At 40.3% G+C, this 72,089-nt stretch overlaps 1 long non-coding RNA gene across 1 annotated transcript; it reads left to right on the top strand.

The window, feature by feature from the left end:
• Positions 1-39,664: 39,664 nt before the first annotated feature.
• LOC129149659 (uncharacterized) lies at positions 39,665-48,379 on the top strand. The gene is made up of 3 exons (XR_008556515.1): positions 39,665-39,713; positions 46,770-46,857; positions 48,110-48,379. It is a non-coding gene; the product is annotated as an uncharacterized LOC129149659 (long non-coding RNA).
• The last annotated feature ends 23,710 nt before the right edge of the window (positions 48,380-72,089 follow it).

The following is a 72,089-nucleotide window of genomic DNA, read 5'->3' on the forward strand; positions in this document are numbered from 1 at the left end:
TCTATATTGTTGTCTAATCTCTTCATGTTCCTTCCCATTCCAGTCCCATGTCCAGTCTGAAATAGGCACTTGATTGTATGAGGACCTTTAACACTGACCACAGACCACTCATAATATTTCCACCTTCAATACTCGATATCCTTGGAGATTTCTACCACTATGCAAACCATGTTGTATTAGTAGCATTCTATTAAAACAAATAAAATTGCCAATATTTGTTGATGTTGACCTACAAAAATGGTGAGCCATTCTCTGTAATGAGGCTGTAAGCTCCTCTAGGGTGGGTCTTACTAAATAATCACTGTCCACTCCCTCTCTGTTCAGAATGGGCCCCAATAATTGTTTACCTGAATGAGTGGATAAGTTAGAAACAATCAGAGAAATTTCAAGGATGCTTCTCACAATGTCCTGTGCCCTAAATTCAAGCCAGTTTCAATCCACTCACCCCTTGAATGGATTGAATGTAAAATTAAACTGAATCTTCTTATTTTTTATGATATGCTGTATTTTTTATAATGAACAGGGCTTCATGCAATGACTTTTGTTGGCTATTCTTGCAAATTACATGGCTTCTTTATGAATATATCTTCAACAGAAACCTGAGAAAACCTGTCCCCTAGCAATAGTTCCCTGTAAGCTACACTTTTAAGTCAATACAAAGAGAGGGAGTGAGAGACATGGGGTGAGACATTCGTGGTTTCTTGGTTGAGCATAATTTTAACTTGACACAAGATTCAGTTGATTAAAATTGATTATGGACTAAACTGTCTCTGTTCCTCTTTGGCTTAAGTTCTGTATACCTCAGCTTCATCCAGAAAGATCCTGGATAGATAGACATCTTTACTTTCTACCATTTACAAACAAGGAAACCAATAAAATGAACTTGAACTACAAAAGAAAACACAATATTAGTGGACTTTTTTATATAAAACTAGAGGCCCGATGCACAAAATTTGTGCAAGAGTAGGCCTTCCTTCTCCCAGCTGCTGGCACTGGCTTCCCTCTGGCACCCAGGATCCAGGCTTTCCTCCAGCTGCCAGCAGGGACCCGGGACCCAAGCAGCCCCAGCTTTATCCAGAAGGTTGTCTGGAAGGACATTCGGTCTAATTAGCATATTATGCTTTTATTATTATATATAAATTTCCCACTTTTCATATAGAGTCTATCTTTCAAAGAACTTTCATATCCTATCTAATAAAGAGGGAATATGCAAATTGACCATCACTCCATCACAAAAAGATGGCGGTGCCGAAAATTAACTGCAGCTCCAGTCAGACTGCTCCAAAACCGCCCAAGTAAAGGAGGAGAAAACTAGCCCTTGCTGTAGCTCCTGCTGGGGGACACACAGTACACAAGGGTACACCAAGAGTGTCCACCTCAAGTAACTGGGAGGCTGACCCGTTGAACCAATAGGACACCTAGTACACAAAACTACCCTACCAACTTAGGGAAGCAGAGAATATGAGAAGGCAAGGAAACAGATCACAAACCAAAGAAATGGAGGAGAACAAGCGACTGGACATAGAGTTCAAAACCACGGTTATAAGGTTTTTCAAGAATTTCATGGAAAAGGCCGATAAATTCAATGAGGACCAACTATAAATTAAACATACACTGACTGAAATAAAAAATATTATACAGAGACCCAAAAGCAGACTAGAGAATTGTAAGAATCAACTCAAAGATTTGGAATACAAAGAGGCCAAGGACACTCTTCCAGAGAAGCATGAAGAGAAGAGAATTCAGAAAGTTGAAGATAGTGTAAGAAGCCTCTGGGACAACTTCAAGCGAACCAACATCAGAATTATGGGGGTACCAGAAGAAGAGAGAGAGCAAGATGCTGAAAACCTATTTGAAGAAATAATGAACGAAAACTTCCCCCACCTGATGAAAGAAATAGACTTACAAGTCCAGGAAGCACACAGAACCCCAAACAAAAGGAATCCAAAGAGAACCACACCAAGACACATCATAATTAAAATGCCAAGAGCAAAAGACAAAGAGAGAATCTTACAAGCAGCAAGAGAAAAACAGTTCGTTACCTACAAGTGAGCTCCCATACGATTATCAGCTAATTTCTCAACAGAAACCATGCAGGCCAGACGGGAGTGGCAAGAAATATTCAAAGTGATGAATAGCAGGAACCTACAACCAAGACTACTCTACCCAGCAAAGTTATCATTCAGAATTGAAGGTCAGATAAAGAGCTTCACAGATAAGAAAAAGCTAAAGGAGTTCATCACCACCAAACCAGCATCATATGAAATGCTGAAAGGTATTCTTTAAAAAGAGGAAAAAGAAGAAGAAAGATAAAAATTATGAACAACAAATACATATCTATCAACAAGTGAATCTAAAAGTCAAGTGAATTAAAAATCTGAGGAACAGAATAAACTGGTGAACTTAATAGAATCAGGCACAGAATGGGAGTGGATTGATAATTCTCAGGGGGAAAGGGGTGTCTGTGTGGGGAGTATGGGAAGAGACTGGACAAAAATCATAAAAATAAAAAAAAAATATGGCGGTGCCCATAGCCACAAGATGGCAGCACCAGTCCTCTCAGCCCCACCGGAGTCCCCCAGTCCTGGGGGAGACAGCCACTAAGAGTGGGCATCATGAGCAGCCTGACGAAATGCTTGCTTTGTCGCCGTGGCGACGAGGCAAGCATTCCACCCCAGCCGTGGAGGGCCTCTGGGCAGCGGGCATGGAGCAGCCGGGGGTGGGCCAGGGGTGGGGAGAATACTTGCCTCATTGCAGGCCGGGCTGAGGGACCCCCTTCCCCCATGCACGAATTTCATGTACCGGGCCTCTAGTTTTATATAACCAAAAATCTTTAAGAGCCATTTAAATCAGAAAAATAAAGGAATGAGACAAAGATTGGTTTGTCCAAGATCACATGGTTACAAAACTTACTTCTTATCAAGGACTCTTCTACCCCAAAGAGAAAATAACTTTCACTCTTCCATTGTTTGAGTTGCCATTTAGTCTATTTAAGTGGCATAATGCCCAAAGTCTAAAAGAGGCCAAAGTGCTTCCCACACTCGATGTCTTTTGCGCATCCTTTTCTCCTGTGTTTTCTTCTGCCAACCAATTTGAGGCAAAATAAGAGGCAAGATTCTGGAGCCAAAATGTCTCCACTCAAGTACAGGCTATACCACTTGTACTCTGACCTTGGGTGAGTAACTTAACTTTGCTGTTACATAGTTTGTTCATCTGTAAAATGGAAATGATAATAATTGCACCTACAGCATAAGACTGTTTTGAGTACTACGTAAGTTAATACGAGGCAAGAACTTTCAACAGTGTATTTTACATAGTAAGTACTATATATGTATTTGCTATCAATTTTATTTGTTTGTTATATAATAGTAAGAAGATGACACAGATATCAGAAGAGGGTAAAGTAATAGATCCATTCCTTCTAATGTCCATCACTCAAGAATCCAGACATTCCACTGAGATGTTTAAAAGGAGAAAGAGATTTTGCCACAAATTCTGGAGGAAATTATTGGTAAAGAATGTAATAAGAACAAAATGGAATATTTTAAGATTTTTTATACATGCCCTAATATTGAAGAGTTGGTTTGATATTTTGCTTATACACCTACCTTAAAAAATATTTCCACCTTTCTCTTTACATTACAATTAACTTCAATTTTTTCTGTTCCTTTCTGTGAAAACTCTCATGTTATAAAAACATGCCTTTCTTAGTGTAAAAATTCAAGAAAGGGAAGAGAAAGTGTGGGGTAAAAAGAGACTGATGAGCGTAATAAGTGAAAGGTAGCCAAAAGCAAATTTCACAAACTGACTTCCATTTTCACAGCTTTTCACTTGAGCTCTGAATCTCTTGAGAAATAGGTTGTGCCTTAAAATTTAATTTGCCCAGCCAGCATGGCTCAGTGATTGAGCATCCTCCTGTGAACTTGGAGGTAACGGTTCGATTCCCAGTCATGGCACATGGCCAGTTTGCAGGCTCCATCCCCAGTGCAGGTGCATACAGGAGGCAACCAATTTCTGATTCTTTCTCATCATTGAAGTTTCTATCTCTCTCTCCCTTCCCCTCTGAAATCAATAAAAAAATATATTTTTTAAAATCCACAAATGACTGTTTCAAATTATTTCTCTCAAATCTGAAGATGTGCTTCAAAGAGAGAAAAGCAGACCACACCCAATTTGCTATTTCATTTTTCAACTAGTTAAGCCAAACCATGTAAGAAAAATAATAAAAATATTTAAATGCAATGTCATATTTGAATTACTATAATACTTATTAAGCATATGTTCCTTGTCTCTATGATAAATATTTTCAATGTTATATTATTTAATCCATATGACTATGCTACAAAGGAAATATTAGCTTCCAGTTACAAATGATGAAACTAAACTCCAGTCAAATAACTTGCCCAACACCACAGAGCTGATAAGTGCAGACATCTGTGGAATTTAAATATGGGTCTAATTTTATTTGGAGAATGAGAGGGAAAAAATAATTAAAAATTGAGCTCTGTTTCTCGCAATTGAAGAGAACCTAAAAGTACAGACTAGTTATTACCGAAGTCCCTAAACAAACAATGTACAGATAAGTAATTAAATTGAAACAGACAAATAAATTAACACTCAGTTTTATTCTATCATAGGTGAACAAATTTTCTATGTAATATATTTTCAGCTATTTTTTCAAGTTTACTTTTAATGTAGTTATATCTATAATATATGCTTTCATCTTTATGTATCAGAGAATTGCTTGAAGACTTGAAACGTGATTTTGTGGGATATACTAATACTGTTGCTGTTCATGAAATATATAACTGTTATTTTCACTCCAGCTGTAAATAACATTCCCAATTACTTTAATTGTTTTCTTCCTTTTCTTTGTGCTCCAAAAGCTATTATAAAGCCAGAGTATGTTTTGGTTTTGAGATTACTGGCATAACTCTTTATCTCCCTTTTGAAAAGTTAGTAAGATAAATTGGGTAGAAGGCTAGGAAAAGAGAGACTTTAAAAGAAATTAAAATACTTTTTAATGTTTTTCAAAGTTTCAGAATATAACATATAAAGTTTATTCATTGCCTTAATTTATATTAAAAGGAAGAATGGTGAATAATGAAGCCAAACTTTTTCTCCATTCACCAGAGAATTACACACATTGTTTCGTTCACAGGGGAGGAAGAAGAGAGTTTTTATTTTGTTTTGTTTTGCTTTAAAGAGAAGTTTCTCTCAGTCTTACTTGCTATATCTTTTGGGAAAGAATCAGTCTGTAGTCTATACATCTCATGGGTAACCTTTTGTTGTTAGGTTTGTACTCTAATGTAATAGTGTGCACCAAACACCATTATTATTTACTAGAGGCCCGGTGCACAAAATTCATGCACAGGGGGTGGGGAGGTGGGTCCCTCAGCCCGACCTGCACCCTCTCCAATCTGGGAGCCCTCAGGGAATGTCCTACTGATGGCTTAGGCCCACTTCCCATGGTTCTCTGCTCTCTGGGAACCTGCCTGCTCGTCGCTGCCGCAGGCCCTGGTGTCTTCTCTCTGTGGGGGCCTGCTTACCACTCGCCCCTGTGGCCAGGGGCAAGCAGGGCCCTGCTGTCTGCTCTCAGCGAGGGTCAAGCAGGGCCCTGCTCTCTGCGGGGGCCTGTTTGCCCCTCACTGCGGCGAGGGCTAAAAGGACGACTCTGGCGGGGCTGAGGGGACTGGGCACCGCCATCTTGTGGCTATGGGCACCTCCATCTTTGTGATGAAGTGACGGTCAATTTCTATATTCCATCTTTATTAGATAGGATTTTATGTAAGTTATTTTGTAAGAGTCAGAAGACATCATAATATATTCTATTCAATTCAGAAAACATTCATTGAGCTTCCTCTAGACATAAAGCATGGAGTATGTATTGTGTGAATGCAGTGATTAACCCAACACCATCCCTGCCTTCCAGCAGCTCACAATTCAGCTCTTATCAGTCTATGACTGTAATACAGGGCAGCATGTCATAAATTCTATAACACTCAAACATAGTGTTATATTGGCACTGCCATTGGAATAGTCTAAATATGTCTTATCCAGGTCCTGATCCTGAGGACTTCACCTATGGTTATCAACCAATCATAATATGGAAAGACTGTTTCTACCAAAACCAGTTGAGTTTGTTTTCAATACCCTCGGCCTTTACAGATTCATGTGCACCAACACGCCAAGTGCTAGTGTACACTTCTGTACCCTGCTCTCATGTGCCTGCTGAACACCATGGCCAGTAGACATTCATGGTTTTGTTTTTTTAGCAGTACTAGCAAAAGAGACTCTGCTGTTATACTCTGTACTCTTGAAATAATTGTAACACTCTGCCTGCTCTCTGGAAACGTCCTCCTTTACAAATGAGTCCATACAATCAGGAGAGATATCTGCAAAGGGGGTACCTTCAGAACACATTAGCACTGGCAGCCAGATGTTACATTCGTCAAATCAGCTCAGACAATCAATGTTATTTTAGGGTCCTCTCACCTCCTCCAACTTTCCCTACCCTTGTTCTAGCATGATTTCGCCTAAAGTCTGAGAGCACATTAAAAAGCACTATTAAGAGATACCTTTTTAGGTCAGTACTTCTCCCAAAATAAGCCTACCTTAAAAATATATATTAGTCCTCAGGCCTAATTTCTACAGATGACTTGTTAAGTAATGGCTAACTGATCCAATAAAGTAGTATGTGAGAGATGAATAATGAAACCATTTACCTTTGCCTCCTACCCTCACCCAACTATCTCCCCTTCCAAACTGTATGAATGCATTCTAAAAGCCATTCTACCTGTTTTCTAACCACCGCCCCCCTCTTTAAAAAAAGCAATTTTTATGCTGAGTTAAATATGGGTATTGTGTTGCTATTGTAATTATTTAGGAGACTAGCGTTCCCGTTGCAGGAAAAATCCTGCAATAGGATTTCCTACTGCACTCTACCCCGCCTTCGTTCCTCCCTTGTCGCCCGCCCCGCCTTCTCCTCCAGCCCGCCTGCTTTTCCCTTCGCCCTGGCCCCACCTCCGCTCTTCCTTTGTCGCCCGCCCCGCCTTCTCTTCCAGCCCGCCTGCTTTTCCCTTCGCCCCCAGCCCTGCCTCCGCTCCGCCCTTGGCACCCACCCCGCCTTCTCCACCAGCCCACCTGCTTTTCCCTTTGCCCCCGGCCCTAACTTCGCTCCTTCCTTCTCCTCCCACCCCCTCTCCCCCGGCTTGCTTGCTTCTTCGAAGCTTTACTCCCTTCTGCAGCTCTAGGCTTCTTTCGACGCTGTCTTGATATGCAAATTAGCCGCCATCTTTGTTGGGGTAATTTGCATAATCGTCCTGATTGGTTGGTGGGCATGGCTTGGATGGTGGGCGTGGCTTGGTTGTAGCGAAGGTGCGGTCAATTTGCATATTTGTCTATTATTAGATTAGATATTTGAGGGAACATGGAGTTTCACAATCTCTTCATATTCTCTTAGGTAAAAGAACACTCAAATAACATGTATATAAAACATATAACAACACGGCACAAATACTAATTAGAGAAAAGATAATAAGTCAAGGGCTCTATCTTTTGTCCTGGCTAAGAGACTTTTCTTGGTAAATTAAAGACTGCTTTATATATCCTCTAAGGATTTAAACTTGATCCTTCCCTTAGAACAATTGTCAAGAACATTACCATTCCCTCTGGCTGAAAAACAACTACTGAGTTCTATTCCTCTGGGGGGACAAAAGTATTCTGTGTCAATATAATTTTCAGGTCACATCTTAGAAAGAAAATCAAAATAGAAATAATTTTCAAAAAAGGGACACTGAGAGTTCCTCTTTTAATATGATTGTTTTTCACAGGCAGATGCCTAATTGTAAAAAAAGCTAAAGGAATTATTTATGTAGTAATTGGAATATTTTCCATTTTAATATTTTTTAAATTTATATCAACTCATCATTTTTCTCTTAAGCAAAAAATTTGCCTGAGAACTAAAATATAGTGGCTGTTCTGGATCCTGCTGCAACACATTCCATAAATATTTGATTTTGCATGCAAATATAGGTATTAGTTTTTGTTTGTGTAAAAAATACTTTCTGCCCAGGAAAAAGAATCAGTGAGGCCAAGAACTCTCTTGTTTTGCTATTTTAACAAAGACCCCAGGCAATTGGGGAAAAAAATTAAAAAGCGTTGTTCTACTGGGGGAAAAAAAGAATGAGGGAGAGAATTCTCATAAACTCTAAGAAGGCAGCCATCAGGAAGCAGAAGAAATGTCTCCTTAACACTATTTGAATCAGAGGTGTTCCCTGGCCCATGTGGCTCAGGGCATCCTGTGCACCCAGAGGTCACTGGTTTGATTCCTGGTCAGGGCATATGCCAGGGTTATGGACTCGAAGGGGGCATGCAAGAGGCAGGAGGCAGCCCATCATTGTTTCTCTCTTTCTCTCCTTCTCCCTTCCTCTGTCTCTAAAAAAAAAATAATAATTAATCAAAAAATAAATCTATAAAAATAAAAAAATCAGAAGCCTGGAAGGAAGCTGGGTAGTTTGTTTAACTTATTGCTAATTCCATATCTAAATCATTTTACAAAGAAGATGCCCTGCTATTTGCTCATCTCCCAAGGAGAGAAAGATTTCACAACATCCCAAACAATTTTAAAACATGCAGGAAACTTTTGGAGGACATTTAGCTTTCTATGTTATATAAATCTTCTCTATAACCTTTAAATATTTTTATATCCTTATGGAATGCAAGAATATCATGTCTCTTTCTGATTTCATTGACTATTGTCTTTCCTAAATTGATCTTCCAAGAGCTAAATAAACTCAGTTCAACTAACCTATCTTTAGGTAGGCTAGGTAGGTCTTTTTATATAATCTCTTAAGCATTTGAGTGACTTGTTTCTGTACCCTGCAGAATTTTCTACATTTCCATTTAAATAGGGAACCCAGATTTCACCAAGATAAAGAGCATAAATATTATTTTGTGTCACCTATATGTAATCAGTAATTACCTTCATGGTGATTTTAACTGTAATACTTTTGGTAGAGGTTTATTTCAAAAATGATTGAGACTCTAAATTAACCTGATTCACAAAACAAACAAAAGTTCATAGTAGATGCTATGGCTTTTGGTTCATTTAATGGATAATTTAATGTATTTAAAAATTTATCATGGTTTTCTCCCATAATACTAGTAGAGTAACTGGTATTTGATTAGCACTCTCATTGTAAAAAAATAAAATAAATAAAATAAAAAACAAGAATACTAAACTAAATATATGAAGCAATTGCTTTCATAAATTGAATTTTTAAGTCCATGTATATTCCATATGTTGGACAACAGACAGCATAGGATTATAATTCTGAGGTAAGCCATTAGATTGCCTGGACTTTTTGCTGGAAGGTACATCCTGAATGCCATACTGAAAGGGGGAATACCAACAGACTATTGAGGTGTCACTGAGGAGACAGACAGCAGAGTTCTGAGAAATGAAAACTAGTATTAGCTGGAATTTGGAGATCAGAGTACCTGAGAGGCAGGGGGTGGAGTGAGGGTGGGGGGAGATGCAAAAGAAAACTCAGATCCTCTTGAGACTTTGACTACTAAACTACACATAAGCTGGGAGTGAAATATATGAAGCTAACTAAAGAACTGCTAGGGGAAAAAACAAATATCGGAATTCACACAAGGCTGGAAGATAGCCAAATTTCATTCTTCCAAAGGCACAAACCTCACTGATCACCTGGAACATTCAGGGGAAACACTAAAAAGATCACACCTATGGTAAGGTGACCAGATGTCCGCTTTTGGCGGGACAATCCCAATTTTTAACAATTTGTCCCACGTCCCCCAGCGTTTTAAAAAAGTCCCGATTTTTGGAAAGAATGCATGACTAGCTAGGGAACAGCGGGAGAACGGGAAGGGAATATATGGTTTTCGGCGGCCATGTGGCTATTTAGCCAGGATATGAGTTTTATATTATTTTTGTTAATTTTATAATGTTAAACTTTAATAATAACAAATAATTGTTGAGAACTGATTATCGAGAACTGCTTATCAAAGTTCGCATTGCTGATCAGTTGTTAGAATTCGACCACCATTGTTTGGACTTAATGAACAACGACATTTTTTGGGACTGGCAACACTTTGTAACTGTCTCTCTCAGACGACACACATCGTACTGCGTGCTAGTAAGCTAGTTAAACAAGTGATGTCATTACAAATCAGCTATTCAGATAATTTAGGTAAGTTATTTATTTATTTATTTCATAAATACATACATTTTCTTGAACTTAGCAGACAGTACTCGTATTATTTATATTTTATAGTGGCGGCAAAAAGTCCAGCCCCGGCCTTGAAAGTGACACAACTTACGTTACGGCAAATTCAGAGGAAAAATAATACAAGTTAGTATTGTTATTATTTAGAAAGAAATATAGGATTAAAATAATTTTTTAAATATAGTTACTTTATAACAATCAAATTAATTTAATTTATAAACTAACAATAAAATATGTTGATGTAATTATGTACCTACTTACTGTGTTTTTAAGCAATATGTATATAATAATTTATAATATAATTTTAAATTATTTTATTTAGATTTTTAACATAATGAGTAAGAAAAGAGGATGCAAATTCAATGATGATCTAAGAAGTGAATTTCCTTTTATTAAAAAAACCAAAAGTGCCTGAGACTCGGATCCTGGCTTCTGACACAAACCAGGACCCTGCAGCCACTGGGGACAGAGAACTGCTATCACAGCTTCAGACCAACAAACAACAAGAATCCAGACATCCCGGCAGAATTCCGTGAGTCAAAGAGCCTACCCCCTCCCCACAGGCGCGCAGACAGCGCCATTTTAACTGATAGATCTGCCTTTCGCCCAAGCCGCAGAGCTTTGCACAGGGACTCGCTCCCCCTCAGGGAATTTGGCATGCGCGCGAGCGCACAGGAGAGAATCAGCTCCCTGTTGGGGAAATCTGTCAGTGCGCACAGAGGGCTCCCCTTCGGAGAATTTGGGGGAATTTGGCTTGCGGGTCACAGCTCTCCCTTCCGGGAATCTTAGTGCTTGCACAGAGGGGCTTTCCCTTTGGGGAATTTGGCGCGCAGGACAGACTCCGCCCCCCTTCCGGGACTCCGGTAGAGTGCACAGAGCCAGCTCACCTTCAGGAAATCAAGAGTGTGCGCCCTAGCCGGTTTGGCTCAGTAGAGAGAGCACACACAGGTCGCAGCTCCACTTCAGGGAATTTGGCACGCCGGACACAGCTGCCTGGGATCCCTGACTCACAGCGCATTCACACTAAGAGCCAGCGATCCCAATTGTTGGTGCATGCACACATAGGGACCCTGAGTCTCAACGAGAAACCGCACAAGGCAACAGAGACTCTGACACTCGAGTCTTGGTGCAGACACAGGGAAACTCTGACTCCTGGCACATGCTAAGGATCTCATTTTCGGCACATACCAACAGTGTGGTGCAGACAGGGCCCCTGAATCTAAGTGTGCACACGAGACCACACGGAACACTGGGGACACTGACCTTGGGCAAGTCTGGTTCCCACCAACCAAAGGCAGCCACACGTCCTAGTGTCAGAGCACTTCAGTGAAACTCGGGTGGAGTGAAGTCCCCACAGCACACGGTCCAGGTCCACGCAAACAGAAGCTTGAGCTTTCTGGTGATAGCCAGAATGGGGAAACGAAATAACCTTACAGAGGAAAGAAAATGTGGAGTCGCCAAGAAAGGAAATCAGTGAAACTGAAGCTTGCAACATGACCGAAAAGGAGTTTAGAGTAATGGTCGTGGAATTTATACATCGGATGGATGAGAAAATAAACAACTTATGCAAGAATCAGGAAGAAATGAAAAGTGATATAGCTACAATCAAAAACACCATGGAAAGTTTCAACAGTAGACTACAAGAAGCAGAGGACTGAATTAGTGAGTTAGAAGATCAGGTACAGAAACAAGCTCAATCTGAACAGCAATTGGAGAAAAAAATTAAAAAGCAGGAGGAAAGCCTAAGGGAGCTTCGGGACAACATGAAACCAAGTAACATGCATATAATAGGGCTGCCAGAAGGACAAGAAGAGCAGCAGGGATTAGAAAATCTATTTGAAGAAATAATGACAGAAAACTTCCCGGATATGGGAAAGATAAAAGTTACGCAAGTACAGAGAGTCCCAAGCAGGATCAACCCCAAAAGACCCACACCAAGACATGTCATAATTTCAATGGCAAATATAAATGATAAAGAGAGAATCTTAAAGGCGGCAAGAGAGAGACAGAGAGTTACCTACAAAGGAACACCCATCAGATTGTCAAATGATTACTCAACAGAAACACAACAAGCTAGAAGTGAATGGACGGAGGTATACAAAGTGTTGCAAAGCAAAGGACTGAATCCAAGAATACTATATCCAGCAAGACTATCAATCAAAATTGAAGGGGAAATCAGGAGCTTTGCAGATAAAGAAAGGCTTAAGGAGTTTATCACCACCAAACCAGCAATGCAAGAATTGCTAAAGGGAATACTGTAAAAAGAAGAAATAAACAGGTAAGAAGGAATATAGACACAAAAATAGATATGACCACAAACAAATACCTTTCAGTAATATCTTTAAATGTAAATGGACTAAATGCTCCAATCAAAAGATATTGAGTAGCTGAATGGATAAAAAAACACAACCCATATATATGCTGTCTACAAGAGACCCACCTCAGAACAAGAGACTCACACAGATTGAAAGTGAAGGGATGGAAAAATATCTTTCAGGCAAATGGAAATGAAAAAAAAGCTGGGGTAGCAATACTTATATCTGACAAAATAGACCTCAAAGTAAATGCCATAACAAGAGATAAAGAAGGCCACTTCATAATACTAAAGGGAGAAATCCAACAAGAAGAAATAATTCTGGTAAACATATACACTCCCAATATAGGAGCACCCAAATACATAAAAAAAACTCCTGGAAGATTTCAAGGGAGAGATTAATAGCAATACAATCATAGTAGGAGACTTTAATACCCCACTATCACCACTGGACAAATCCTCTAAACAAAAAATCAGCAAAGAAACAGCAATCCTAAATGAATCACTAGACCAGATGGAATTAATTGACATCTTTAGAACATTTCACCCCAAAGCCACAGAATATACATTCTTCTCAAGTGCACATGGGTCATTTACAAAGATAGACCATATGCTGGGTCACAGGCAAAGTCTCTTCAAATTCAAGAAGATAGAAATTATATCAAGCGTCTTCTCAGATCACAGTGGCATAAAACTGGAAATCAACTACAATAAATACAATCCAAAGAAATCAAACACTTGGAGACTAAACAGCATGCTATTAAACCATGACTGGGTCACCAGAGAGATCAAGGAAGAAATAAAAAACATCATGGCAACAAATGACAATGAAAACACAACAATCCAAAATCTATGGGACACAGTGAAAGCAGTCTTGAGAGGGAAGTTCATAGCTCTACAAGCCTATTGCAAAAAACAAGAATCAATGGTAATAAATTACTTAACCCTACAACTCAAAGAGCTAGAAAAAGAGCAGCAAGAAAAGCCCAGTATAACCAGAAGGAAGGAAATAACAAAGATCAGAGCGGAGATAAATGACATAGAGACCAAAGAAACAGTACAAAAGAGCAACAAAACCAAGAGCTGGTTCTTTGAAAGGATAAACAAGATTGATGGACCTCTAGCCAGGCTCACCAAGAAGCAGAGAGGACCCAAATAAACAAAATCAGAAATGAAAGAGGTGAAATAACAACAGACCCCGCTGAGATACAAAGGATTGTTACAAAATACTACGAACAACTCTATTCCAACAAACTGGACAACCTGGAGGAAATGGACATATTCCTAGAAAAATATAACCTTCCAAAAATCAATCAAGAAGAATCTAAAGAGCTCAATAGGCCAATAACTATGGACGAAATTGAAGCAGTCATCAAGAAGCTTCCGGCAAACAAAAGCCCGGGGACTGATGGCTTCACAGGAGAGTTTTACCAAACATTCAAGGAAGAACTAAAACCTATCCTCCTCAGACTATTCCAAAAAATTCAAGCGGAAGGAACACTTCCAAGCTCCTTCTATGAAGCCAGCATCACCCTAATACCAAAACCAGATAAAGACAACACAATGAAAGAGAATTACAGACCAATATCCCTCATGAACATAGATGCCAAAATCCTCAACAAAATTCCAGCAAATCGGCTCCAGCAGTACATCAGAAAGATCATGCACCATGACCAAGTAGGATTTATCCCAGGAATGCAAGGATGGTATAATATCCGCAAATCAATAAACGTGATACATCACATAAACAAATTGAGAGATAAAAATCACATAGTCATATCAATTGATGCAGAAAAAGCATTTGACAAAATCCAACACCCTTTCTTGATAAAAACTCTCAACAAGGTGGGAATAGAAGGCTCATACCTCAACATAATAAAAGCTATATATGATAAACCCACAGCAAACATCATACTCAATGGACAAAAACTAAAAACATTTCACCTAAGAACAGGAACAAGACAGGGATGCCCACTCTCACCACTCCTGTTTGACATAGTACTGGAAGTATTAGCCATTGCAATTAGATAAGAAGAAATAAAAGGCATCCAAATTGGAAAAGAACAAGTAAAGCTGTCTTTATTTGCAGACGACATGATATTGTACATAAAAAATCCGAAAGACTCCGTCAAAAAACTAATAGACTTAATAAATGAATTTGGCAATGTAGCAGGATACAAAATTAACACCAAGAAATCTATGGCCTTTCTATACACCAATAGTGAACTTACAGACAGAGAGACTAAAAAGGCAATTCCATTTACCATCGCACCAAAAAAATTAAGATACCTAGGAATAAACTTAACTAAGGAGGTAAAAGACCTATACACGGAAAACTACAGGACACTGAAAAAAGAGATAGAGGAAGATGTAAACAGATGGAAGAACATACCATGTTCATGGATTGGTAGAATCAACATCATTAAAATGTCCATTCTACCCAAAGCAATCTATAGATTCAATGCACTCCCCATTAAAATACCAATGGCATATTTCACCGACCTTGAAAGAACTCTCCAAAAATTCATCTGGAATAAAAAAAGACCCCGAATAGCCACAGCAATCCTGCAAAAGAAGAATAAAGTAGGAGGGATCTCAATACCAGATTTCAAGCTGTATTACAAAGCCACTGTTCTCAAAACAGCCTGGTACTGGCACAAGAACAGACATATAGATCAGTGGAACAGAATAGAGAATCCAGATATTGACCCAAACCACTATGCTCAATTAATATTTGACAAAGGAGGCATGAACATACAATGGAGTCAAGACAGTCTCTTCAATAAATGGTGTTGGGAAAATTGGACAGATACATGCAAAAAAATGAAGCTTGATCACCAACTTACGCCATACACAAAAATAAACTCAAAATGGATACAGGACTTAAACATAAGACGGGAAACCATAAAAATACTAGAGCAATCCACAGGCAGCAAAATCTCAGACATATGCCAAAAGAAATTCTTCACTGACACTGCCCCTAGGGCAATGGAAGCTAAAGAGAAAATTAACAAATGGGACTACATCAAAATAAAAAGCTTTTTTACAGCAAAAGAAACCATCAACAAAACAACAAGAAGGCCCACTGCATGGGAGAACATATTTGCAAATGGCATCACTGATAAAGGTTTGATCTCCAACATCTATAGGCAGCTTATACAACTTAATAAAAGGAAGATAAATGATCCAATTAAAAAATGGGCAACAGACCTAAATAGAAGCTTTTCAAAAGAAGACAGAAGGAAGGCCAAGAGACACATGAAAACATGCTCAACATCACTAATTATCCGAGAGATGCAAATCAAAACAACAATGCGGTACCATCTCACACCTGTCAGAATGGCTATCATCAACAAATCAACAAACGACAAGTGTTGGCGAAGATGCGGAGAAAAAGGAACCCTCGTGCACTGCTGGTGGGAATGCAGACTGGTGCAGCCACTGTGGAGAACAGTATGGAGTTTCCTCAAAAAACTGAAAATGGAACTCCCATTTGACCCAGTAATCCCACTCCTGGGAATATATCCGAAGAAACTAGAAACACCAATCAGAAAGGATATATGCACCACTATGTTCATAGCAGCACAATTCACCATAGCTAAGATTTGGAAACAGCCTAAGTGCCCGTCAGCAGATGACTAGATCAGAAAACTGTGGTACATCTACACAATGGAATACTATGCTGCCATAAAAAAGAAGGAATTCTCATCATTTGCAGCAACCTGGATGGAATTGGAGAACATTATGTTAAGTGAAATAAGTCAGTCAATGAAAGAAAAATATCACATGATCTCACTCATTTATGGGTAATAAAGAACATTATAAACTTGAACAAAAAGATAGATACAGAGACAGTAAAGCATCAAACAGACTGTCAAATTACAGGGGGAAAGTTAGGGAGAGGTGGGGGAGATAAGAGATCAATCAAAGGACTTGTATGCATGCATATAAGCATAACCAATGGATGCAAAACTCTGGGGGTTGAGGGCATATATGGGAGTGGGGTGGGGGGTGGCAATGGTAAAATATGTACACATATAATACCTTAATAAAAAAATTGGAAAAAAAAAGTGATTACAATATAGACCAAATTTTTAGTCAAGAACCCGCCCCCCTCCCCCCCGATTAACAATACTCCCTTACCCCTTCCCATATGTTGGTATGTCTGGGAGCAGGGGAAGGCAGACACAAGAGAGACTCAAGCTAAACATGGCTTTTGAATGAGTGTCTTGCTATTCTCAAGAATAAAGATAATTACTTTACAACTATAATATATGCTAATTCTGTTAGATAATAAAAGCATTTTAAGACTTTTAAGAATTACACATCTATATATATATTTTTATATATATATATTTTATTGATTTTTTACAGAGAGGAAGAGGAGGGATAGAGAGTTAGAAACATCGATGAGAGAGAAACATCGATCAGCTGCCTCCTGCACACCCCCTACCAGGGATGTGCCCACAACCAAGGTACATGCCCTTGACCGGAATCGAACCTGGGACCCTTGAGTCCGCAGGCCAATGCTCTATCCACTGAGCCAAATCAGTTTCGGCCAGATCTATATTTTTGATCTTTAAGTTAAAGTCATTCAAACATTATCATGTTAAGGTAAGGTTATTGAAATAAATTGCAATAAAAAACAAAAAAGTATAGGAAATTAGAAGCAATGTGGAAAAATAAAATTTGGTATCATATGGCCTAAAAAGTAAACAATGGAAAGGTAATCTGTAGCTATTTTCCCTTATATTTCAACTAGTGACCCAGTGCACGAAATTCGTGCATATTAAAAGGGAATTTATTAGAGGAAATATTTTAATATTGCTATTTGCCCTTTCTCTATAATAGAAGTGTCAAAGATGAAAGAAACTTAGTAAAATGTATATGAAAATCTTCCTCCTGTCAGAGTCTGGGGCATACCATGAGAATGAGAGTCAAGCCCCCACCCACCCACGTGCACCTCAAAATCACGTGAGACCCAGACCTGGCCAGCCCCACCCCCATTGGGCTAGATCCAGACCCGGCTGGCCCCACCCCCATCCAGCCCCGCTAGGTGGGGGGCATGGCCTCAGGTTGCCTGGCCCAGCACTGTGGTGGGGGTTGCAGCCTGAGGTCCCCCGGCCCAGACCAGGGCAGGGAGCACACCTTGAGGTTCCCTGGTCTGGGCTAAGGGGCACAGCCTGAGGTCCACTGTCAAGCCCCACTGGGTGAGGGGCATGGCCTGAGGTCCCCTTTCAAGCCCTGCTGGGTGGGCGGCATGGCCTCAGATCCCACAGCCTGGTGCCGGAGCGTGGGTGCGGCCTCAGGTCCCCTGGCCTGGTGCTGGGGCGGGGAGCGTGGCCTCAGGTCCCCCATTAAGCCCTGCCGGGTGGGGGGTGCAACCCAAGGTCCCCTGTCAAGCCCTGCCAGGCGGGGGGCACAGCCTGAGGTCCCCCAGCCTGGCACCAGGGCAGGGAGTATAGCTGAGGGCCCCTGTCAATCCCCACCAGGGGCAGGGGCACAACCTCAGGTCCCTGCTGATTGCTCTTTAAGGCTCGTTATGGGAACTCAGCCTCCACTGTGGGCGAAGCCATTTTGTGTTACGGAATCCCTGCCTCTGCTGTGGCCGCAGCCATCTTGTTACAGCGTGACAGTCAATTTGCATATTCACAATTTATTAGCTAGGATTCTAAATTACTAACTTTTGTAGACTAAATCTATTAAAACACTTTTCATTCATTTTCTCTTCCAACTTCCCAAGAATTGAACAAGAAGATTTTTTTAGCCAAAGCAGCAACTTTCTTTCCCAACCAATGAAGATATGCAAATACAAATGAATATAGAAAATTATACCATGTCTACAACTCAGAGAATGAAGCAAGGGAGAATTCTAGGTCTCAGAGCTGTCAGCAAAATTCCTGACCCTAAGCTGAGCTTTCATACCAGGACTTAACCCTTTGCACTCGCTTGCTTTTTTCTCGATTTCTTCATTCTACTCGGGATTTGATTTTTTAAATACCCCAGATTTTAAAAATCGCGGCAGTAGAATAAAAAACTGGAGTTTCTTTTCATACAAACTTATTTATTTGGATTTTTTTATATTTCAAATTATTGATACATTCAAAGAGTATAAAAAGAGCTGCTACCGATGCTAACCGTGTTGAGTCACACTCGACATCCGAGTGCAAAAGGTTAATATTTTGTTTAAAATATTCTAACTCTGGCCCATTTATCTCAGTGGTTAGAGGTTTGGCCCACAGGCAGAAGGGTCACAGGTTCAATTCCCAGTCAAGGGGATGTACCTCAGTTGCAGGTTCCCCAGCCCCAGCAGGGGCATGTGCAGAAGGCAACCAATCCATATGTCTCTCTCATGTAGATGTTTCTCTCTCTCTCTCCCCCTCCTCCCTCCCTTCCACTCTCTCTAGAAATCAATGAAAAAAATATCCTCAGGTGAGGACTAAAAATAATAACAACAATAAAATATTCTAAAGCCCTGGCCCGGTAGCTCAGTTAGTTAGAGTGTCACCCTGATATGCCAAGTTTAGGGGTTCAATCCCTAGTAAGGGCACATACAAGAATCAACCAATGAATGCATAAATAAGTGGATATATATATATATATATATACACACACACATACATACATACATACACACACACACACACACACACACACACTAGAGGCCCGGTGCACGAAATTCGTGCATGGGGGGTGTCCCTCAGCCCAGCCTGCACCCTCTCCAATCTGGAATCCTTTGAGGGATGTCCAGGATCTGGCCTAAATGGGCACTCGGACAATCCAGGACTGCTGGCTCCCAACTGGCTTACCTGCCTGCCTGCCTGATTGCCCCTAACCACTTCTGCCTGCCAGCCTGATCGATGCCTAACTACTCCCCTGCCAGCCCAATTGCCCCTAACTGCCCTCCCCCGCAGGCCTGGTCCTCCTAACTGCCCTCCCCTGCTGGCCTGATCACCCCTAACTGCCCTCCCCTGCCAGCCTGGTCACCCCTAGCTGCCCTCCCCTGCCAGCCTGGTTGCCCCTATCTGCCCTCCTCTGCAGGCCTGGTCGCCCCCAACTGCCATCCCCTGCTGGCCCGGTCACGCCTAACTTCCCTCCCTTGCCAGCCTGGTCTCCCCTAACAGCCCTCCCCTGCCAGCCCAATTGCCCCTAACTGCCCTCCCCTGCCAGCATGGTCACCCCTAACTGCCCTCCCCTGCAGGCCTGGTCCCTCCCAACTGCCCTCCTCTTCTAGCCCAGTAACCTCTAACTACCCTCCCCTGCAGGCCTGGTCCCCTCCAACTTCTCTCCCTTGCAGGCCATCTCGTAACAGCCATCTTGTGTCCACAATGGAGCGGCCATCTTTGACCACATGGGGTGGCCATCTTGTGTGTTGGAATGGCGGTCAATTTGCATATTACTCTTTTATTATATAGAATACTGGTACTAGAGGCCCAATGCACAAAATTCCTATAAGAGTAGGCATTCCACTGAAACCGGTTTGGCTCCGTGGATAGAGCATCGGTCTGCGGACTGGAAGGTCCCAGGTTCGATTCCGGTCAAGGGCATGTACATTGGTTGCGGGTACATCTCCTGGTGGGGGATGTGCAGGAGGCAGCTGGTCGATGTCTCTCTCTCATCAATGTTTCTGGCTCTCTATCCCTCTCCCTTCCTCTCTGTGAAAAATCAATAAAATATATTAAAAAAAAAAAAAAAGTAGGCATTACTTCCCCTGGCTGCCAGCACCAACTTCCCTCTGGAACCCAGGATCCTGGCTTCCCTCACAGCCCCGGCTTCATCCAGAAGGTTGTCCAGAGGGAAATCCGGTCTAATTAGCATATTATGCTTTTATTATTATAGATACACATGTGTGTGTGTATCCATCTCCCTTATTCGCTCTCTCTAAAATCAATAAATAAAAAAATAAAATATTCTTAATTTTTAGGTTATCAACCTCAATTTTATCCAAGTAAAATACAAAATCATATTACAAAATTTTGGGGGGATTTCCCATAATTTGGGAATGCATGGGTCTCCTCAAATAGCATGGACAATTGAAGTCTGGCTTGCTACACTGAAGATATAGTCCTAGCATTAAATACTGTTTGATGACAGCAATAAGTATGGGAGTTGCTTACAAAGGAGATGTGTCTGACTTGAATGCCTTTGCAAGCCGATTTTTTAAATTTTTCCCTAGAATCCTTTAAAAAAAACTTTTTATTCTTAAATAATTTTTTTTAGAAAATGATTTATTATGGAAATGATTTCCCTAGAATTCTTTTTTTTTAAATATACTTTATTGATTTTTTACAGAGAGGAAGAGAGAGGGATAGAGAGTTAGAAACATCAATCAGCTGCCTCTTGCACACCCCCTACTGGGGATGTGCCCTCAACCAAAGTACATGCCCCTGACCGGAATCAAACCTGGGACCCCTGAGTCCGCAGGCCGACGCTCTATCCACTGAGCCAAACCGGTTTTGGCTAGAATTCTTTAGAAAAGAGAACTCTTAACTTATTTAAGAAAATTTTTCTAAAATTCTTTAACAATTCTTTTAAGAAAATTCTTTATTTCATTCTTAGACCTGATTGTATGTAACAGGGTAGACAGAATATTCTTTTAAAAATCTGTCTAGTTCTTTGATTTACAATGCTTAAGGTGCCCCAATTTCTAGTTCCTTATTTAATCTCCATTTGAGAAAGAAATATGCTCCTTAATGTTTGCCATCTGTAAGATATCTTTATTGATGGGACTTCATATTTTTCACTTACATTATAGAGAAAAAAAAGCTAAGGAGAGAGAAAAAGAATAAATCACGGATGGAAGAACAGGGAGAGGAAGAGGGGATCCAATTGTGTTCTTCCCTTGTTTGGCTGCCCTAATCCAGTGATCTTTTAAGATAAAAATAAGGGCCCAGCCTCTCTTGCCTTCTTTTAGTATACCCAGTACCTAGAAAAGAAGTTCCTTCGTCTGTGAATGCTATTTGATTGTGTATTTTGTTAGAACCTCTTTTCCATCAAACAAAATAGGATCTGACCCTTTTCCAGCAATGAAGAGAGGCAGCCTACCAAATACCTACTTCTCTGCTTTGAATCTCGAGTCCATTGTTTACAGTGGTTACTGTAGCCTGATGGGGCCCACCACTTGAGGAGATAAATCTTTTTTCCTTTCAAACATGCAGTGGAACATGAGCTTTGTGAGGGCTATTGGTTTTTCCTTCAAAATAACAAAATTGTTTGTAAAATACTATTTTTGATTCAGTACAGTCACCCGAGATATGGTCCTGTCGTGTTTTCTATTGGCCGCCAACAGTTTCATTGTATTTTATAATGGCAATGGCACACCAAAGTTATTGCTTAACCCAGTTTTGTCTTGAACAGGGCAGCAGAATTGTCGATTGCTTACTTAACCTTATTCTTCCACATCTCTACCATTCTTTCATCCACATTCAAAGGAGTCTAATGTAATTGTATTGCAATTGAAGATATTTAAGCATTGTCTTTAAGAAAGCCCATGTTACAGTGTTCCTATTAAATCTAAGGCCTTGGCCCACCTTACTCTTCAGTTTTTTACCTCCCTTCACTCCTCCCCTTTGTCCTCCATAGTCACAATAACAATCGTGGTGACAGTAATTTGCACCTTCTGTTTCATTTCATCCTTTTAAGAGCCTTCTCGGGGGTTATTTAAGACTATTACTTGCAAGTAACAAAATCCACTTTGAATAAGCATAGGCAAACAAGGGGGATACATTGGAAAGGTACTAGAGTGTCTCATAAAACCAAAGGGCAGGAGATGAAGCCCAGCTCCACTAAAGACAGGAACCAAGCAGAGATACCAGTAACTCTGGTCACCACTCTCTATTTTTGCCTCTCTTCATGGAGTCAGCCTGTTCATGGTCCTCAGCTGCCTCATCTCCAGTTCACAAGACCACACAGTGCTTTTCAAATCAAATTCCAAATTCTGAAAAGTGCGAACCTAATTGTGATCTACCCTAGTACCTTGACCGTAATCAAGAATTCAGAGTCACATAGTTCAAATGTGGCTCTCAGGGTCCCATCTTGGGGGCATAGGAAAATGGGTTATCAGAGAAAAGGGAGAGGTCCTAGAAAGATTCCCCCAAATGTTCCTACTACTAGGATTCAGGTTCTGTTGAATTAACTCCATTTTAAAGATGGGAAAGCTAAAGCACATTTTATGTAATAGTCTTGTTTTAAAAGACTAGGGTTTTGGCCTTAGTTGTGTCACTAATATTTTTTTAACTAAGTCAAAAATCACTTCACAATTTGCAAGGTTCCTTCCAGCATTAAAATGTAGTAATTCTATGTTCACCTGAGATTGATCCTATAAATCATCAATGTTCCTGCATAGATCATATTTTATAGCTTAACTAGGGGCCTGGTGCACGAAATTTGTGCACTCGGGGTGTCCCTCAGCCCGGCCTGTGCCCTCTCACAGTCCGGGAGCCCTCAGGATGTCAGACTGACAAGGAGCAAGCCTAAGCCAGCAGTTGGACATGCCCTGAGGTGTCCTTAGCACTGCCACAGAGGTGGGAGAGGCTCCCACCACCACTGCTGCGCTCGCCAGCCATGAGCCCAGCTCAGAGCTTCTGGCTGAGCAGCACTTCCCCTGTGGGAGTGCACTGACCACCAGGGGGCAGCTCCTGCATTGAGCGTCTGCCCCCTGGTGGTCAGTGCGCATCATAGCTACCAGTTGTTCTGCTGTTTGGTCGATTTGCATATTAGCCTTTTATTATATAGGATAGTATTGGCTAACTTTCTCTGAATAGTTACTCTGGGCAAGGCACTATTCTAAAAAGCCCTTACATATATTAACTACTATGCAAAGCTAACAAAACTTCACAGGTGAAGTTCACTGTTGCCTACAAGACTGCTCTCACTTCAGACGCCAACTGAAAATTAAGGATTCTCAGGCTATCCATACTACCAACCAGCCATATTAAATTCAGCATTCCCAATACCCCTCAACTTCAATAATTCTCTAGGACAACATACAAAACTTAGGAAGGCACTTACTTACAATTACAGTTTTATTATAAAGGATACAAATCAGGACCAGTCGAAAGAAGATATGCATAGGATGCGGTCTGGGAGGGTCCTAAACACAAAGCTTCTGAAACATCACCCTCCTGGCATATCAGTATATGATGACCAATCAGAGAAACTCACCCACGCTGGAGTGTCCGGGTTTTATTTGCGTAAGTATGATTGATTTAATCATTGGTCAAGTGATTGAACTCAGTCTCTAGACTCCTTCCCCAAAGGTCAGGAGGTCAGACTGGTATCACATGGCTCAAAGCCCCAACATTCTAATCCCATGGTTGGTCTTTCTGCATCCTGACACTACCCACAGGCCCACCATGAGTTGCCTTGTTAGTATAAACTTAGGTGTGACGCCAAGGGCATACCATAAATTACAAAGACACTCCCATTACTCATGAGTTTCCAAGGAACCAGGATTAAAGGCCAGCTAAATTTGTTATAATATAACATTAACTCATTTAATTCTCATAATCCTTTGAGGTACAACCACCTGGGCACAATATGGTTAAGTAATTTGCCCAAGTCCACACATCTAATGAATGGACAGAGAATCTGACTTCAGAGCCTGTGTTGCTAAATGTTATATACTTTCTCCTTCAGGTATTGGGCCCTGTTTAGAAACCTGGCCAAACAAACAAATAAACAAAAACTCCATCCCCCAAATCACAAGTAATTCTTCTGTGACTTACCATGTCATTCTTTCCAACTTGAAGATAACCACATTGTAGTCTTTTGTATTTTCAAAAGAAAAGGTGTCCTAAATCTATGCGTCATCTTCTTCCATTTAAAACCAGAAAACAACTAAGTCATACCATAAATCTTTTGGAAATGTGAAAAGTTGATAGCTTCGCAGCCATTATCTTCAAAGTGACTGAATATAGAGAATGTGGCATCTTTAGCCAACAACGGTTTCTGAAACAGCCTTCGTCAGAGTGATTAATTCTAGTCACTGCAACAAACAGCCCCGAAGTCTTGGTGGCTTAACACAATACAGATCTCTTTTTCACTCACATAAAGTCCAGGGAAGGCTAGGATGCACTCCTCCAGCCAAAATTCAAAGATTCAGGCTCCTTCCATCGTCTGGTCAAGCCATCCTGGAGCCCTTTGCCCCCGGAAACAGAAGTTAAAGTGACAGCACTGGAGGAAGGTGAGACAGACATTTAACCCCTTAGCCCAGAAGTGGCATATGTCACTTCTGATCATGGTCTGTGATCCAGAACTAGTCAGATGACCAACTTAGGGAGCCTGGAAAATAGAGATACAGCACATGGACATTGTTCACGTTATTAATAGTCTCTGTCAGCATCTGCCCTTTAGTTACCAAATATCCATTTGGTTCCCTCTTCTTACATTCAGAAAACACCCTTGTCGGGTACCCAACCCAAAGACACAGCCAGCTCATATCCAGCATCCAGTATTCTTTCACTAGCTGTGTAGACTTGGGCATGTTACTTACCCATTTTTCTCCTCTGTAAAATTGGGGAAATCATTGTTCACACCCTAAAGAGTTGTTATGAGAATCATGTCTTCATGTCCTATCCATTAGATCAGTGATGGGCAACCTTTTGAGCTTGGTGTGTCAAACTTTGCCAAAAAACTGAGCATAACTCGGGTAGTGTGTCACTTTGAGGAAAAAACATTATTTCGCAAATGTCTCATCCTCAGGAGCAGCAAATGTTTCATCCTCGGCATGTGGCCGCCTCAGCAAGCCTCGTGTCATCAGAAATGGCTACACGTGTCAGTGCTGACACGCGTGTCATAGGTTCACCATCACTGCATTAGATCCAGACATGTGCTTCCAGGTGAACTAAAGTGCAGCTTATATCCCTCAGCACATGCTCAGTACACAATGGCAGTATAGAGACAGACACTGACACTGGATGCTCCTTCAGAAAGGGGAAGAATGGAAAGCAGAAAGCAGTCACTCATTTGCAGCAATTCTGAATTCTGAGGGAAAGACACTATGAAGTCTCTGTGCCGTGGCAGGATAGAAACTTTCAGAATTTGGTATTATTGCTGCAAAGAACTGCCTTGTCCATGGTTCTCGGTGACCCTAAGGCTCCACCCTCTAGAAGGTCCTCTTATCCCAATGCTCCTCTTGCAGTTGTCAAAGTGACCTCTGTTTATAGAAGGCTGAGCACACAAGAATGGTTTTAAGTTCTGAACAGTAAAAAGCTTTTTTATTCCATGTTCAGCGATATAATTTTTCCAAAAGCCTAGCAGGCTTCTTAACTCTGATTGCAATTAGTTCCATGTGCTAGTAGCCACACTCATTGTTTATCTTAGGTATAATTCTCAGCCTGATCAATTTTGTTTATTCCTTTTCTTCCCCCCACTCCCTGCTGGTTCCTATCCTATCTCTCCTAACAATTTCACTGTAATTGCCTGAGATTATCTAGCACAGTGGATGGAAAGACCACAACCTTAACCTCCTCTTTACAACAAGTCACTTAATTCTTACTTGGGGGTGGAGAGAGGGTTAGAAGTAAGTAATTAGCTTTCAATCCTTGAAGACCCTGAATTATTGGACTCTCTCTAGCTCCCCTCCCTTTTTAATTGAGGTATAATTGACATATCTACACTAATAAAAGAGAAACATGCAAATTGACCGTACCTTTGCTACACCCACAGCCAATCAGAGCAAATATGCAAATTAACCCAAACAATTGGCGGTTAATTTGCATATGCAGGTGCTGAGTGGCCTGGGTCCCGGAAACATCCTCTGCACCTAGGCCGCTCCTAGCCTGTAGGCCCGCACTTAGGTCCTGAGCAGCAGGGGTCCAAAATGCCCCCTGGCCACTTAGAGCCTATGGGTGCAGGCACCAAGTGGCTGGGGTCGGGGCGGGAACATCCCTGCGTCACCATAGTGCCCCCAGCTGCTTGGGAATGCTCCAGCACCAAGCGGCGGTTTGGGTCCATGCCCCCAGCCCGGTGCCCATGATGGGAGGCTGGCTGCTGGCCTCTGGGGTATGTGGAGACCCCGGCGGCCACTGCTGCATGTGGCCCAGGGATCCCTGCATGCCCCCCACCCTGGCGCCCATGGTCAGGGCTCATGCAGGAGGCAACCAATCGAAATGTCCCTCTCACATTGATGTTTCTCTCTGTCTCTCCCTCTCTCTTCCACACTCTCTAAAAATCAATGGGAACATATCCTCAGGTGAGGATAAAAAAAAAAAAAAAGAAATGTCATATCCTATGAAAGATACATCTTGAAAATGCCTAAAGAAAGTTGTCATTTTTTCACAGTGAAGGGACTAGAGTCCGTGTTGATGAAAACACCTTGGTGGCTGCAGTGGCTGGCAGTGGCTGCAGCAGCGGGATAATCGGGCTGGTGCCTTCCCTTGATCAGCCCGGTTGCCTGAAATCCCTTGAGGGGTCCTAGATTGGAGAGGGTGCAGGTTGGGCTGAGGGACACACCCCCCCCCCCCGTGCATGAATTTTGTGCACCGAGCCACTAGTAACATTATATTTGTTTCAGGGAAACAACATAATGATTCTGATGCTGTATATATTGTGAAATGATCACCACAATAAGTCTACTTAACATCATATATTAATTATTTTATAAATTATTTTCTTATAAGAACTTTTAAGACTTATTCTCTTAGCAACATTCAAATATGCAGTAGTCACCATGTTGTACATTACATTCCCATGACTTATTTATTTTATAACTGGAAATTTGAACCATTTAACCCCTTTCATCCATTTTGCCATTCCCCAACCCCCTTCCTTTTTAAGACAGTTTTATTGAAGTATAATAGGCCAACAAAAAAATTCCACATATTTAAAGTATGCAATTGACAAGATTTGATATATGTATACACCAACTACCACCACAATAAATAAATAAATAAATCGGACTTCATCAAAACTAGAAACTTAAAACATACTGTTAAGAAAATGGAAAGATAAGCCACAGACTAGGAAAAATTATTTGCAAATCATATATCTCATAAAGGACTCATATCCAGAATATACTGTTTATAAAGAACTCTCAAAATTCAATAACTAGAAAACAAGCAATTAACAAAGAAATGGGCAAAATATTTGAACTTAATGGGACTTCTCCAATGAAAATAAAGATGTCAAATAAACACATAAAAACGTGCTCAAGGTCATTAGTCATTGGGGAAATGCAGAATAAAAACAATAAAAAATAACACTACACCCCTATTAGAAGGGCTATAATTAAAAAGACTGGTGATATCAGGTATTAGTGTAAGTGTAGAGCAACCAATACCTGAATATTATACCAACTACGCTCTCTCCCTACTGGCCTCTCAATAGTGCATACTTATGAAGCCCCACACACATAATACTAGTTTCTGTTTTGGTTAGCTATTTAGCAGCTATAAAAATGACCCTCAAATCTCAGTGGCTTACAAGAAAAGTTTAGTTCTCATTCACACAAAGTGCTATGTGGCCTAGTGGCTCTCTTCCACTAGTGACTAGGAATCAAGGTTCCTTTCATCACATGTTTTCATTATCCTAGAGTCCTTTCTTCTTGACCACGTGGACAGGGGAGAGAGAGTATGGGGCAGAATTAGCAAACAACCTTATCCCGTAAGTTACCTAATTATTTGTTTCTATTCCATTCTCCAGAACAAATTATGTAGCCAACCTAAGTGTTTTCTGCTACAAATCATTGACAATTAGTTGTCTGTTTTATGTTGTCTCTGCCTGAGCTCTAGAGTCTATTCCCTACAGATTTGACAACCTTTGCTCCAAGCCTCATACCCTCATTTTATAAGACTTCCAACCATAGGACCATACTCAGTTTTCAAATGAGTGAAAAAAAATTTGGTTGATCCATTTTCTCTTAAAATCATCATCTTTTTGATCCCAGTGTTTTACACTTTCACAATTACATGCATATTCTATTTCATTCCCTCCTAGTCTGACTCCTTAATTAATCATAGCATTTAGATTGCTCTCTAACCACACAAAGGACCCTCTCATAAACTTCAACCATTCTTACTCAGTCCTCAGCCTACTCAGTGCCTGTTATACGTCTCATAAGTCCCTCCCCTGAACATACACTTTTAATTTCTAGTTCTCTCCATACCTCTCCTGGCATAATCTTACCATAATACCTCCCTCAGTACTCTTAACTGTGGCTGAGAGCTTAGCCCTTTATTCTTCTCCCCTTCTGGTATTAACTACCTTCACTACTAATTTTTTTAAATGTAATTAGCACCAAAATAATTCAACATATTTCTATAAATATTATCTAATTTATAGAGTGTTAGAATTCTGGAGTTAGGAAGATCAGACCAGCTAAACATGAAGTCAGAGATGTGTTGGAGGTCGACGGGGTGTTGAACTACAACCTCTCATTTTAAGGCCAGTCACAATTGTTTGTGACTTGATCAAGTTCATACTGCTGCTAGCTGTCAGGAAGCTCAGACAAGAACCCCATTCTCCAGTATCCTATCCACTAAACTAGGCTGATTCCCAGATTTTTGTTAATTTTTTCTTAGTTTGTTTCCACTGCTTTTTCAGTTTATTCAGAATAAAGCCTAAAGAGATTGCTAAATCATCCACAGAGTAAAGGCATCTAAACAGGTATCAAATCAAAGTAAAAGCAAGTATTATTAATTATGAGTTGTTTATTTTAATTCTAAGGAGAAACTGTCATTCTTTTATCTCATCTGAAATTTTGATTTATAATTTTTTTTAATTTTAGGAGTATGAAAGCTTGAGAAAACATTTTGTTATTAAATGACATCCTCTTCTAATAAGCAGGTTTAACCAGTTTTTTAAACATAAGAATAATCCTCTCTTGAAGTGTTATTAATTGGGATTTGATTAGTGCATTCTATTTAGCTTAGTTTATCATGTTAACCTTTATTTATTTATTACTGGAGGCCTGGTGCATGAAATTTGTGCACAGGTGCAGTCCTTAGGCATGGCTGGCGATTAAAGCACAAGCATCTGGCATGGAAGGGCAGGTCCCAGCTGACCACTGGGCCCTGGGCAGCACCTGGGTCCCTGGGCCCCTGCATATCCCCCTCCACCTGAGTCACAGCACCTGAGTCCCCATGTGGAGATGCGGTGAGCATGGCTGGACCCCATGGGCCAGGGCACAACGTGGGCCTCTGGACCTCCCAGTGGTGCCACATGGAAGCCGGGTGGGCAGAATGGTCTCTCCCGGCTGGCCTCTCAGACTGGCTCCTATGCAAACCCACGGGGAGCCCGACTGGGCCCTGTGGTCCCGGTGGCTATGGCCCAGCTCACCTGGAAGAGGCTATGCGGGTGCACGGTGGGCTCCTCATGGGCGCCCAGCACCTGAGCGCGGGAGCTTCCCCGGAGGGCAAACTCTGGCATCCCGGGAGAGGGTAGCAGGGGAAGTGAGAGCGAGCTCAGCGGACACCCTGCCTTCTCACCACACCTCCATCCCTGTCACCTTCGCCCCAGGGTATCCGGCGAGAGGTTGCAGCGCATCGCCAACACCCGCCATGTTCCGCGCCACCCCCTGGTAGTCAGCACACATCACAGCGAGTAGTTGAACTCCTGGTCTCCCACTGGAACTCCTGGTCGAACGACTGTCTGAGGGGACAATTTGCATATTAGGCTTTTATTATATAGGATGGCAAGTAGGTATCATTTATTTCTTCTCTGAAAGGCAGCTATTCTAGCAAAGTGGCCAACCAGAAATCAACTATCCCGCTTGAGATTTTACATGGATGAGCAGACCAAAGGCCCTGTAAAAGAAAATTTCAAAGCTCCCCAAATATGAAGTGCTTTGTATAAATGTCAAGTGTTGCTATGATCAGGACACAATGCTGGTGGCAGGGCAGAGGGGAGGGGGTTCCTCTTTTTGAATTGTTAATCCCAAGCAATTTATTTGACTATTTTTGAAAGCTTCTTTATGCTGTCTCTACCCAAATATCTTCTGCCAACAGTGATGGGATCCTGTTGAGCTGAAACCAAAAATAAAAGAGAAATAGTCTAGAAAGTATTCACTTCATGAACATATACTGAGAGAAGTAAATGAGTCACAGGGACCTGGGACTGAAAGTGGACAGGTGTGGAGAATAGGTTTAGCCATTGGGTATGTACTAGTGTAGTCTCAGCCTCAGAAATAAAATGAAACACTTTGCTTTTTAGAGCTTGAGGTTATGAGATTCCAATTGCTGGAGTCCTAAAATTATTTTATTAAAAAGACCCAGTTTATCTGGATCAAGGCACAGCCTCACCAACCAGTACTTAATACTGAGACAATTTGCAGGTTTCCTTGTCCTACCCAAGAAATAGAAGAATCTAAGAAAAGTTAATCAAATAAAATAAAATTATAATATTCTAAGATTTATCAAAATGGGAAATTGGTTATAATAAGGATTAATATGAAGGAGGGGAAATTAGCCAAGAGACTATATGAAGGAAATTATTCTATAGATAGAGCATAGATATAGAAAATTGCACTACAATGGACGAGGACAGTGAGGGGGTGTATGGGTAATGGGGGGAACCTGGTGGAGGGGAGCTATGGGGGGAAAAAAGAGGGACAACTGTAATAATCTGAACAATAAAGATTTATTTTAAAAAATAAATAAATAAAATTTTAAAAAATTACACTGCAGACATTCTCAGTTATTGAGACTGTCATTAATTTGGGTTCCATAGATGGGGAAAGTTGTTTAAGTGAACAATTAGTGAAGCAACAATTAGTCAATCATTTTGGGCTGAATTAAGGAAACTGAGGAGAAAGTTGGGTTATAAGCGTGTTTTCATGCTTATCTGGAATTGTGAAGTACAACTTCAAAAACCTACCACACATGGACCAAAATTGTAAAAGTCATTAAAGAGACTGAGCTTTACTGCATCTTGGAATGGCTCCCTAAATGCTCACTGTTGGTTAAAATATGGAGCACTAAAATGAAAGTGATACTAAGTAAAGTGTGCCATGGATGTACGTCTCCTCATCTCGAAAGGAATGATGAGAGGAAAGATATCAGTGGACAGGGCTAAGCCAGTTCATCAATGGCAACCAAGGTGATTAGGTATCTTCCCTGTTCCCTAAATCAATGCAGGGCTCAGCTTGGGAGCCGGACTCCTGATCTGCTTCCAGTACAGCAAGTTGACCACCGCTTTTAGTACCCAGATATCTATCTGCCGCTAATTCATAGCCCCCAGCAGGGCTGAAGATAGCTGTACACTGGCTCTGACTATGACAGCAAGACATTTAGTGGCAATTTAAATCTTGAGGATTTTAACCCTACTTATAGGAGCAGAACCCCTAAAGGAGGTGAAAATTAAAAGCCAGTATGAATGTGTTGGCTCCCAGATATGCCAGGAAAAACTGATGGGCACAACCAGACTGAGCCTGGTAATGCTTGCCAATGAAATGAAAAAAAAATCTCGTTCACCTCAGAAAAAAGAAAAAAAAGGAATATTGAACTATGAGTGGGAAAGGACTTTAGGAAGCAAAAATGTATACTGTGTGCCTCTCTGTGGAGCACTAGAGATTTTTGCTAAGGGAATAATGTAATAAGGTAGAGAATTACATGCAAGAGAATTCAGAATTACAAAGCGTTTGGGGAGCCTGCTTTGAATAAGAAAAACGAGATAAACCATAATTGCCATGGAGCGATGGGATGGAAAAGGACAACTTTCAGAAGGGTGGTGCATAAGCATTGCAGAGAATAGGGAAGGAAGAGGGGAAAGCAACAAAATGGTAAGAGGCTACAGAAAAAGTCAGAGATTTTTAGCAGTTGCCCTGAATTGGGAAACTTGGGTAAAGTGAGCAATATCTGAAAGATGTTTTCAGGAAGATTTTTCAAGTGCTAAGCTACATAAAACTTCTGTCTTCCTACTTCAAACAAATCAGTCATAAATGTCTACGCTGTTCTTTGTAAAAGTTCACAATGGGAGTGCTGGGTTAGGGGAGGGTAACGGGGAGAGGTGGAATGTGTAAACAAGCGGAGGCAGGCCAAGCAGCCCACTCCTGATTGAGGTACCTTTGGGAGGGCCATCTAGGATCAACATTTATTTAAACAGTCGACTTCAAAATGAAATCTCAAATTCATATGGCAGTACTGGAATTTAAGATACATATTTCAGAAAGTGTGTGTGGAAGAAATCAAAATCACTGAAGGCTTAGAGATCATCACTCCCAGCCGAAATCAGGCTCTCCAGGATGGGTCGCTATGGCAATCTGCCCAAGGTGCCCTCGCCGACAAGCACTGGGAATACTTCCCAAGGAGGGACTTTGATATCAACTTATTTAGATTGGCACCCACTTTGCAAGTGGTCTCAGTTCAAAAATTATCAAAGTTTGACAGGTTTGTTCAATGCTGTTGGGGGCCGTTGACATTAGATATCCCGAGTAAATTGAGTCTGATTGTCAGACTGCTGTTACATCAGAAGTTCCTGCTGAAAAGAATCCTTGTGAGGAGCTTCTGACACTTTGGACTTGATTACTTTCTATAAAGTCTCCCTGAAGAAGAAGAGACAACAAACAGATGCTATCCACGCTTATAAATTCTTTACTACACCAACCCATGAAACATCTAGAAAAGCTTGGTATAGCGAACAATAATTTAAAAAACATGTTTTCCTCTTACTAAGTGGAAATAAGATATAAGATTATTATTGTTACTTGGGGAAAGAAACCAAACCCTTTGATCTGATTACAGCCAACTATCTTGGGGACAAAATGATACTGGTGATGTTTTAGGAAGAAAATTACTTTTGAAACAAATACTTCACCATAATTATTATCATTAGGATAGTGGCATCATCCAATTTGGCTATTGTATTGTTCTCAGAGAGACACACTGCCCTCCCCAGCCACCTGTGTTTACAGGTGGGAGTCATTTCTCTGTTCGTAAAATCTAATTTATCAATTACCAATCCCGCTAAATGGAATCATGCAGGCTTGAAAGAGTTAATGCAGCTCTTTTGAAGGCCTACGTTGCTATGAGAAAACAGTTCAGGAACAAGCTGTGCTCAACCTTGGCTGCACATTAGCATCAGTTGATGTGCTTTAAAACAAAAAACACGATGTCTGGGCCCTATCCCCAGAGTCTGTGGTCTGGGTTGGGACTCAGCATCGTTTTATAAAAGCTCCCCAAGTGATTCTGATGTGCAGCCACATTTGGAAACCATTGAATCAAAAAAATCTATATAATTAGTGTTTTTAACTGGCACTTATAAATTTCAATATATTGAATGTGTTTCAAAATATTAACTCAACATTAAAAGAGGTTCACCTAGTGAAAGATGTCTTTCCAAAGGAATAGTAGCATCACATATAAGTCCTACTGGTACCATAATCTAAAATGACACATAAAACTGCCCAGATTTCCAAAACTGTGAATTGCTAATTTGCATAATGCATGAATATAAAAGAACTTATCCATTATTTCAGCTTATCAGATATTCATATCAACCTATGTGAAAGTACCTCAATCGCCACTATAAAAATGGTATTTTTACATATGAAACAGTTTGCGTTTCTAAATGATGGCTTGTTCATCAGAATTGGTCAAATTCTAATCCTTTTGAGAAGTTTTTCCAGTGTTATTGCAGAACCACTTTTATGGGGAGCATTTTAAAACGTATGAGTTACTTCCTATACTGTTCCTTTTTCACTCTCTTTATATATACTCTCTTTCACTCATTCACCAGTAGAAAACAGCAGAAATGTTCCTGAGACCCAGTGCACAAATATAAGGCCTTTCTCCATGCAAAGGATGAACAAAGCCTAGAGTCAGGACAAAGCAATGGGTGCAGGAAGCCTCCATAATTACAGCCTAGCTGTACAAGGTACCTCACTCCTGCTACCTTGATTTGGGGAGCCCATTCCTGGGTGGATATTTATAGCTAAGGGTATGTGGGAAGGAATTATTGCTTTGAACTTGGTGTTTGTAAATTTAATTAGACTGAAATTTGGATTAGAAAGGTATATGCTAACTATTCTTCTATATCTTATCTCTGGCCTACAGTAACCATGAACTAGGGCAGCACTTTTCAAAATGTGTCCCCAGGACACTTCTAGGGGCAGAAGGGGGAATGTCACCTTTCAAGTGGTAGATGAAGTCAACGTTTATTTTTATAATAATACTAAAGAGTATTTTGCCCTTTCAAAGAGTTAAAATTTGTACTGATAGTACAGAAACAAAGTGGGGGGAAACTGCAGATGTCCTAGCATGAAACAAGGCTTGTCACCAAATAATCATGGTATTTTTTATTGCCATATACTCACAGGAAAAAAAAGTTACCTGTTCTACTCAACAGTGATTCAAAAGATTGATGAAGCAATAAGAGTTATTAATTTTACTAAATCTCAACCTTTGAGTGCACATTTTTAAAATATTCTTTGCTAGAACTGTTCATAAAGCACTTTTGCTGCACACTGAGGTATGATGTTTGTCTCAAGAAAAAGCATTTGGGAAATGGCTGAAGTTGCAAGCTGAACCAGCCACTTTTTTCATAAAACACTGTTTTTATTTAAAAGAAAAACAGACAAACAGTGATCTTAGGTTTTTAGCCAAAGTTTCTTCAAAATTGAATAAACTTGTGTTCATCAAATTAAGGAAATATCACTGCAAGTATTTATTGCCAGAAATAGAATATAAGCATTCAAGCAAAAATTAAATTTGAAAATATATCTGCCAGCATAAACTTGACATCTACACAATACTTAAAGACTCTTTTGACAATATCAGTGGGAATATTAACAGATTCTATTTTGTGTGTGTGTGTGATGGTGGTGGTTATATAATGAAATGTGTCAACATTTGGAATATCTGCATGACCCCGTGAATTAATATTTTGAAAGTGATCAATGCAGAAATATTACAAAATTGCATATGAAAAAAATATCCACCCATCCACAGAAAAATGGGATACTAATTTAACTAAGTACAAAAAGTTCCATGATATAGTCTCAGATTCTACACTGCAATTAACCTTAAGAAAGTATCACTTGTCAAGCTTTGTTAGGAGCAAAGAAGAATAGCCACTATTATCTGAAAAGGCTAATAAACTATCCCTCCCTTTCCAACTACACATCTATGTGAGGCTGAATTTTCTGCATGTAATTTAATCAAAGCAACATATCACAACTTTTGAACACAAAGCAGACATGACAGCCCAGATGTCTTTTATTAAACCAAATACCAAAGAGATTAGTGAAATATAAAACAATGCTCTCTTCTCACTTATTTTGTTTTAGAAAATATTTTTTCTTTTTAAAAGTTGTCTTTTATGTTAACATGGTGAATTGATTAGTAGACTGTTTTTAATTTTAATTGCTAATACATTAAATACCATGGATATAACACATAAACTAAAGCTATTTGGTCAACCTCAATAATTTTGAGTGTAATTATTTGCAAACAGTTGCCTTAGGTGAACTCTTTCCCATACTTCACCAAACCAGTCTCTTAGTCAATCACTCAGCCTACAAATATTTATTTAGCATTTACTGACAAACAACATTATAGGGTTGGTAATAGGGCAGTAAATAAAAGAGACCCAGTCTGTGTTCTCCTAGAGTTTATGTTCTGGTGGAATTAGATAATATACAGGTAAACAGATGTATGAGTTAAGCAACTTCTAACAATGGTAGGTGCCATGAAGTCAGCAACACAGAGTGATGTGATAGGGAACAACTCTCAAGACAACTTTAGGTTGGATTTTGAGGAGAAATGTCTATGAGTCAGTGACATGGGAATTGAAACTGAATGACACTAAGGAGTCAGCCATGCAAAGATCTTGGGGAAGTCTGTTCCAGGGAAGGAAAAGAAAGTATAAGGACTGAAGTGCAAAGAGGTAGGCTAGAGCCACATTAGGGAATGCTTAGATTTTATACATAAAGAGATATACCTGACCTACCTGTTTTTTCTTCAACCAGCACACTCTCTGCCCCTCAATATTTGCCCTCATGAAATTTATTCAGTCACCCCAAAGACTTCCCATTGTCTGCTCTCCAAGCCCACACTTGAATCATATGCTAAGGAAAAAAGAAACAAGGCTTCTCAAGGTAGAAATGTTCCTATGCATACATGCAGAGTGAATCTTTCCACAGAGGATGATTACACAAGGGTCATCAGACTAATAGCAAGAATCTTCTCTGCCTTCCCCTTATCTGCCTAAACACATTGCATAAATTTCCCTTTGTGAAGGTGTTCCTGTCTCCCATACCAGGAAGAGAAACTCATCACTGGAGACAGAAAGGCAGCATGGAGATGAGTCTGTATAAACAAACCTACTAAACCCTTAACTTCCATTAGTTCCCCTATGTATTTTCTTGTTACTTCCCCACAATTTCTATTCCCTTGAAGCCCCTGGTGGTCAATACATGTCATAGCAAGCAGTTGAGCAGCCTTAGCATATCATTAGCATATTATGTTTTGATTGGTTGAATGGCCAACCAGTCGACTAGACACTTAGCATATTAGGCTTTTATTAGATAGGATATATATATATATCCTATCTAATAAAAGAGTAATATGCAAATTGACCATACCTCTGCTACACCCACAAGCCACACCCACCAGCCAATCAGGAGTGTGTATGCAAATTAACCCAACCAAGATGGCTGTGACCACGGAGAGAGCAGGAGGCTTGAGTTGCCCCTGGCGATGGAGGAAGCCAAGTTTCCGCAGCCCTGGCCTGCCTTGGCCTCCACTTAAGGCTACAAAGTTTCAATTATAGAAATAAATAAATCCCAGATACCAGGGCCTCCGCTTAGGTCGCCAGGGGGCATGGCCAGCCTGCAAACCACCACAGGCCCCTCGCCCAGGCCACCCCACGTCCCAAAGGAACCCCCAACATGATCTGGGACACCCCTTCAGGGCAAACCAGCTGGCCCCCACCCATGCACCAGGCCTCTATCCTATCTAATCCTATCTTGTAAAAGAATGATATGCAAATTGACCGTCACTCCAACACACAAGATGGCTGCCCCCATGTGGTCAAAGATGGCTGCCCCCATGTGGACACAAGATGGCCACCACAAGATGGCCAGCAGGGAAGGGCAGTTGGGAGGGACCAGGCCTGCAAAGGAGGGCAGTTAGGGGTGACCAGGCCAGCAGAGGAGGGAAGTTGGAGGCAACCAGGCCTGCAGGAGGGCAGTTGGGGGTGACCAGGCCTGCAGGGGAGGGCGGTTAGGGGTGACCAGGCAGCAGAGGAGGGCAGTTAGGGGCAAACAGGCTGGAGGGGAGCAGTTAGGCATCAATCAGGCTGGCAGTGGAGTGGTTAGGGGTGATCAGGCTGGCAGGCAGAAGCGCTTAGGGGCAATCAGGAAGGCAGGCAGGTAAGCAGTTGGGAGCCAGCAGTCCTGGATTGTGAGAGGGATGTCTGACTGCCTGTTTAGGACTGATCCTGCCTGGATCAGGCCTAAACGGGCAGTCGGACATCCCTCAAGGGGTCCCAGATTGAAGAGGGTGCAGGCTGGGCTGAGGGACACACACACATCCCATGCACAAATTTCGTGCACCGGGCCTCTAGTATATATATAATTACCAAGTATTTCAGTAATTTGTAATACATCCAAACAGATGTAAGTCTTACTAGTATTCAGGCAGCATTTTGTTGGCAGGCTTCTTACATGGATTTTCTCTGGATACAAGAATTTTTATTGTAAAATTCTGGCAGTGTTCAGTCAGCCTACAACCATACTTGCTGAGAATGCTTAAATACATTTTCTGGTGTGAGAACTATATATACTCTTACAATAATTTGTGTAAATATTATCAATGTTGTAAATGTTCTAAAGATTAGTTTTTCATTGAGAAGAGGGTCGTGACTCTCCCAAGAATCTGATGAGAGTTAAGGACACTCCCATGATAAATTTTTACATACAAAAATATTTGCATATAATTTCAATTAATATCTTAGATCCCTGGAGCTCATTGATGAAACCAAGTTAAAAATCAATGCTAGACACTAAATGTTCATATCTTTCAAGTTTTTAACAAGTGACATAATATATATCTTATAAAAAAATAACTGATAGTTAATTAAATAATGAGTTTTAGGAAAACAAGTAGTTTAATTAGAAGGATAGTGCAATGGTTCAACAATAGGTAGAGATACAAAGTGAGCAATGAGTTTCCTGCAGACAAGATAACCATCTCAGATAAAGTCATTGAAGATTACTCATGCAAGGGAGTATTTGCTTCAAGATAATATGGAGATCTAAAATTCTCACTTTTTTCTTTATCTATCCAAATTATCTACTCAAAATATGGTACCATTCCTTCCCAACCAGTTTTCTTAGCATAAGAAACTTAGCAGGTTATAGCCTTTGCAAATCTGCAAACCTTACCATCAGAGCTGGGGCCTGATGCTCAGTAGTGTTTGCCTTGTGACTACATAAGAGAAGGTCTTTCTTTAAGGCCATCATGAAGGTTCTCTGATACCTCATTCATGACATTACTTGAAGGCCAAAGCCTTAATTTTTTATTTAATTTTATTTTTATTTGTTTTTGTGCTTTCATTTTTATATACTCTCCAAAAGTCTCATAAATGACCAGACTATCTTTGTAATTAAAAAGAAAAAGAAAAAACAAAACACTATCACCCTACCACTATACCAACACCTTGCCTCTTCCAGCACTCTATTTTATGCCATTGTCAGTGATAGTGTAAATAACTGTGAAGCTGCCCAGCTGGTGTGGCTCAGTGGTTGAGCATCAACCCATGAACCAAGAGATCACCGCTTTGATTCCCCGTCAAGGCACATGCCCAGGGTTGTGGGCTTGATCCCCAGTAGGGGATGTGCAGAAGGCAGCTGATCAGTGATTCTCTCTCTTCATTGATGTTTCTGTTTCTCTCTCCCTCTCCCTTCTCTCTGAAATCAATAAAAACGTATTTTTAAAAAATAATAATAATTGTGAAGCTGCCGTAGAATAAATGTGCCGCACTCCCTCCAGCAAGTAGAGTATGTGTGTGTGTCATTAAATGTGTGAACAACTGAAACTCAGAGCCCCATTTGGAAGCTTTATTTCATAGCACCAGTCCAGTTCTAGAACCATTATCTACCAATCAGGGTCCTGGTAGAAAGATGACACACAAAGAAGATTAACTGAAGAGAACTTAAGGAGGAAAGTATTCAGAGATGTGGACATGGTTACAAGTACAAACAAAAAATGGTAAGGCCCCCCGGGCTGACTTGCAACAGTAGGAAATCTCTATGACCACTGGGGAACTGGTTATCAGAGGGCACAAAAACTAGGGCCACACAATAAGGAATTCCTAGCAAAATCTAGTTTAAAAGAAAGGTAGTCCCTGCTGAACCTGAAAAGTGGGAAGAATAAGTACCCCAATCACTCACGCACTCCTGTTTTATTTTTTTCTGATCTCCAATCCTGGCCCCTCATACCCAAACCCAAATAGAGATAGGGAGCAGAATAGCCTGGTTGAATCCCTAGCAGTCAAGCTGCCTGAACATATAAAAAGGACAGAGAAAAACAAAGAAACTATCTTAGGGGGCAAATGAAAAACAAAATTATAACAGCTCCCATATTTGCTTTATGAGGGCAGCATAACCTGACAATAAAACTTGACAAGGATGTTTCAATAAAGAAAAATTACAGATCAGCCACACTCATAAACATAGGTAGAAAAACCTTGAACTAATTATTAGGAAACTGAATCCAGTAAAATATGAAAAGGATAATAAAATGTAAACAAGTTGAGCCTATTTCAAGAAGGCAAAGTTATTTTAATGTTTGAAAATAAATCAATTTAATTCACCATATTAATAGAATAAATAAGGAAAAATAGATCATTGTCTCAATCAATGCAAAAAAGACTTAAAAATTCAACATACATTCACAAAAACACTTTAAAGCCTATTTCTGAACTAGAAATCAAAGATAATTTCCTTAATCTGTTAAAGCATATATAAGAAGTCAATATCAAATATTATAATTAATGATAACATGTTTAAAACTTTCTCTTTGAGATTAAAAAATAATAAGTTCCCAGTCAGTGGAGTAAGGAAATAAAAAGATATAAGTTATAAGGGTTATGAATAAGTTTATTTAGTAAGGTTTCTGGATCCCAAGTTAATACTAAAATAAATTGCCTTTATACACACCAGCTGTGAAATTCTTAGAATATGAATTTTTAATGAGGCTATTTACCATAGCATAAAAATATTACATTTCTAAAAATAAATCTAATAAAATATATGAAGAGCTCTCTGTAAAATATTATGGAGAAAAACTAAAGAGCAAAACAAGTAGGGGAAAATCATGTTCACAGACAGAAATATTCCATATTGTAAGGATATCAATTCTCTTCAGATTGATTTAGTTTCTGTGTAGTACCGATCAAAATTCCAAGTAAAATGCAACAAGTTGATTCTAAAATATATATGGGAAATGCGAAGAATTGGGAATAGCAAGGGCACTGAAGAAGGAGAAGGAGGAGGCAGTGATTGCAGTTGTGTAGATGGTGGTGGTATAAGAACTTAAGCTATAAAATATCAGGTCTTGCAATAATCATCTGGTAATTAAGAAAGTGTGTTATTTTTGCAGGAATAGACAAGTGGACTAATGGAATAAAATAGCCCATAAACAGACCACACACATATAGATATGTATATCTGATCTAAGAAAAAGAAAGGGAAAGGATAATCTTTTTAATAAATATTCCTGAAACAATTGGATAACCATTTGCAATAAATGAAACTTGAATTTAACCTCAGGCCATGCACAGGTGGCCAATGATTTGAGTGGCCTGCTGGTTTCTCGGCTAATACTGGATATCCAGGGTAATGTAGGATTGCCAATCTGGGAGGCCTCACCTATGACTGCTCTTCTCTGCTTTACATGGTCTCTCGTCCTCCATAATCTAGACCAGCCTTGTTCACATAGCTGCAACTTTCCCATAGAGCATTGCTTCTCAACTGGGGTGATTTTGCTCCATTCCCCAGGGACATTTGGCAATGTCTGTAGGCCTGTTTTGGTTGTCACAATTGAAGGGGAGGGATGTTGATAAACATCCTAAAATGCACAGAATAGCTTCCAACAATAAGAAATTATCTGATCTAAAATGTCAATAGTGCTGAATGAGAATGAATTCAGCACTTCAGTAGAATGAATGAAGCTGCAAGGTCCCTTAAAGTCTATGCTTGGAAACCATGTCATGTTATTTTCACTGCATTCTGCTGGGCAAAGTATCACAAAGCCAGTTCAGATGCAAAGGGTTGGGAAATAGACTCCTCCTTTCTATGAGAGGAGCTGCAGAGAATTTATAGACATTTCTTACCTATGACAAAAGCTCATACTTTGGGGGTGGGCTGAGGGGTTGAACTACTAGGTGAATGTTCGTGCCTTTTCATGAAGTGGAGAGGATTGACACATAAATACAATGAAGTTAGGCAGAGGGATTCAAGGTTGATTCTGAGCTTTCAGAGATGGAGCATTAAGGAGACGGAAAGGCAGTAGGCTGAGATTAAGATGATAAGGGTACAATAAAAAATTCAGGCCTGACATGTTGATGTTGAGGTATCCCCAAGACATGTAAAGAGGAGAATGGAGTCGTTTGAGTTAAGTCCCATGAATGCAGGGTACCAAGAAGCCTTGGAAGTTCATATGGATAAGTAAAACTTAAAATTCATCTTATTGCCATTCTCATCATCATATCACTTCTTTAAAAAAAAATCTAAGTTCAACTTAAAAAAAAAAACACACAGAGAAAAATAATCTAGGTCTTCACTAAGGCTACTTGATGAGTCAGCAAAGGGAGAATTACATTGCACAGCAAAACCAATGAGTTTTAAAACCCTCTTTAGATATCACCTGTGTTCTCCTAAATTTTTATTGCACATGGCAACTACTCACTTCTCTTCCTTCTCTTTCCCTTTACAAACTCCAAAAAGTGCTCTCAGCCTACCTGACTTTCCCTTTTTGTTCCTCCACTACTTGTCTTCCTCCCTGCCTCCTCCCATGGTTCTTGTTTTTCTTGGTAAGTCTCTATACTAGCAAACTACCCATTTGCTTTTCCTGTGCACCACTACACTCAACAAAACCAAAGAAACCTCCCCTTAGAAAGTGAGTGAAGTGGAGGTTAATAGTTTATTTATATTTTAAATATTTTTAGTTCCTGGATAGCTTCATGGAGAAAAATGACTCTATGATACTGGCTTGTCTAAAACTTGTCAATCCATTAGCTTACAGGGATAAAAATGGGTCTCACCTTCTATTTCCAGGTATAAATGAGCAGAAAGACTTCAGACCCAAGGTATGACCAGGGCTTTCCTCAAACTGCAAGTTGCCTCACTTGAAGTATAAGTTATGAGAACACATAGGCAGAGCATACCCACAGGACACGATGCTTCCCAGAGAAATAGCATTCATCCTGTTGAACAGTGTTTGGAGCCTATCAGAACTAAATAGTTCATTTCCACAGGTTCAGTGATAGGACCCGTCTTGGTTTGTCCAAACTGCCATCACTAAATACTATAGATTGGCTGGCTTAAACAACACATTTCTTTTCTCAAAGTTCTGGAAGTCCAAGATCAATGCCAGCATGGTCAGGTTCTGGCAAGAACCCCATTCTGGATTGCAGGCAGTCACTTCCCCACATGTGCTCACATGGCCTTTCCCTGATGCCTGTGCACATAGAAAAGCTCTGGATGCCTCTTCCTCTTCTTACAGTTGCACATGGGGGCCTCACTCACGTAACCTCATCTAAACCTGATCACCTCCCAGAGGTTGTTACACTGGGAATTAGGGCTTCAACACATGAGTTTGGGGGAAAGACCAACATTCAGTCCACAATGAGCCCAAAGATCTTAACAGCAGAGAGAAAAAAATTTATAGGAAGGTGTGAAAACTCTATGTTCATATATAATCTTTTCCTGGAGGTGAATTAAAGCAATTCTTAACTTCATGATAATTAAAATTTACTCTGCATCCAAACATTGAGTAAAATCTATATTTCTGATTTTAAAATATTTTACTACTTCTCACAAAACCACAAGTCTCTGCCTTTAGTACTTTCCCCTAAAAACATATATGCTCTGCTTTTTGAATATTTTTTGTAATTAAAAATTATTTTCTTTTTTTTTCTTTTTTTGTCCCTTTTTATAGCAATATCTTCCCTTTTCACACATCAATTTTTCTTCTTTCTGAATTGCAGAGGTGACAAAAAAAAAGAAGTTGAATAACGCTGTGAATATAAACACATCTGTTGCCATGGGAGCAGCAGCTGCTGAGTGATGAGAACCACTGTGGCTGCAACATTTGCAGGACACCAATTACCAAAACCTGGAAACTCTAATTCCGTAAACAGGGACAACAGTGAGCATAGTTAGAGAAAATTGCTTATTTTCTTTGGAGGGAGAGAGTCCAGCCAGGAAACTTTGAGAGCTATAGAAGGCAATGATGATGTTGATGAGCATGCTCAGTGCCTAATGAAGTGGTCATTTTCAAAGTGGCCTGGGGGAAATGCAATTTACAGCTACCATGACTGCATCATGGGAGCCTAATATTACCTCCTGTGTTTACTGGCGCTTCCCCTTAGCCTGGTGAAGAGGCAGTGTGAATATGGTACCAACCTGCAATTTAGCAAACTGTTGCCAAGTTGTTGCCTACTGGGTACCACAAAATTGTGAGCAATTTTAAACAAGTCATTCACACAGCTTTTATTTTTTAAACTCTGCATTAAATGTTTAGTGCCAAGTAAAGAAAGCTATAGCTACACTACTTATTCTTCTCCATCTTAAGAATGAGAAGAGCAATCAAGGAGTCTTTTTATTATTGAAAGCATCATTATGTCTTATGGGCATAAGGGACTAGGGACCATCTTTGTGCATTGTGCTTTCCAGTTATCTAATAGGAACAATTAACCACACCCATGTTTCGGAAATTTTGCATACAAGAACTGAGGACTCACCTTATGAGGGCATATATTTATTAGAAGATGTGTAATAAAAATTATCTGTGTCCTGTATGTCATAGCCCTTGAACCAGGATGTCAAGAACTGGGCCCTGAAGAACCTGATTTGTCACAATCACAAAACATAACCCCATGAACTCCTGATGACTCATTTGACTATTCAGGCTTTTTTATCTTATTCACAAAACAGAACAGTTTTCTGTACATATTGCTAGTGCTTAATAAAATTTATTTAGTTGACTATAAGTAGACAAAATGAAAAGTTGTTAAAGCAGTTAGTTGTACCAAATTTGAATAAATATGATTCAAGTGTGATAAAAGATTTTAAAAGACTTTGATTTCTACATTTAAGTTAAAATAGTGGATTTAAAATTTTCATTGTGGAAATATTAAACCCATTTTTATGAACCTCAAAAACATGTTCAGAGAGAGGCAGAGTTTGTAGAGTGGAAAACAAACAAACAAACCCTGGCTGGTTTGGCTCAGTGGATAGAGCGTTAGCCTGAGGACTGAAGGGTCCTGGGTTCGATTCCGCTGAAGGGCACATGCCTGGGCTGCAGGCCTGATCCCCAGTAGGAGATGGGCAGGAGGCAGCCTGTCAATGATTCTCTCTCATCATTGATGTTTCTATCTATCTCCCTCTCCCTTCCTCTCTGAAATCAATAAAAATATATTTTTTTAATTTTTTTCTATGTCCAGCTTGGATATTGATTGGTCACATGACTTTGAACAAATCCTTCAAGCTCATTTTCCTCATCTGTAAATATTCTCTCTGGTGAGGTCCAAATGACTTTATATGTATGAAAGCCATTCAAAAACTGTAAGCTATAAAATAAACCATATAAACCCAGCCTTTAATGTCTTTCTCCTTTGGGTCTTTATACAAATGCCATCCTTGGGCACCTCGTCTAAAATGCAGCCCACTTCCAACACCTTCCCTGCTTTATTGGTCTCCTTAGTATTTTTCACCATGTTGCACAAAACATAGCCTAGTGTTTTGTGTGTGGACTTAACTTGCTATAATCTATACTCCATGAAAGCAGAGGGTTTTTTACTGTTTTACTCCAGCTATACGCACAGACCTAAGTAGTAGGTGTTTATAAATAGTCTGAATGAATGGATGCAAAAAATGAATTAATAAATAAGTCATTGTCAGTATTTTTTAAATGGACTTTCAAAATGATGAGAACGTAACCAGAGTGATTACATCAAAGCCTCTTATCCTATCTGTTAAAGTCAACACACTCCAATCAAAGCGTTAGGACATCCACAAGTGGACGGTTCTAGGCACACCTCTCAGCTGTTGCCTCTCTATCTCAGGTATAAACCAGCCAATAACATCAGCTCCAGCCCTCTGATAGGCTTGTAATCAGCATAAAATATGATTGTGTGAGCAAAGTACCTTAAAAGTTAGAAGCACCAATAAAATATTGCAATCTGTACTGTTTTTAAACCCTGGGGCTTCTGGTGCCTTAATATTTTGTCCGGGACATTAAGCACAGTGGGAGGAAGAGTGACAGTTGCAGTGTAAACATTTTCCAAGGAGTGAAGAGAAGGCAGTGCAGCTGGTCTGGGCCTCTCTAGTACGAATAAGTCTGGAACTCAGTCAGGACTGCAGAGGAGGGCACAGACCACAGAGCCTGGGCAGAGACTGGGCAGCCTACAGTGATCTTTATGAAACTCAGAAGAGCTGAGTTATGAGGAAAACTCAGATGTGGTAGCAAGCTAAAATGTGTACATTAATGTGCATTGTTCAGTACAGCATCAAAAGCACAATTAAAAACATGTTCAATTAGTCATGCACCTGGAAATAATAAATCACTGCTTCCTTCAAAATGTCATGGAAAGGGGAAGTTTCTCCTGACACATTCCCTTGTTCTTCGGGTACTGTTTTCTTGGTATGACGCCTTTCAGTGTCCCTGCATTTGATTAACTCTCAAGTAACAGGAAGTTTTTAGGCATTAAAATTCAGAACAGTTTTCCATGCTTCTTATTTCTCTTTCCCTCAGAATCATTGTAAATTAGGGGTCAAGAATCAAGTCTTCTAGAGTGAGATGAGTCAGAAACAAGTGAAGTCTAGGCCTGTGTGTTAACTCTTGTGATTGCGGAAGAGCAGACCCTGTGCAGTCACACTGCTCTGGGCTTTGGTCCAGCTCGGGACTGTTTTAGCCATTTTCCCCAGCTGGTTCCAAAAAAAGATTTCAGAGACTGGTCATCTGTGTGTAGAACTGGTGGACACATTATCCTTTCAGATGTCTATTGCATGAGTTGATATGCATGCAGGTTTTCAATCTTAGACCTAAAGAAAGAGAAGAGTGGTGGAGAGGAGTGGACTGCAACACCAGAGAGAGGGGAAGAGTTGGGGAAGATGAAGAGAGTGAAAAGGTATTCATATTCATTCTCTCTCTCTCTCTCTCTCTCTCTCTCTCTCTCTCTCTCTCTCTCTCTCTCAATTAGTTTTGAGCCCTGATGGAAAAAGGAGTTAGGAACAGAATTTGAAGAGCAGTAACAGGTGGAGCTGGGTGGGGATGGGGACATGTGCTACAATGGTACAAGCAATGCAGCCTCAGGTCCCGGTTGAAAGGTGCTGCACAGAAACAGAGATAAAGCCATCCCTTGACCCTGAATCCCTTTACAGCACCCATGTTGCCACTGACCTCAATTCGGACTTGGTGCTGAGGGACCCAGGGGCAGCTGCCAACCCAGAGTGGCTCTGCTTGGCAGCAAGGCTTGGAGAGTGTGTCCCCAGGGGAGGCAATGCTGACCATGCCAATCAGAGTGGAGGGACAGAAGTAGCCTTGCTCTCAGACCCACATGAGACACCCATGGGGAGGGCCTTGAAGGGTGGCTCTCACATCGGGAGGGCTAAAGGCCATTGAAATGTGGGTGTTACTGTTAACAGGACCTCATCTGTGCCCTTAGTCAGGTAAGATGGTGGGTTAATTGTTTACCTCAAAGGCCCATTGAAAGGATTAAATTAGATAATAATGAGGTGCATGGAACTGTGCTTTGACACAAAGAAGGAACCAGATAAATATATCAGTCTTAGAGGATTGCCCGGGCACCTGAATGCAAAAGTGCAGAAAGAATACTCACAGATCCCAGTGTCCGTCTCCATTCCCACCCCCTTACCTAAGCATCCTTACCAAAACGATCATGGCTCAGGACCTGAGTAGCTGTCCTAGATGGTGTCTACTAGCTTCCTGCACAAACAGCCGTCTGGGCTTCCATTGCCCATTCATTGCACGTCAGAGGACAGACAGTCACGTTGCAGTATTATGTATGCTTTTGTCCTCAACCTCACTGGCGTCTCTCAAGCATCTTGTAAATTAATAATATCCTTTGAAAGAGAGAACATTTTTGACTTAAAATAGTGCCAATATTAAATGAGCAAATCTGGATGAAGTTACTTGTAAACATGTTATCAGGCTCAGAGATTTTGATAGCCAAATCACCATCCCATTGTTGTGTCTCACAGTTTCTCTTGGTTCAATATGCTATTTTTAAAGCCCCTGTAATGTTGCCCTCACAAAGGGGCTGTAGGAAAAGTAGTCAGAAAAAAAAAAAACACACCCTCATCTAATAAAAATGAGGCTGCATACCAAACCTGACAAAATAAAACATTGATCTCTCCCAGTGGCCTGCCACAGCTGGTTCTGCCAGCTCATGTACTGCTGAGAAATCTACCTTGTCTTGATTACATCCAAAGCGGAATGGCACCTGTGTTGTTTAATCCCATGTGTACCAGGAGCGCAGTACCTCTGACAAACATCAAGTGAAGGCAGCTGCCTTCGTTCTTCCCAGCTCTCAGTATGCAATTGTGAAGACTTCCTGAGTAATGCAAATTTATAAAGTGGGTGTAAATTAAACGATTACAAATTCAAGTTGTTTCAGTCAGCTGAGTGATTCAAAGGACAAGAACGTGGAGCTTCATGGCTGTGCACTCAGTCTTACAACACACTCGTCAGGCCTGAGGAGAAGTGCTCTGCTGCGCAGAGTAGCGTGTGCTACGTTACAAGATCATCAGGTTGGGAGCCGAATTTTCTTTTCCTTATGAGAACTGTCCACTCTCCCAACCCTACTCCCTAACCCATTTATATTACAATGTAGAATCATAGCTGTATTTATATTAAATATAGACTTATAGCTATACTAGCGTTCCCGTTGCAGGAAAAATCCTGCAATAGGGTTTCCTGCTGCACTCTACCCTGCCCCGCCTTCTCCGCCAGCCCGCCTGCTTTTCCCTTCTCCCCCGGCCCCGCCTTTGCTCTTCTCTTCTCCCCTGGCCCTGCCTCCGATCCTCCCTTCTCCCCCGGCCCCACCTCTGCTCCTCCTTTCTCCCCCGGCCCCGCCTGCGCTCCTCCCTTCTCCCCCGCTCCGCCTTCTCTGCCAGCCTGCCCGCTCTCCTTCCTTCTCCCCCGGCCCCGTCTCCACTCCTCCCCCCAGCTTGCTTGCTTCTCCACAGCTTTGCTCCCTTCTGCAGCTCTTGGCTTCTTTCTATGCTGTCTTGATATGCAAATTGGCCGCCATTTTGGTTGGGTAATTTGCATAATCGTCCTGATTGGTTGGTGGGTGTGGTTTGGCTGGTGGGCATGGCTTGGGCGTAGCGAAGGTGTGGTGAATTTTCATATTTGTCTATTATTAGGTAGGATGAGAACTTCAATGGTAACCAGTCCAGTCACTTCCTTTCTGGAAAGACAGTTTAAAAGTCAGGAAAATGTTTATAAGGTTCTCTTTGCTGGGGTCTAACCTTAAAGGCCCCTAGAGGAAGACATTTTTGACACCAAGCAACAGGAAATATGATTCAAAAAATATTTAATTTGGTCTCCCCGAGGAGACTATGAATTCTTCAAAAACAGGTACTATGTTCTATTATCTTTATATCTTTAACAATGCACATAACAGACATTAAATAAGCATCAAGAGAATAAACTATCTCCCATGCGAGATATATCAAGTAGTCCACCTCCTCATTCTATTTCAAGAAAAAATTGTCAGATCTTCCTGATAAATTTCTCCAGTTATGGACTGTGCCAAATATTACATGTAAATTAAATACTGTAGAACTATTTTTAGTAGTTAGTCTTAACTAACTACTCACTTACTTTCTGCCCAGGGATAAGAGAAGATACAGAAAACAGTAAAGAGTTGAAAATATCCATATTTACATATACATGCCCAACTTTGGGAAGTGCACATAAAATCATTCTCTTTATTTTTTTTTTCTGTCAGTCTTGCAAATGTTTATTGTTCTTTCTATCACATTTTTTTTATTATTATTTTTTTTATTAAGGTATTATATGTGTACATATTTTACCATTGCCACCCCCCACCCCACTCTCATATATGCCCTCACCCCCCCAAAGTTTTGCATCCATTGGTTATGCTTATATGCATGCATACAAGTCCTTTGATTGATCTCTTATCTCCCCCCCTCTCCCTAACTTTCCCCCTATAATTTGACAGTCTGTTTGATGCTTTACTGTCTCTGTATCTATCTTTTTGTTCAAGTTTATAATGTTCTTTATTACCCATAAATGAGTGAGATCATGTGATATTTTTCTTTCATTGACTGACTTATTTCACTTAACATAATGTTCTCCAACTCCATCCAGGTTGCTGCAAATGATGAGAATTCCTTCTTTTTTATGGCAGCATAGTATTCCATTGTGTAGATGTACCACAGTTTTCTGATCCAGTCATCTGCTGACGGGCACCTAGGCTGTTTCCAAATCTTAGCTATGGTGAATTGTGCTGCTATGAACATAGGGGTGCATATATCCTTTCTGATTGGTGTTTCTAGTTTCTTCGGATATATTCCCAGGAGTGGGATTACTGGGTCAAATGGGAGTTCCATTTTCAGTTTTTTGAGGAAGCTCCATACTGTTCTCCACAGTGGCTGCACCAGTCTGCATTCCCACCAGCAGTGCACGAGGGTTCCTTTTTCTCCGCATCCTCGCCAACACTTGTCGTTTGTTGATTTGTTGATGATAGCCATTCTGACAGGTGTGAGATGGTACCGCATTGTTGTTTTGATTTGCATCTCTCGGATAATTAGTGACGTTAAGCATGTTTTCATGTGTCTCTTGGCCTTCCTTCTGTCTTCTTTTGAAAAGCTTCTATTTAGGTCTGTTGCCCATTTCTTTATTGGATCATTTATCTTCCTTTTATTAAGTTGTATAAGCTGCATGTAGATGTTGGAGATCAAACCTTTATCAGTGATGCCATTTGCAAATATGTTCTCCCATGCAGTAGGCCTTCTTGTGGTTTTGTTAATGGTTTCTTTTGCTGTGAAAAAGCTTTTTATTTTGATGTAGTCCCATTTGTTAATTTTCTCTTTAGCTTCCATTGCCCTAGGGGCAGTGTCAGTGAAGAATTTCTTTTGGCATATGTCTGAGATTTTGCTACCTGTGGATTGCTCTAGTATTTTTATGGTTTCCCGTCTTATGTTTAAGTCCTGTATCCATTTTGAGTTTATTTTTGTGTATGGCGTAAGTTGGTGATCAAACTTCATTTTTTTGCATGTATCTGTCCAATTTTCCCAACACCATTTATTGAAGAGACTGTCTTGACTCCATTGTATGTTCATGCCTCCTTTGTCAAATATTAATTGAGCATAGTGGTTTGGGTCAATATCTGGATTCTCTATTCTGTTCCACTGATCTATATGTCTGTTCTTGTGCCAGTACCAGGCTGTTTTGAGAACAGTGGCTTTGTAATACAGCTTGAAATCTGGTATTGAGATCCCTCCTACTTTATTCTTCTTTCGCAGGATTGCTGTGGCTATTCGGGGTCTTTTTTTATTCCAGATGAATTTTTGGAGAGTTCTTTCAAGGTCGGTGAAATATGCCATTGGTATTTTAATGGGGAGTGCATTGAATCTATAGATTGCTTTGGGTAGTATGGACATTTTAATGATGTTGATTCTACCAATCCATGAACAAGGTATGTTCTTCCATCTGTTTACGTCTTCCTCTATCTCTTTTTTCAGTGTCCTATAGTTTTCCGTGTATAGGTCTTTTACCTCCTTAGTTAAGTTTATTCCTAGGTATCTTAATTTTTTTGGTGCGATGGTAAATGGAATTGCCTTTTTAGTCTCTCTGTCTGTAAGTTCACTATTGGTGTATAGAAAGGCCATAGATTTCTTGGCGTTAATTTTGTATCCTGCTACATTGCCGAATTCATTTATTAAGTCTATTAATTTTTTGACGGAGTCTTTCGGACTTTTTATGTACAATATCATGTCGTCTGCAAATAAAGACAGCTTTACTTGTTCTTTTCCAATTTGGATGCCTTTTATTTCTTCTTCTTGTCTAATTGCAATGGCTAATACTTCCAGTACTATGTCAGACAGGAGTGGTGAGAGTGGGCATCCCTGTCTTGTTCCTGTTCTTAGGTGAAATGTTTTTAGTTTTTGTCCATTGAGTATGATGTTTGCTGTGGGTTTATCATATATAGCTTTTATTATGTTGAGGTATGAGCCTTCTATTCCCACCTTGTTGAGAGTTTTTATCAATAAAGGGTGTTGGATTTTGTCAAATGCTTTTTCTGCATCAATTGATATGACTATGTGATTTTTATCTCTCAATTTGTTTATGTGATGTATCACGTTTATTGATTTGCGGATATTGTACCATCCTTGCATTCCTGGGATAAATCCTACTTGGTCATGGTGTATGATCTTTCTGATGAACTGCTGGAGCCGATTTGCTAGAATTTTGTTGAGGATTTTGGCATCTATGTTCATGAGGGATATTGGTCTGTAATTCTCTTTCATTGTGTTGTCTTTATCTGGTTTTGGTATTAGGGTGATGCTGGCTTCATAGAAGGAGCTTGGAAGTGTTCCTTCCTCTTGAATTTTTTGGAATAGTCTGAGGAGGATAGGTTTTAGTTCTTCCTTGAATGTTTGGTAAAACTCTCCTGTGAAGCCATCAGTCCCCGGGCTTTTGTTTGCTGGAAGCTTCTTGATGACTGCTTCAATTTCGTCCATAGTTATTGGCCTATTGAGCTCTTTAGATTCTTCTTGATTGATTTTTGGAAGGTTATATTTTTCTAGGAATATGTCCATTTCCTCCAGGTTGTCCAGTTTGTTGGAATAGAGTTGTTCGTAGTATTTTGTAACAATCCTTTGTATCTCAGCGGGGTCTGTTGTTATTTCACCTCTTTCATTTCTGATTTTGTTTATTTGGGTCCTCTCTCTTTGCTTCTTGGTGAGCCTGGCTAGAGGTCCATCAATCTTGTTTATCCTTTCAAAGAACCAGCTCTTGGTTTTGTTGCTCTTTTGTACTGTTTCTTTGGTCTCTATGTCATTTATCTCCGCTCTGATCTTTGTTATTTCCTTCCTTCTGGTTACACTGGGCTTTTCTTGCTGCTCTTTTTCTAGCTCTTTGAGTTGTAGGGTTAAGTAATTTATTACCATTGATTCTTGTTTTTTGCAATAGGCTTGTAGAGCTATGAACTTCCCTCTCAAGACTGCTTTTACTGTGTCCCATAGATTTTGGATTGTTGTGTTTTCATTGTCATTTGTTGCCATGATGTTTTTTATTTCTTCCTTGATCTCTCTGGTGACCCAGTCATGGTTTAATAGCATGCTGTTTAGTCTCCAAGTGTTTGATTTCTTTGGATTGTATTTATTGTAGTTGATTTCCAGTTTTATGCCACTGTGATCTGAGAAGATGCTTGATATAATTTCTATCTTCTTGAATTTGAAGAGACTTTGCCTGTGACCCAGCATATGGTCTATCTTTGAAAATGACCCATGTGCACTTGAGAAGAATGTATATTCTGTGGCTTTGGGGTGAAATGTTCTAAAGATGTCAATTAATTCCATCTGGTCTAGTGATTCATTTAGGATTGCTGTTTCTTTGCTGATTTTTTGTTTAGAGGATTTGTCCAGTGGTGATAGTGGGGTATTAAAGTCTCCTACTATGATTGTATTGCTATTAATCTCTCCCTTGAAATCTTCCAGGAGTTTTTTTATGTATTTGGGTGCTCCTATATTGGGAGCGTATATGTTTACCAGAATTATTTTTTCCTGTTGGATTTCTCCCTTTAGTATTATGAAGTGGCCTTCTTTATCTCTTGTTATGGCATTTACTTTGAGGTCTATTTTGTCAGATATAAGTATTGCTACCCCAGCTTTTTTTTCATTTCCATTTGCCTGAAAGATATTTTTCCATCCCTTCACTTTCAATCTGTGTGAGTCTCTTGTTCTGAGGTGGGTCTCTTGTAGACAGCATATATATGGGTCGTGTTTTTTTATCCATTCAGCTACTCGATATCTTTTGATTGGAGCATTTAGTCCATTTACATTTAAAGATATTACTGAAAGGTATTTGTTTGTGGTCATATCTATTTTTGTGTCTATATTCCTTCTTACCTGTTTATTTCTTCTTTTTACAGTATTCCCTTTAGCAATTCTTGCATTGCTGGTTTGGTGGTGATAAACTCCTTAAGCCTTTTTTTATCTGCAAAGCTCCTGATTTCCCCTTCAATTTTGATTGATAGTCTTGCTGGATATAGTATTCTTGGATTCAGTCCTTTGCTTTGCAACACTTTGTATACCTCCGTCCATTCACTTCTAGCTTGTTGTGTTTCTGTTGAGTAATCATTTGACAATCTGATGGGTGTTCCTTTGTAGGTAACTCTCTGTCTCTCTCTTGCCGCCTTTAAGATTCTCTCTTTATCATTTATATTTGCCATTGAAATTATGACATGTCTTGGTGTGGGTCTTTTGGGGTTGATCCTGCTTGGGACTCTCTGTACTTGCGTAACTTTTATCTTTCCCATATCCGGGAAGTTTTCTGTCATTATTTCTTCAAATAGATTTTCTAATCCCTGCTGCTCTTCTTGTCCTTCTGGCAGCCCTATTATACGCATGTTACTTCGTTTCATGTTGTCCCGAAGCTCCCTTAGGCTTTCCTCCTGCTTTTTAATTTTTTTCTCCAATTGCTGTTGAGATTGAGCTTGTTTCTGTACCTGATCTTCTAACTCACTAATTCGGTCCTCTGCTTCTTGTAGTCTACTGTTGAAACTTTCCATGGTGTTTTTGATTGTAGCTATATCACTTTTCATTTCTTCCTGATTCTTGCATAAGTTGTTTATTTTCTCATCCATCCGATGTATAAATTCCACGACCATTACTCTAAACTCCTTTTCGGTCATGTTGCAAGCTTCAGTTTCACTGATTTCCTTTCTTGGTGACTCCACATTTTCTTTCCTCTGTGAGTTATTTCGTTTCCCCATTCTGGCTATCACCAGAAAGCTCAAGCTTCCGTTTGCGTGGACTTGGGCCGTGTGCTGTGGGGACTTCACTCCACCCTAGTTTCACTGAAGTGCTCTGACACTAGGACGTGTGGCTGCCTTTGGTTGGTGGGAACCAGACTTGCCCAGAGTCAGTGTCCCCAGTGTTCCGTGTGGTCTCGTGTGCACACTTAGATTCAGGGGCCCTGTCTGCACCACACTGTTGGTATGTGCCGAAAATGAGATCCTTAGCATGTGCCAGGAGTCAGAGTTTCCCTGTGTCTGCACCAAGACTCGAGTGTCAGAGTCTCTGTTGCCTTGTGCGGTTTCTCGTTGAGACTCAGGGTCCCTATGTGTGCATGCACCAACAATTGGGGTCGCTGGCTCTTAGTGTGAATGCGCTGTGAGTCAGGGATCCCAGGCAGCTGTGTCCAGCGTGCCAAATTCCCTGAAGTGGAGCTGCGACCTGTGTGTGCTCTCTCTACTGAGCCAAACCGGCTAGGGCGCACACTCTTGATTTCCTGAAGGTGAGCTGGCTCTGTGCACTCTACCGGAGTCCCGGAAGGGGGGCGGAGTCTGTCCTGCATGCCAAATTCCCCAAAGGGAAAGCCCCTCTGTGCAAGCACTAAGATTCCCTGAAGGGAGAGCTGTGACCCGCAAGCCAAATTCCCCCAAATTCTCCGAAGGGGAGCCCTCTGTGCGCACTGACAGATTTCCCCAACAGGGAGCTGATTCTCTCTTGTGCGCTCGCGCGTGCGCCAAATTCCCTGAGGGGGAGCGAGTCCCTGCGCAAAGCTCTGTGGCTTGGGCGAGAGGCGGATCTATCAGTTAAAATGGCGCTGTCTGCGCGCCTGCGGGGAGGGGGTAGGCTCTTTGACTCACGGAATTCTGCCGGGAAGTCTGGATTCTTGTTGTTTGTTGGTCTGAAGCTGTGATAGCAGTTCTCTGTCCCCAGTGGCTGCAGGGTCCTGGTTTGTGTCAGAAGCCAGGATCCGAGTCTCAGGCAGCTCTGTTTCTCAAGATGGCGTGGTCTCCGCGTCCGCAACAGCCGTGGAGATGTGTCTGCTTTGTGCGCGGGGCTCCGCTGTCTAGGACTGCCCGGTTAGGCAGCCCCTTGGAAGACGTGCAGAATCTAACTGACCCTAGCTCATACACACACACACCACACACGTCTACACTCTTCTCTATGGGTTCCTCACTCACACTCTCTCTCTCCCTACCTTCCTGCCGGTCGCCATCTTTTCAAAATCATTCTCTTTAAAAAGAACATTCTCCAAGTCACGAAGATCTTGGGATTGGGTTGTATTTATATTATCCCTCATATTAATAAAATCATTATTTCAGGCCTTGCTGCACTAATTATGGGAAAGCATCCTACATTGTAGGCATTGTCTTTTTGCCTATAAAATACACTTTGTCTTGCTAAACTAGATTTGTTGGGTGAACTGTTGGCAGCTTATTGCCATTGAGATAGAAATAATAGCTTTGCCCACCTCATTACAAATATCCATACTAAAATGTGACTGCTTTTCTGCTAAAAGTTTTTTTTAAAAGCTACCCAACTGAATGAGACCTATAAATATATACACACTTTAACAGCTGATAGCTCAATTTTGAAAGTGAAATGTATTTTAATAAACACTGCCTTATATATAATTATTCATTTTGGGGACACCCTACATATGTACATATCTATCTATATAAAAGCCTAAGCAACTGAATGACTGGAATGACCAGTCGCTATGATGTGCACTGACCACCAGGGGGCAGGTGCTCAACACAGGAGCTGCCCCTGGTAGTCAGTGCGCTCCCACAGTGAGAGTGCAGCTCAGCTGAAGCCCATCCCAGCAGCCCACCAGCCCGCCGGCAGCCACTCACTCCCTCAGTAGTCCTGCAGGTCAAATCTCCAGAGAATGGGCCAGGTACCGATGGACCAGTGCCGCAGGCCTCCTGGAAGTCAGCCTCGGGCACCACAGCTGCTTTTCCTCCCTAGATGCTCCACAGGGAAGAAACAATATAAAAGCGGCTGCCAGGTGGCTCCCGACTGCGTGAGGGATCCAGATCCCAGGCTGGCAAAGGGCATCCCACTGCCTACCCGGAGGGCCAATCGTGTCCCACTCCCCTCCCCACCCTCCTCAGGACCCCAACTGTGCATGAATTCGTGCACTGGGCCTCTAGTACATATATAAAATGATTTGTATACATTGACAATACGCTTATGTCAACAAGTAGTTCTCAAGTACTTTCTGAAAAGGCCCAATGATTATTATATAAAAGTATCATTTTATTTAGTTCTTAATAAAAGAACTAAATAAAAGTTTGTTTTTTAAAAAATATTAAAATGCTACATAATTTAGTTCTCACTAGAGATTATCTGTCTTGAACTGACTTCTTCAGTCTTGTTCTTAAGTTATTTCTTTCTCTACTGTCCTCAAAATGAAATCAAAGTAAGAGAAAAACAACCCATCCTAAAATGCTTGTGATTTTTTTTTGTTTTCTCCATGTCACCCTCTCCAAATCATGTTTTTACAAAGGGCCTGAATATGCAAAAATATTTATTAAATATTTTTTGTGGATTCTAGCCCAACCACCTTGGAATGTATATGATCTTTTACTTTCTATCTCAAGGATTAATTTTCTTTCCAAGACTTTAGGTGAGCTGAAGAAATACAATAAGCAATTAATCCAGGCTATAATTTCAAACTGTGGAGCTTCTGGCAGCCTTCCCTTCCTCCTCATTTCTTTAGATATTCCTCCCCCCTCCTTTCCTCCTCCTCACTCCCACTCCCCCAGAGCCCCCTGTAAGCGACGCAGTTGCAAATTGGAATGGTAGGAAAGCTCCTCTGGTCACTCAAGCATAATAATTTGCTTTCTATTTTTAACAACAGATCTATTGGTAAGATAAATCAAGTGTCAGGAAAGTTCTATAATTAAATGTTGTGTTCTGTGCCTCTTTCTGAGGAACAAATAAATTTTTTCCTCCATAGGAGGAGTGATAAATTATTTAGAGATTTGGAAAAACTTCACCTCTGTCCCAAAATTCTTGATCTTGAAATATTGACTATGTTGTTGAGAAATGCAGACAGTCCCCAGCAGGCCAGACTTAGAGAGTTCTGGGAAGCTTCCTGTGGCTGCTCAAGAGCAGGGACAGCAGTGCCTCTAGGTTCCCTTTCAATGTTCAGCTCACAAACTAGATCCCTCACTACCTGTATTGTGTCCACAAATTATATTTTCATCTCCCTTTGCTTCTGCTCTGCCTGGTTGGAATGGAGCAATAGGAATTAAGGTGATAGATATCAAAGTAAATGCCTTTTAAAAACCCAAGCTAGCTACAGAAAAGTAAATGCTGTTGTATTATATATTTGTACTAGTAAATGTATACCCCAAAGCTTCTCAACCTATGTACCTGTTTGTCTTAGAGATGAGAACACACTGATCCTGTCAGAGTCATTTTCAAAAAAGGTGGTAGCTAACGGCAAGTTCGGTGCAGCATGACTTATGGGCATTAAATGCCATTCCCAGAGTGATTTCAGAAAAATCCCCTGATCTCAGGTATATCAGTGATGAAGATTCTCATCATTCACAGTAATAGAGAGAGGAACGCTGGTTATCAGAGGCTTGTGGGTGAGGGGAAGAGGGAGATTCTGATCCAATGAAACAGACTTTAAGAACTTAAGTTATGGAGACCTAATTTACAACCTGGTGACTATCTTCTCTAATAAAAGAGTAATATGCAAATTGACCATCACTCCAACACACAAGATGGCTGCCCCCATGTGGACACAAGATGGCCACCACAAGATGGCCAGCAGGGAAAGGCAGTTGGGAGGGACCAGGCCTGCAAGGGAGGGCAGTTTTGGGTGATGAGGGCAGTTGGGAGGGACCAGGCCTGCAAGGGAGGGCAGGTGGGGGTGATCAAGCCTGCAGGGAAAGGCAGTTAGGGGGACCAGGCCGGCAGAGGAGGGAAGTTGGGGCAACCAGGCCTGCAGAGAAGGGCAGTTGTGGGGGACCCAGGCCTGCAGGGGAGAGCAGTTGGGGGAACCAGGCCTGCAGGGGAGGGCAGTTAGGGGTGACCAGGCCTTCAGAATAGGGCAGTTAGGGTCCATCAGGCTGGCAGGGGAGCAGTTAGGCATCAATCAGGCTGGCAGGGGAGTGGTTAGATGGTGATCAGGCTGGCAGGCAGAAGTGGTTAGGGGCAATCAGGAAGGCAGGCAGGTGAGCAGTTGGGAGCCAGCAGTCCTGGATTGTGAAAGGGATGTCCCAGATTGGAGAGGGTGCAGGCTGGGCTGAGGACAACACACACCCTCATACACGAATTTCATGCACTGGGCCTCTAGTAGTTAATAAGACTGTATTGTATACTTGGAATTTAGAGCTCAGGGAAACTAAATCTCTTAAAATGGGCAGTAAGCATACCTGCCTTTGCTCTAGACTCTACCTTTTTAGTGCCGTGACCCTTTAATACAGTTCCTCATGTTGTGGTGACCCCCCAACCATAAAATTATTTTCGTTGCTACTCCGTAACTGTAATTTTGCTACTGTTATGAATCATAATGTAATGTAAATATCTGTGTTTTCCGATGGTCTTAGGCGTGACCCACAGGTTGAGAACCGCTAGCAGGGTCGCCTAAGACCATCGGAAAACAGAGATATTTACATTATGATTCATAACAGTAGCAAAATTACAGTTATGAAGTAGCAACGAAAATAATTTTATGGTTGGGGGTCACCACAACATGAGGAACTGTATTAGGTAGCCTATTAGGTAGCATAACCAAATGGTCTTTTATGATTCATAACAGATTCTTTTACGATTCAAATGGTCTTTTACGATTCATTACAATTCATAACAGTAGCAAAATTACAGTTATGAAGTAGCAATGAAAATAATTTTATGGTTGGGGGTCACCACAACATGAGGAACTGTATTAAAGGGTCGTGGCATTAAAAAGGTTGAGAGCCACTGCTCTAGAGGGAGGCTCTTTTCCAAGACTATAAACACATCTGGCTTTGCTCCTTGAAGGAGACATTGTCTCTGTCTTACAAGTCTATTCACCACACTAACATCCTTAAAGAGATAGTTCAGAAGAAAGGTAATCTTGGTGTCCCTGTTTACAAAATGCACAGAAATACAAGAGACCCAAGGAGAATTGTCTCCCAACAATAGCCACTTCTTGTTTCCACACCATCTTGGCTCCTAGTGCATTTTCCAATGAGTACACTACCACATAGGCCACTTGAATTAGTCTGACAAACAGAGGCTGGGACCTAATCCATTCAACTTTTCTCATTCAGTAATAAAGAGTCTTAATTAAGATGAGCAACAAGACTCTAGGCACCAGGATGAGGCCAACCTGCAGGATTGACCCTAACCATGCCCTGCTGGGCCCAGGACTAAGCAGCTAAACAAATACCAGAAACCATCAGGGCCTACATTAGAAATCCAGCTGGCCTTCACCTTATGCTTCTATACTGACCTTTCTTTCCACTTGGCTGGAGAAAGAAATTCAGGTAAAACAAAATACATATATTATCAGTTTCTCATTCTCCAACTTGGCACCCCAAAAAGAAGTCTTAGGCAATTCTCTCACCCACAAAAATGCTTGTCAGAGTTGACACTAATCTGAATGCATTTTTGCACTGAGTTGTTACACTTCAGTATATTTCAGAAAGTCAAAGAAATAATTCATACCACTTTATCTAATTGAATTCCTATTAGGGGAATAGCTATCTACAAAGTGAGCATAAATAACAGTCAGTTATCCTTCTGGGAAGCTGCTGAAAGTAATAAAGGGTAACTTCAATTTGGAGAGGTTTCTATAGTCTTCTATGAATATTGAATCAAGTGAAGGCCTTTCTTTCAACTATTTTTTTTTAATTTTATGTTTCTTTATTGATTAAGGTATTACATATGTGTCCTTATCCCCCCAACCCACCCATGCCCTCACCCCCCTGGTGTCTGTGTCCATTGGTTAGGCTTATATGCATGCATACATGTCCTTTGGTTGATCTCTCCCCCTTACCCCCATCCTCCCCTACCTTCCTTCTGAGGTTTGACTGTCTTTAAACTCTTAAAGATCTCTTGTGACTACCTCTTAGGTGCAAGTCACTGTATTTTCAGGAGGAAAGCAAATTAATGCCTGGCTTCCACACAAGAAGTACATTCTTAGGGGTACATGTGGTACCCCTGGAGAGAAGTACTGTTTACATTTGGGGGATCCCCAAGAGGAGCTTACATCAAGCTAGGGGCCCAGGTTGACAGTGCCTCCAATGCAGTCTACCAGTGAGCTGATAAGCTTTAATATTCCCAGTTTCAGTTCAAATAATTGAATTTGGGGTTTTCTTTGTTGGTTTTTGTTTTGGGGGGTTTTGTTTTGTTTTTGTTTGTTTGTTTGTTTGTTTGTTTGTTTTGGAAGATCTGCCCAAGGGAAGTCAGAGTCCTCCATATTCTGTTTGTCTAGGCCACAGCTTGGATGGCCCATTTTTTAACCTTTCACAGAAATCACCTGTGAGTGTCTCTGGAGTCTGCACCACCCCCATTGCCACAGCTGATGCTCAGTCATTCTATGGGATGGACAAATGCCATCTGATTGGTGTGTTAAAGGATTTTTACTTTCTTGGTTCTATGGAAAAGCAGGGAGAGAAAGAATAGTAAACTGCACAGAATCTGAAGCTAGGATGCCTAGGTGTGGTTCCCGACTCAGCCACACTTTTGTTAACAGGAAAAAATAAGTCTTTAAGTATTGGTCAAGCTCACAGTATCACATACAGATTCCTAAAATTTATAAAGATTAAAAACTCCAAGTTCATCTCACAAATCAAACAATCACTCAAAGACTTGCTCTCCAGACAGCCATCACACTGCCAAATACAGCAGATAGGCTGTATGAATACTTCCTATTTTGTCACCCAGAATATTAAAAGAATATGTACTCAAATGTTGAAATGTAGTCCATTAATAATTTATATTTTATAAACAAAATGCTAATACATGAAAATTAATTTTCTTATTATGTTAGCTTCCACAGACAATGCCTTTATCCTAAAGTCTATTTTAACAATGACCTGTTTTCTCTAAGAAATTTTTATTTAATTATGAATCAGAAAGAAGAGAAATTTCCTTATTTTTTTAATCCTCACCCGAAGATACAAGTTTATTTATTTTAGAAAGAGAGGAATGGAGAGAGAGACAACAATGTGAGAGAAAAACATTAATCTGTTGCCTCCCATATGCGACCCGACCAGGGATAAAATCTTTTGGTGTACAGGATGACATTCCAACCAACTGAGCCACCCGGCCAGGGCAATTCCCTTTTTAATAAAAAACCATTTGCTATTATTTCTTTTCTTCCCAGTTTTATTAAGGTATAATGGACATAAATACTTTATAATTTTAAGGTATACAGCATAATTGCTTGACTCATATTAATTGTGAAGTGATGACCACAATAAGTTTAGTTAACATCTGTCATTACAAATTGATACTAAAAAAGGAAAGAATTTATTCTCAAACATTCCATCTGTGTCTGATCATTAGTGATAACCAAATATCAACAACATTTTTTAATATCCATGTTCAACTCTATATAATATTAATCTTGGAGGGGTTTAAGTTGCTTCATCACGTTTTATGGTTGTCAACCTATCCAAAGAATTCTTCCCATCCAAATAGCCTATTCAAATAATTATTTTCAAAAAATATATTACATATCTGGAAAGTCAATTACATGACTGGAAAGTCAACATCCTGACAATAGCTGAAATATAATATTTTATATTATAATAGCTTTTAAGTGATGACTTGTTAAATACATTATTTATCACATTACAAAACCCAAGAAAATAATTAAAAAGCTATTTGACAAAGGAGGCAAGAGCATACAATGGAGTAAAGATAGTCTTTTCAATAAATGGTGTTGGGAAAATTGGACAGGTACATGAAAAAAAAAAAAAAATGAAACTAGACCACCAACTTACACCATACACAAGAATAAACTCAAAATGGTTAAAAGACTTAAATGTAAGTTGTGAAAACATAAAAATCCTAGAAGAAGACAGGTAGCAAAATCTCAGATATCTCTCGTAGCAATATGAGTATACATCTCCTAGGGAAAAATAAACCAAGGAGATGAAAAAAACAAATGGGACTAAATCAAAATAAAAAGCTTCTGCACAGCAAAATAAACCATCAACAAAATAAAAAGGGAGCCCATTGTATGGGAGAACATATTTGCCAATGATACATCTAATAAGAGGTTAATTTCTAAAATATATAAATAACTCATGCAACTTAACAAATGAAAGACAAACAAACAATTAAAAAATGGGCAAAGGTCCTAGCTGGTTTGGCTCAGTGGACAGAGCATCAGCCTGCGGACTGAAGGATCCCAAGTTCTATTCTGGTCAAGGGCACATGCCCTGGTTGTGGGCTTGATCCCCAGTAGGAGGCGTGCAGGACGCAGCCGATTAATGATTCTCTCTCATCATTGGTGTTTCTATCTCTCTCTCCCTCTCCCTTTCTCTCTGAAATCAATAAAAAATATATTTTTAAAAATGGGCAAAGGACCTAAATATACATTTCTCTAAAGTAGACATACAGATGTCCAATAACATGTGAAAAAATGCTCAAAGTCACTAAACATCAGAGAGATGCAAATTAAAACAAAGAGGTATCACCTTATACCTGTCAGGATGGCTACCATCAACAAATCAACAAATGACAAGTGCTGGTGAGGATGTGGAGAAAAGGGAACCCTAGTACACTGCTGGTGGGAATGCAGGCTGGTGCAGCCATTATGGAAAACATAACGTATAAAATTAAATATCGAACTGACATTTGACCCAGTGCTTTCACTTCTAAGTATATATCCCAAGAATCCTGAAACACCAATCAGAAAGAATATATGCACCCCTATGTTCATAGCAGTGCTATTTACAATAGCTAAGATTTGGAAACAGCCCAAGTGCCCATCAGATAATGAGTGGATAAAAAAGCTGTAGTACATTTATACCATGGAATACTATGCAGCCTGAAAAAAGAAGAATCTCTTACCCTTTGAGATAGCATGGAGGGACCTGCAAAGTATTATGTTAAGCAAAATAAGCCAGTCAGAGAAAGACAAGTATCACATAATCTCACTCATATGTGAAATCTAATGAACAAAATATACTGATAATCCAGAGACATGGAAGCATGGAACCGACTGCGGAATCTCAGAGAGAAGGTGGGGGAGGATGGGGGGATGGGAAGAGATCAACCAAAGAACTTATAACCCATAGACATAGACAATAGTGTGGTGAAGGCCTGGGGGAGTATGGGGTATAGGGAGTCAATGGGGAAAAATAGGGACATCTATAATACTTTCAACAATAAAGATAATTTTTTTTAAAAAAAAAGCTGCAGGCAGCCTTCCTGCAAAAAATAAAAACTATGAACACAAAATACATTCTGAGTACTTACAAAATTTTGGTTATGTTCCATTATTTAACAAAAACAGGCCATAAATAGAAATTGTCCACCACTCTCCACCTCCCTACTAATCTCCAACCACGTTAGCGTTTTTGCCATTCCTCAAACATGCCAAGTTTGTTCTGGCCAAGAGATTTTGTACTTGTTATTTCCTTTTGTACTAATTGTATATTTCTGTGTAACAAGATACTTTAAACTTCATGACTTAAGACAATAAACATTTATTATTCCACACTTTCTCTGGGTCAGAATTTCAGGAGAGGCTTAGCTGTGTGCTCTGGCTCCAGGTCTCTCATGAGGCTGCAATAACATGTCAGCTCAGCTATCTGAAACTTGACTGAGGGCTGGAGGGTCTACTTTGAAGAAAGCTTCTTCATGTGGCTGACAACTTGGCACTGGCTGTTGGCAGAAAACCTTAGTTCTTCATCATGTGGCTCCCCCCTCCATAGAGTTGCTTGAGCATCCTCATGATATGGCAGCCGACTTTCCAGAAAATGTTCCAAGAGATTAAGGTGGAGTTATCTGGCAATGCCTTTTATGTCCTAATCTCAGAGATTTGCACTCCATCTTTTCCACCTCACTCCACTGGTCACGTAGACCAATCCTGATACTGATACGTGTGAGAGGGGACACAAGGACATAAACACCAGAGGCAAGGATCCCTGGGGATTATCTTAGAAACTCGATACCACACTCCTCTCAAATCTTTTTATTTTTTCTTAGCTCATCTATTCAGGTCTCTACTGAAATGTGATCTCTTCAAAAATATTTTTCTACCTTTGCTCTATGACCTCTACTCCCTTATTGCTACATTACTATGATTGTGTATTGCTTTTATAGGATTATCAATGCCTAAAATTACATTATTTATTCACTTACATGTCTAATTTCTTTTATCATCTGTCCTCCAAGCTTCATGATGGGATAAACTTTGTCTATATTGTTCACAATGCAGCCCAATTGCCCAGCACAGTTTTGACATGTGATTTTTGAAACTATGGTAATGGATTTACACTCAGTCTTTATTCACGGTAACACAGTTTGCAACTACACACAAAGAGAAATGTTAACCCAAAGGCTAACAAATCACAAGACTACAGTTCCATAATATTACTTTTAAGTGAATTATAGTTTTTGTTAGTAATTGAAGTTTTCATTATTAATATGAATGATTTTACCTTTCTAATGGAAATGTCCAGGATTTATAAAAATATTTTATTATATATATATTATGGAAAAAAAAAAAGTGAATGACTTTAAATATTTAAGTCTAATAAGAAAGAGTAAAAGAGATTACTTGGAAATAAATGTAGTGCCAGAAACCAATTCCAACATGTCATAATTACAAGAGTTTCATCAAAAGGTTGGTGAAGCTTGGGGGGCTCAACAAGGGCTGAGCCACATATGTAGTTTACCTGTTGGAATGGCTAAAAACCATCTCCCCCAAACCTGAATAGGATTGTTTGCTGCCAGAAAGCTCAGGGCATCTTAATCTGCATGTTATTGCCTCCTGTTGGCCAAACACCTGAACAGCTGTAGGCTATTCCCCAATCTGACAATGCTTCTGTAAACCTTACCCTTTGAAACCCTACCCTTTGAAGTGTATTATCTCCACCTTGCCTTAGGACAAATTGTGTTAATAAATAGCACGGGGTCCTGAGTCAAGGGGTAGTCTTTAGCTCCTTTAGCTGAAGCTCCTCTGACCCCCAATGCCTTTCAAAACTATCTTTCGTCTTTGGACTCCTTCCTAATCTACGCATCAGCTCCTTTCTCCAGATTGCTGAAAACCCTTTGTAATGCTGGGACAAGAACCCTGGCATTAATGGATGCCCACCCAGGGTTACCAATAATGTAGAAGAATAGAGATGTTCCTTTTGGAAGGAGCTTAATGTCATTAAATGCCATTACTAAAGTTTTTAATACTTCTGGTTCTTGTACCTTTTATTATCCAGTACCTGATATACATGTAACATCTATTATTTTGTCACTGAACAAAGTAAAGAAAGAAGTATACTTGTTTTAAATAAATGAAGGATAGTTCTTTCTGCTTATCCTGCTTTCCTACCTGCAACTCTCTAGGAGGTAAAATTACAACTTGCCCCTTCACTGCTAGAATCAAAGTTAAACTTAATACTTATGTTTCATCTAAGATACTGTAGTTTATATTCTGCACACACACAAAAAAAGAATGATTAGAAATGTTCTGTCAAATACTCATTTCTGCAAAGTCATTTGCACCCATGCAATTATATTATCCTGGAGATAATCTGCTCAGACTAATAGCTCTCATTGCAAATGTAATTATTACAGCTTTAATCCATCGTAATTGAGAAGCAGAGCACAAATGGGTGGGGCAGTCCATAAGTGAACCTCTGGTTCTAAGATCAAAGTAAGCAAAAGGATATTCATTCTAAAGAGGATTGCTAAAAAATTTTGTCACAGGTAATAGAATTATTAAGATGGGTACAAAATTAGAAATTATTTAATTTATTCTCCCAGCCAAAGCAAAATTTCCTACAAAATACCTAACCTCTGTTTGAACTCCTCTTCTCAATAGAAAATAAGGCTTTCAGTATCCTTTTTATGTTATCCAAGTAACTCTCTATGAAGCTTCCACATCCTAGCTCTCTATTCCATGAACCATGACAAAATAAGGCTTTCTACTACTTGTCCTTTAAATTCATGACTCTCGCATTTGGGTAGGTACACACTGAGTCATCTGGAGAGTATGTGATTCTAATGTGCAGGCAGGGTTGAGAACCGCTGTGTTTAGAAAGAGCTATTCTTGTTCCCTACACTATTAATTTTCTCTTGCCCAAACTAATTCATCCCTTCTCTTTCTATTATTCTTCATATGACAACATTTCCAAATTCACTCATCATCTTAATCACCTGAATATGCTCTACTCAATGGAAGTCAATCTTTACATGCACAACTTAGCATTCTCCAGTGGTCTGGGGAGTGCAGAATAAAGTTGCCATTGTGATTTCTTATTCTTTACAGATTGAATTGCATTCATGTCTGAATAACTGTCTTGCCCTGGTACACACATGAGCCTACAGCCACCAAAGCTCTTCATTCCTTTTCACGTAAACTAACACTAAACCATGAATCCCCAACCCTCAATATTCAAAGTTGATTTCCTGATTAAATTTTATCCCCCCAAAATTCCATCTTGTCAGTTTACTTTCATCTGTTCTTTTTTTAAATGAGTTATTATTCAATTATACAATACACTAGCCCAGGGTCAGGCCAAGATTAGGATAAGACAAGTAAAGCACTCTCTTCAAAGACAAATTTTCAAGGGCACCAAACTCTCAGAACCCAAGACAAATTTTTTTTCATCTTTATTGAGGTATAATTGAAAAATAAAATTGTAATATATTTAAAGTGTACAACATGATGATTTCATATATAGATATGTTATGAAGAAATTCCTATAGCAAATTTTATTTATACCATACAGTGTTATCAACTATAGCCACCCTGTTATACAGTAGATCCTCAGAACTTACTCATAACTAGAAGTTTGTAACCTTTTACCAGTCTCTCCCTATTTGCCCAACCCAAGCCCCTGGCAACCACCATTCTATTTTCTGTTTCAATGAGTTCAACTTTTTCTTTTAATTTCACATATAAGTGATTCCCTGCAGTATTTGTCTTTCTCTCTCTGACTCTTTTACTTAGCATAATGCCCTCAAGGTCTACTCAAGTTGTCAAAAATGGCAGGATTTCCTTCTTTTTTATGGCTAAATTATATATATTAGTGGCCCGGTGCATGGATTCGTGCACATTGAAAGGAAATTAGTTAGAAGAAATATTTTAATATAGCTATTTGCTCTTTCTCTATAATAGAAGTGTCAACCAAATTCACTATCAACAATGACAGATTGAAACACACACGTGTGTGATTGGCTCCAGCGAGAGCTTTATATATATAGACAAACTTGCTTAATTAGACCTGCTTTCTGATTTAGCTAAACTTTTTCCAGCACAGTGAAGCACCCCAAATTCTCTTTCAGATCATTGTCAGCAACACAACAGTAAATATCAACATGAAGCAGATTATTATTGTAGATCACTCAGTGAAAACAAAGGGTAAAATATTTAACTGCAGCAGTGTTTGACTATATTCTGCACAGTGAGAAAACTTGAAGTCATTTCCAAGGTCCACCATTTCTTACTTGTTTTCAGTTGGGTCAAGTTTCTAACCTTTCTAAATCTCTGTTTTCCGGCTAATGAAAAGAAAATAAGATTCCACCGAGTCTCCTATCTACCTACTCCAGGACTTCTGTGAGGATCAGATGAGAGAGGCATGGGAAAACATTTCATAGACATTTGGTTAAAGTGTGAAATGTTTGCACTTGGCTATAAAGCAAGTCATGTTCCTGGGCTGAAGAAACTGCAAGGAGGCTAATCATTACTAGGGAGAGGAAGCCGGGCATTGCTACATGCCGTCATTACCTGGTGCCCACAGCAACCGTTTCCAGGTTGGGCTGTGGCCCGCATTTTGCACTATGGGGTCTCGGCAGCATTGGCTGCAATTTCGTGGGGTGTCACTTCAGGGTGGTGGTGAGGCCTGTGTCCCACTTGGGGGAGAACCAAGTGTTGCTTTGTGGGCACCAGGTCCGCAGTGCCAGTGCACGTCACAGCAGGTCCTGCATTGAGCGTCTGCCCTCTGGTGGTCAGTGCGCGTCATAGTGACCAGTCAGACGGTTAGACACTTAGCATATTAGCCTTTTATATGTATAGATATCATATTTTCTTTATCCATTCATCCATTAATGGACACAAAATATTTCCATGCCTTAGTTATCCTATATAATAAAAGCCCAGTGACTGAACAGCAGAATGACCAGAACGACCAGTCAACCAGTCACGCTGATGCACACTGACCACCAGGGGGCAGACACTCAATGCAGGAGCTGCCCCCTGGTGGTCAGTGCGCTCCCATAGTGGGAGCACTGCTCAGCTGACCGGGATAAGCGATGATCTCACAGGGGGAGCAGCCACTCAAAGGGCGGGTCAACAGCTACTCGGCTGACCAGGATGAGTGGCTCTCCCACAGCAGACCTATCCCTGCAGGCCATGCCCCCCACCAATGCACGAATCTGTGCATGGGGCCTCTAGTTATGAATAGTTCTTCAGTGAACATGAAAGTACAGATATCGCTTCAAGATAGCAAGTAATATTTTATGCAATCTTTTTTTAAAAATCTATGCAAAAATAATTTATGATATACAAAATTTAAATAAGACAGATATTCTTGTTTGTTTGTTTTATGACCCCCACATTATTATGCAAGGGGAACAGTCATTTTCAAGCAGCCTTTAGCTCCCAGGCCGGGGTAGCCACTGAATGCCCCCAATCCCACTTCATCACTAAACCAGTGGGTTTATGAGAGCCGATGATGACATGCTAACAGACTGACCAAATTGTGTGTGTGTGTGTGTGTGTGTGTGTGTGTGTGTGTGTGTGTGTGTGTGTATAGTAGGTTTTTTTAATTATAGATTTTGTATTACCTTCTCCATTTGGTTCACAAAAATTGGAGGATATTTTGGTAAGTGTGTATAATCCTTTTAATCTCAGGCTTCAGTAAGGTGCCCCACAGCACTGTAATAACCATTTGCCCCCCTTCCCAGATTTGTTACTGTAAATTAGATAAACCTGCTTTCTGTATATTTGTCTAAGGCATTAATAAGTATATTGACCAGGAGAAATTCAAGTATAAACCTTAGTTCTCTAAGTGAGAGAGCTTGCTCTAACTTAAAAACTGTTCAAGCAACTAAAAATTCACTTACCTATAGTCATTTGTGTCACATTTTTTCAGCTTCATATTCCTTTACCTGGGCCACTCATTACTAACTAAAATGAATTATATTCTTTTTAAAAAACATTTTTTTTAATTTATTTCAGAGAGGAAGTGAGAGGGAGAGAGAGATAGAAACCATCAATGATGAGAGAAAATCATTGATTGGCTGCCTCCTGCATGCTCCATGCTGGGAATCGAGCCCACAGCCTGGGCATGTGCCCTGACCGGGAATCAAACCATGACCTCCTGGTTCAGAGGTCAATGCTCAACCTTTAGCCATGTGGCTGGGTGAATTATATTCTTATTAATTTTAATATTTGATAAATTAGAATAACTTATTTTACATGTCAGAAAAATATCAGGAAACTTACAGTGTTTTATTTTAAATTTGTTATAAGTTTTGTCTTTATAGTATTTCTCATCTACACAGAAAAGAATCTAATTCTTATATTTGATTTACTTAGGACAATTGCCTTTACAAATGATATTTTTTCCTTCCAATAGCCACACAGAATAAAAGGATGGAAGTTATAAACTATCACACATTTATGAAGTAAAAAAGAATTTTATAATAACTGGAGATGTTCAGACTTAAGGGTGAGCCAGTGATTTCCTTGTCACTGGATGTGTTTAAGCAAAAGATGTACACCACTCGCTGTGCACATGGTAGTGATACCCCGAATGGCAAGCTTGGACTCTTCTTGCGGGTTCTTGTCTTATGAAGTTTGAAGAATAAAATTCTCAGACTAAAAGATTTTAAGCAAAAGTGTGGAAGTTTATTGCAAGTGTATACAAAGTCCCCCTTGGGGAGGGTCCCCAAAATAGAGAACCCTCTCTCTCTCTCTCTCTAAAATGGGGGGGGGGGGGGAAAACTAGTCCTGTGAGTCTCTTTGTCTACAGGTTTATAAATGCTAGTAGCGTCTTTGTCTGTTCATCCTTATTGGACCCTTCCTTATTTTATGTCCCCCGTGTTTTCCTAATTGGCCACTTTCCCCCTTTCCCTGCATGGTATCAGTTTCAAAGTTTCAAAGCTCGCCTGGCCCCCCCCTCCTCTTCTTCCCCTTATCTTATAACATTCTTGTAAACAATCTGGTGGCTTGGAACTGTGTCTGCCCATTATGTGTGCATTCCTCTCCATGGCCTCCCTCTTCCCCCTAACTGCCTCTTCTGTCTCTAAAATCCTTTCAGTCGCAAAGATTCAAAAGCAGAGAGGAGCTTCGTTCAGTTACACTGGGGAGCCTTTCCAACTCTAGAACTCTGTGATAAGGCCCCATAAAATTATAAGGTCCCATATGAGTAAAATTAGTGGTTCTTTCAGCTTAGTATTGTATGTGACTATGAATCAGAAAGACATTTGGAAAAGAAAAAAATTTAATTATTTTCATGATTTCAAGCCCAAGGGGTACTACTAGTAAGTAGGTATTCTGAACAGTCCCAATCTCCTTCTAAACAAGCATTCAGCATTCTGTCTATGCCCTGTGGAACCTATTCTATTTTCTGCCTGCATTGCCATCCTGAAGGGTGCATTCTGTGGACTGACTACTTACTTGTAAAGCAAAATGTCATGTTACTCTACTTGTTCTAAAATCGCCTCTTTCGCCGAAACCGGTTTGGCTCAGTGGATAGAGCATGGGCCTGCAGACTGAAGGGTCCCAGGTTCGATTCCGGTCAAGGGCATGTACCTTGGTTGCGGGCACATCCCCGGTGGGGTGTGTGCAAGAGGCAGCTGGTTGATGTTTCTCTCTCATCGATGTTTCTAACTCTCTATCCCTCTCTCTTCCTCTCTGTAAAAAATCAATAAAATATATTTTAAAATCACCTCTTTCTTACCTCTAAGGGAAAATTAAAAGTCATTTCTATTGTCTCCATACTTTCTTGAACAAACTGAACTTAAAGGTATTAATAAAAATTTGATGATATATCTTAAAAGAATATGTTTCCAGTGGCCAAAGGAAAGAATAACTTTTTTTTCCATTAGAGATGAAATATATATATTTGGCTTCTCTACAAGAGTGTTCTCAACCTGGCTATTCATTCGAATCACCTACAAAGTCTTTAAAATGCCCATGTCCAGGGCACACCTCAGGCCAATT

This window comes from Eptesicus fuscus, chromosome 7 (genome assembly GCF_027574615.1).
Source record: "Eptesicus fuscus isolate TK198812 chromosome 7, DD_ASM_mEF_20220401, whole genome shotgun sequence".
NCBI lineage: Eukaryota > Metazoa > Chordata > Mammalia > Chiroptera > Vespertilionidae > Eptesicus > Eptesicus fuscus.